This window comes from Equus caballus, chromosome 1, assembly GCF_041296265.1.
Source record: "Equus caballus isolate H_3958 breed thoroughbred chromosome 1, TB-T2T, whole genome shotgun sequence".
Lineage (NCBI taxonomy): Eukaryota > Metazoa > Chordata > Mammalia > Perissodactyla > Equidae > Equus > Equus caballus.
In genome coordinates, this window is record NC_091684.1 from 11232169 (window position 1) to 11302712 (window position 70544).

The 70544-nt window shown below is 49.3% G+C and overlaps 1 protein-coding gene across 1 annotated transcript; it reads right to left on the bottom strand.

Moving 5' to 3' along the window:
- Positions 1-652: 652 nt before the first annotated feature.
- Positions 653-52422, bottom strand: HTRA1 (HtrA serine peptidase 1). The gene is made up of 9 exons (XM_023638008.2): positions 51666-52422; positions 26426-26525; positions 25570-25774; positions 8570-8764; positions 7573-7605; positions 6047-6161; positions 4743-4800; positions 2689-2784; positions 653-1369 (listed from the first exon to the last, which is right to left on the bottom strand). The coding sequence occupies exons 1-9, from the start codon at positions 52261-52263 to the stop codon at positions 1201-1203; spliced, it is 1569 nt and encodes a 522-aa protein (XP_023493776.2). The 5' UTR covers positions 52264-52422; the 3' UTR covers positions 653-1200.
- Positions 52423-70544: the final 18122 nt, after the last annotated feature.

Sequence of the window (70544 nt, forward strand, 5' to 3'; positions counted from 1 at the left end):
GGGTCCAGCTTCCCAGATTCCTGGAAGCTTTCGTGGAGATAGAGGTGTCTACAGCTGCTTAACCCTGCACCTGTTTGAGGACCCATCAAGGGGAGCCCTGCTCCAAACCCCAGCAGACTTGAGGTCCAGTTCTCATCAGGACCACTGGAATCAGCTTCAGCCTGCGCTTTCTGGGACTCAGGACAGGGCAGTTCTTGAGGCACATGGTGGTCTCCTGAACTGTCTCCCTTTCAGAAAGAGACCCGGTTTCCAGATTGAAGCTCTGGGGAGGGAGGGGCGGGGGCCGTCCTGCCCTGCATTCCCCCCCAACCCACTGCTACACTTAGCACTGCGGCTGGCACAGAGCAGAGGCCCAGGAAATATATGTTGACTGACTGCATGATGTATGGGGTTGACAGACCCCCTTTAGTCTGAAAAGCTCCAGATGCATGTGTAACTATCCTGAAATCCTATTTATGAAGCCAGGGTGGCCAAGCACAGTTGTTAATAACACCAGTAAATCCCATAGGATGATTTTGAAATAGCTGGTAAGACCTCCAGCTCAACCTTGCATGGACGATGTGGTTTCATGAGGACCCACTGACACTACAATCATTTGAGAGAGACTGCAGCCAGCTGCTCCTGGGAAAGGAAAAGAAGCACACCAGAAAGCAAACATGAAGAAGAATTTTAATAGCTCACACTCAAAATCACTGTGCTCCCAGTTCTGAAGAGATTCCTAAAAGAGGCAACTCTGGCCATTTGGAAGCTGACGCCCACCCTTGCGTGGTCTCCGGCCTCGGCCTCCGCTGGGTGCTGACTCGAAGGGAAGGATAAACACGCCCAGCGCCATTCTGGCCCCCACGGCACCTTCCTCTTATCTATGCGTTATATCAACTGCGTTAGGTGGACTAAGATGATGACTCAGTTAAAGGAGGAGAGAACCGTTGACTGTCTAAGCAGGAACAGCCCAAGCTGGCGAGAAAAAGCACGCTGCGTACATAGGATACAGAAGGACGAGCTTCTGCCTGCGGGTCTATCACATTACATCTGTTTTGCCTGCAAACTATCAAGAAGGATTCTGTTGGCCAGGGTGTTCTGCTGAACAAGCAACATGGCAGTCAAAAGTCTCAGGTGTCCTGCGCCACCAGCCCAGAGTCATCGTGCGTCGTCCACTGGAGCGTCTTTGAGGGAAACATGAAGTCCAGCTCATGCCTCTGCCTACGGGTCGATTTCTTCGGGAATCACCGTAATCATAATGTCTTCATTGCCCCTGCGGACAACCATGTTCAGGGTGCTCTCCTTTTTAATGACGTCGCTGACGTCATTGGCGGAGACCACCGACTGTCCGTTGATGCTGATTATGACGTCATTTTCCTTGAGTCCACCACTGCAACACAAAAGGAAAGAGAACTGTCACGTTTCCATTCCTCCTGGTCTAACTACCATGAAAGGTGATCAGCTTTACATGACAGAGGCACAGTGTAGAACCTAAAAGCCCAGGACAAATGGGGGTGGTGGCAGTGAACTTATAGGCTTACTCCACCAATGGGGTGCATTATTTCCTTTTGAGATTTTTTAGGCCGAATCATCAATCATGTCCATTGCAGAGATGCCTACCAGCACTCGTATGATCTTAGGAGAGACTGACCCCGGAGGATGTACCATATACCATCTACCGTGTATCTTGCCCATAGCCAACTTTCTTGGAATGGGTGTCACAACTCAGAGAGCAGTTCCCACAGGGATGGACGGAAGGGTTCTATCACGAGACACTTCCTTTGCGTTAACGCTTCTGTAACTTTAGCTCTTATGTATCACGGCATCAAATAAGATGCTATGGTCCAAGCGGAGAGGTCAGCAAACTTTTTCCATAAACAGACAGATGGGAAATATTTTAGACTTTGCAGGCCACACTCTCTCTGTCACAATTACTCAACTCTGCCATGGTAGCCCAAAAGCCACCATAATAGACAGACAGTATGTAATCTACTGGGCATGGCTGTGCTCCAGTCAAACTTCATTTATGGACACTGAAGTTTGAATTTCATATAATTTCCATGTGTCATCAAATACTATTCTTACTTCAAATTTTTTCAAACATTTAAAAATGCAAAATCTATTCTTAGCTCACAGGTCATACAAAAGCAGGCAGCAAGCCAGAGCCGGCCCCCAGGGAACAGACTGCTGGCCTCTGGTCTCACAGTTCTCTCTGGATATTACATCAACACAAGAAATAAACTCTGTTCATCAAGCTCCTTCTTTTCATGTTACTTTGATGCTACCTGGGTTATTCTTCCAGAGGTGTGGACGGGGGTGGCCTGACTGACAGACATAATTAGAGAGGGCTTCATGAGGAGACGCATCCGGAAGCCTAGGATGATGGGACCACTGCCCGAGGGCTCAGGGACACTGCTCCCTAAAGCCTCTCTCCCCAGCCAGGCCTGTCCCAGAGACTCATAACGAGCCCAATGTTGCTCCTCTCATCTGGATGGCCCCCATGAAGTGAGGACTTTCGAAGACAGGAAGCATCCTTTGGTTGATGCATCCTGAGCTGAAGCGGGGTGGAAGGCCTGACTGGCAGAATGTCTGACCAGTTCACAGGGATTGTCACAATCACCTGAGCGGATGTGGAAAGAACACTGCCCCCTCCCCTCACCCCCAGGAAGCACAGGGATATTAGGAAAAGGGAAAATGATTGCAACTCACGCTTCTGCTGGGGTATCAGGAATTACTTCAATGATATACGCCCCTGACAGCACATCCGGGAAGTCTCGGTGGCGATCCTTCAGCTCTTTGGCTTTGCTGCTTGGGAGAAAAAGCACCTGGGTTAACAGCAAGTATCAACGTCCTCCCTCAGCTGAGACTCGGCTCTCATCCGGCTTCACCTCCTGTCCCTGATGCTAACCCAAATTCCTCTGGGAGTTTTGATTCTGCTTTAAATTGCCTGTCTACCAGGGTCAAAGATTTACTGGGTAATAGCAAGGAAAGTGCTTCATCATCATTATTATTAATTTCATTAATTCGTTGATAGTAGCTACCACTTAAGGAGTCAATACAGTACAGTCAGGCATCGCTTGCTGACGGGGATACCTTCTGAGAAATGCGTCGTTAGGCGATTTGGTGGTTGTGCGAACATCACAACGTGCATGCACTTACACAGACCTAGAAGGTAGAGCCGACTACACCCGTACGCCATATGGTACTAATCTTACGGGACCACTGTCATATATGCGGTCCGTCACTGGTTAAAACGTCATTATGTGGTGCAGGACTATAGAGCAGTTGGCCTGGTCTGGGGCCCGAGCTCCACCCCTGTCTGACTGCGTGATCTTGGGCATTTGCTTAACCTCTCTGTACCTCAGCTTGCTCACCTGCAGAATAGGGATCATGACAGGACTCTATGACACGGGGTTGCTGTGAGGATTAGACGAGGTCATCTAGGGATGGCACTCAGCCCAGGGCCCGGCACAGGGTCAGCAGGTGAGAAACAGCAGCTGCCGTCACTGTGGCTAGTGATCGTTGCCACCAACCATCCAAGCCTGACAACATTAACTCACTCGGTCCTGCCACACCCCCAAAACGCCTGCACTGCTATCCTCACCCTGGAGAGGAGGGAACTGAGGCACTCAGAGGTCAAGTCATTGCCCAGGTCACAAGCCAGGAAGCAGCAGAGCTGGGACGAGAACCCCAGAAGCTGGACCCCAGGGCTGATACTCTTTCCCTATACCTCCATCTCCCACAGTTCCAAGACAAGGAACTGATGCACATTTTAGTCTTGGCAAATCAGGCCATATTCTGGAGTGCTAAGAAAGGTGCCACTAGGCCAGCCCCAGTAGCCCAGTGGTTAAGTTCAGTGCACTCTGCTTCAGTGGCCTGGATTCCTGGGCACAGACTTCCACAGCTCATCTATCAGTGGCCATGCTGTGATGGCAGCTCACAGATAAAATAAAGGAAGACTGGCAGTGGATATTAGTTCAGGGCAAATCTTCCTCAGCAAAAAGAGGAAGACTGGCAACAGATGTTAGTTCAGGGTCACTCTTCCTCAGCAAAAAAAAGAGAAAGGTACCAACATTCATTATATGTATCTAAACTATAGTAATGTGTTCACAATTAACTACTAGTTAATTAATTATAATAATATATTAATGTCTACATTAATATGTTCTGCCCTTTGCCGACCTTACCTAGAACAGTTTCAACCATGCCCTTGGTTACCAGGACTCATGCGATTATGCCACATTTTTCCATCAAGGTTAGAACTCCAGTATGTTATGAGCCGGGCAGCCGCACACCGCAACTTCCACCAGCTCGGGAAAACAAGCCCATCAGTCATGCTGGGCCTGACCCGCATTCCGGGAGCCACAGCCCACATGCGGCAGAGCTCACGAAAGGCAGGGCGCTCCCGGGCCGAGGGAGGTGCCTGGGGCACTCCTGGAATGTGTGTTTCAAAAGAGCAAGTGGTGAAAGGAAGGCACGAGGGAGAGTGACCAACACCCCCTGCTGTTCAGGCCTGCCTTAAAGAGGAGGGCAGAATCTTCTAGAAGGAAAGATCTGCTCAGAACACAAAAACAAAAATGAAAGATAAAACAAGAGGCCAAGACTAACGGCCCCTCCTCTCTTTCCTAATGTTACTTAATTTTAACCAGAAGCTGAGATGTCTTAAGACAGTCTAAGTGTTCTATTTCAGGGGAACCAGGGAGAGCTGTATGAACTTCAGGTTTATTTAAATTTAAGACAGACGCAGACGTCCTGCTACCCACCTGGATGTGAGTGACATCATTCGGATGCCAATATACTTCTTCTTGGTGATGGCTTTGCCTGGGGTGACAGCAAAAAGACAACAGAAGGTCAGCCCAGGTGGCAGCTGTGCTGGGGACACCAGGAAGCCGTGAGGTCCAGCCCCCAGTTGCAGTGTAAAGTGGGGCCATAGGGGGATACGCTGAGGTTGTGGTTCAAATCCTGGCTCGGACCCCTACCTGCCGTGGGACCTTGGAGAGTCCTGTCATTTCAGTTAACAGCCAGAAACCTCGGAGTGGTCCTGGATTCCTCTTTGCCTCATCCTAACATCTGATGAGGTTTCTATCCCTTATGTAAATCCAGACTGTGACCCTTGTACTCCACCCTGGTCGAGATGACCGGGAGAGCCTCTGAACTGGTCTCCCAACTTCCATCCACCCTCCTCCCAGCCATGAGAGTGACCTTTCAGATACATCAAACAGACCATCAACTTCCCTGTTCTCAATGAGGTTAAAATGCAACGCAAGCCCCCCTCCATGGCCTACTGTGACCCTGGCTCACTTCTTTCCACATCCGTCTGTGACTCCACATGTTCACAGCAATCCAGCCGCATGGCCCCGTCGTGGGCCCTGTGCTCGCTATGCTACGCCCACAGCAGAGGCCTGGAATCCACTGGTCCTCTGTCTAGAACGCTCTCCCTGCCTGCTGGCTCCTTCTCCTTCAGGTCTCGGCTCGGGAGGCGTCTCCCAGCCACACCGTCTCCATAAGCCGCCCCTCCCGTCATCCAAGCCCACCATCCCACTTCAATGTCTGGGAAGCACTTGTTGCCCTCTGAAATGATCTTCTGTGTTTGTCTACTGTCATCCTTCCCTCTCCCCCAGGGAGAACGTAAGCGTCACACCTGTAAGGGACTCTGTTGAGCCATGGAACCCCCAGCCTGATCCCGAGCCGACGAATCAATAAACGTTTGTGGGATAAATGATCTCCCTGATCTCAGTTTTCTCATCAGTAAAATGGGACTAAGAATTGCCCCCTGATGGGGCAAAGGAATTAAATGACACAAGTGAACAAGGATGTAAATGACACATAGAAATCACCTAGGATCGTGCCTGGTACACATTAGATTAAACCATAGAAAACGTCGATGATCATAGGTCAAAAATGGCCAAACAGCTCTGACCTAGTCCCAGGGCCTTAACGACCTGCGTTCCTTTTCCCTCCTGGGTACAGAGCTTGGCTGATCCTCAGGTGTGTGGCTTCCCCCAAGGCCCGAGGAGCAGCCAAGCCTCAGGCCTGACTACCCCGGGCTGTCTGGGCTTCACTTTACCTTTGGCCTGTCGGTCATGGGACTCCGTTAGGAACTTTTTAATCTTATCAGATGGGATTGCAAAGGAGATTCCAGCTGTCACTTTCAGGGTATTGATTCCAATCACTTCACCGTCCTGAAAAGCAAGATGGACACGGCTTACTGAGTCCATGAAGGTGTCCCTGAAGACACGCACCAAAAGAGAACAGAGAACGCGTCCGGAGGAAATCTCCAAGCTACTTCAGAGAACGAGTGGGGTGGAGGGAGCCGGAGGGAGGGCGTTCCGGGGTGGTAGGGGCTGAGCCACACTTGGGCAGCGTGAGCCATGCTCAACAATGGAAGACTCCAGACTGTACTCAGTGATCACCGCGCGCTAAGCCCAGCAGCCAACAGATCTTTTCAAAACGCTCATTTGCTCCTTCCACGGGGAATACGTTTCCCAAACCTCTGAGTCCTTTAGGTTCCGTCCACACCTTTCTGCTCCTCCATCTCCCATGATCTTAAGATTGCTCTGCTGACATCAGGGAGAAACCCTTAGCGCTTAGGGCACCAGGCTTCCTTACCAGGAAAATGCGGTCTCATCTCAGACCGCAGCCGTGGGGGCACAGCGGGGGCTCGGGGGAGACAGAGGGCGAGCCACTGCGCCCATTTCCTCTGCTCCTTGCAGACTAGCTTTACATCGTAGAGGAAGCCAGCCTACAGGGTGCGCTTCGATGCAAGATAAATTCACAGTTCAGCGAGTGCTACACCACAGGAAACAATCCCCGAGTAACAGGCTCACCTCACGCCATTCAACCATTATTCTGAATGCTATTGTTAAACACTTTGTTCCACTCAGGCTTTAGAAGGGAAAACTGCCAGGAGAGTATAAATCACGCCTCACACACTCCTGTAGCACTGAGAATTCAGTCCCGACTCCAAGGGACCATCCAGGAGGCACGGCCATCCTGGGCCTTGCTAAAGACGGCCTTGACTTCATCACCTGTAGATGAGAGTTGAGCGGGGTGAGCCCTGAGCTGCGCCCTGGCTCTGACAGTCTGACTTGAAGGCTTCCCTTTGGATGCTCATGTATTATAACATAGCCTTGGTGACATCTTTGTGAGCGGGCTAACTCCTCATTCCAGCCAGGTCTTCAGGGAGGGCTCCCGGCCAAGATAAAGACGGCAGACGAGCCAAGCCAGCTCCTTCAGCAGCCTGGAGACTTCATTTGAAGGAGGTGCCTCTAGGGGACAGGCCAGAACTGCTGACACCTTCAGAATAAAGGCCTGCTCCTTTAACTACGCCTGGGTTGGACCTGAACTCGAGGGCGTTTACTTGTAACTTTGAAACACAAGCGTGTCCGCCGGCATAACACTTCCAGCGCTCAACTCCAGATGCCTTACTCTTTCCAGAAAAGATAAGAAGGGTAATTTGCAAGGATACAGTACATTCACGAATTTCACTTTAAAAGAATTAGATACTGTGCTGTGGAAAGTTCATGTCTAAAAATAAAGCAAAAAAAAAAAAAAAAAAAACCAGCACATACATAGATTTTAAAAAGGTCTTACCAGGTTTACTAATGGGCCTCCAGAGTTTCCATACTGAAATTAAGCAAAAATTAAAAGGTTATGTTTATGTCATTACACAGTCCAATCTACTTCCCCGCCTGGCAGGTTCCTGAGTGTAGATTCTTTCCCGAGATTTGTTCCTGTCAACTTAGTATTTTGCTGGAAGAAAAGAAGAACCTTAACAATTTTCAGAAAGTCTTAGATGTGCCACAAATGGGAGAGATGTGTTTTTGCTGCAAAGCCCAGAGGCCACCTGTGACCCCCAGAATACCCAAGACAACTTCCTTCTCTTTCGAATAGGCTGGCTGCCCACTTGCTCCAGTATCACAGTATTTCAAATCTGCATAGCCCCCCACCTGTGTGACCCCAACTTTGCTGCTGGGGCTGGAAATCCACAGTTTGTTCTATTTTCATTACTTCATGCAGATCACAAGAAAGCCTGGGAAGAAAATCCATCAAAGCAGCAAGGGCACAAACCTGCTGTGTTTCTTATTTATTAGACAGATGTAGGGGGAAAACATTGCTTTTTAGAAACGTCAATCCTATAGGGAGACAGCTGAAGTGGAAAAATGTGATTTAAAAAAGATTCCCTTTAGGAGATTGTGTGGCGCAATCCCTGGCCTCATTAGACCTCGAATAGTGTAGGGGTAACGCTCAGACTGTGCCCCAAGGCAGAGCAAATACTTCCTGGGGGCCGCCGAGCCTGTGCCAGGGCGAGTGTCCTGCCTGCCACAAAGTTGCAAAAGCAGCTTCACTGAGGGGCCACTGACCCTTGGGGCGGATGGGGGCTCCTCCGTGCTGCAGACCTTGGCAAAGCTACAGTGCCCTTCGCAGGAGTCCCTGGAGGTGGCTAAGGGGCTGAGGACCAGCCCTCCGCCTCATCTGCTCTAGGGGTTCAAAGGGAAGCCCTTGGACAGCTCCTTGAGGAGCCTGCCTCCACCCTGGTCCCTAAGCCCGGCTTTCCAAAACCCGCCCGATCCCAGCCGACAGGGCTCACGTTGATGATGGCATCCGTCTGGATGTAGTCCATGTCCGAGTTCCGGAGCCCCAGCTCTTTGCCGCCGCGCTGGGTGGTGCTGACGATCCCGGTGGTGACTGTGTTTTGAAGGGAAAACGGGCTTCCGATGGCAACCACGAACTCTCCCGGCCGCAGCTCCGAGGAGCGGCCAAGCAGCAGGACAGGCAGGTTTCCCTGGAACCACAAGGTGGTCAGGGCTTCATTTGGTTAAGATCACAGGACAGATAAATGCACAGATGTCATGGAACCCCGAGCAGCGGCGGGCCACTCGTATCCACCAGACCTTGCAGGAAACCATCCCTTCCGGGGCCAAGGGCGGCACTTCCCTCCCACCTACAGCAATCACCATGTGCTGAGCTGTCGCAGGGCACAGCCCAGGAACACGTGGGAACATTACTGGAGGCCATCTCAGGGTCTTACCACATCTTGACACTATCGGCACAGACGCTCTGAAACCTTGAGACCAGGAGACAGAGGAGACAAATCTGGGATTTGGGGCAAGACTGCCTGGGGGTTCTTAGGGAGCAAAGTCCCAAAGAAAGATCCTGAGCCCACACACCCCCGGGGTGGAAGGGAAAGGGGCTCCGCCCCCACTTATCATAGGCACATGCGCCGGAGTCCTGGAGAACCGGGAGCACCGAGGGTGGCACTGACTGCTCACTTAGACTCTGTGCTAAGTCCTCAGCAATTCTGGGGAGGGGCCAGGATGGGCTTGGTGCAGGAGGCATCCAGGACCCCAGACGCCAAGACCCAAGAGGTGGGCTCTCTCCTCACCTGAAAAGGCCCTCCACCAACCAAGCGCCTCTGCTCCCCGGCCCGGGGGGGCTCATTAACCCAACAGGTCCTATCCCCACGCCCTGTGAAGGCTGGGCCGAGTCAGGAGCCCCAAACAACTCTTCAAACTAAAACCAGACACAGGAAAGCCAGCTCGAGTCCCCAGGGCTGGGGAGAGCTGGGCCTCCATCAGCGGCTGGCCTGAACAACGTGGACCAGGCCCAGAAGGCAAAGCCCAGCCCAGGCCTCATGCTAACCCCAACTCACACTTGTCCACCTTGAAAAAGAAAGAAAGAGGCAAGGGGGCCAGGAGGGTGGGGTGGATAGAACCAGCAGTTACTGCAGTATCTCCTCTGCCAGGGATGGAGCAGAGACCAACGGATGAGGTGGGCTGATCGCTGGACCCAGTTAACAGCTGAAGAAACTGAGGCTCCAAGCAACTGGGCGACTTGAGATACAGCAGGGAGTTAAACCTGGGACTGCGAGCCCAAACCCAGACCTTCTTAACTGCTCCACAGCACGATGCCGCAAAGACCCCCTCTCCACCCCGAATAAGGAAGGTGCTGCTCAAGAAAGTCCATGGAGGAAGAAGGAATGTCGAAGAAATCATCTAAGACCTAAAACTGACTTTAAGAGACCACATGAGAAGGAATGCCCATCAGATCGTAGACACTGGGAGGCCCAGTAGAGTACTGTGGTCAAGAGCTCAGACCCTGGACCAGGCTGCCTGATTAGGTCCCGGCCTGAGCTTACAACCACTTGAGTCCTCAGTGTTCTCATCTGGAAAATGGGAACAACGTAGCACACTTATCTCATGGGTTAGTTGTGAGAATTAAGTAACTTAAGACCTGAGCAGCTCTTTGAATAGCACCTGGCTCATGGTAAGCATCATGTGAGTGGGACACGTAAGCATCATAAGCGTTAAGGGTTATTGTTATTAGTACTGGGGTCTGTGCAGACCCAGTGGAGGAAACCCCACCCACGAACCTCCCACCGGCTAGTCTGAGTCACCCAGCCCTCCACCCAGGAGAAGGCTGGTGGTGCAGGTCCACCCTGACAGTGACCCTTTGCCCTTGGGGTCACCTGAGGCCAGAGAGCATGGTGCTGCCCTGGAGGGGGCAGGCCTGCAGCCCCATACTCCCCGAGCTCATCAGCGTCCAGCAGAACACCAGCAAGCTCAGCACGGCCTGTTTACCCTGGGCCCGCGCCAGCTGCCCCTGCCAGGAATGACTTCATCCAGCAGTCGCAGGGGTGGGTGGGCGGGAGGCAGGGCCGGTGGTGTGTGCTCGGCCACTCTGGGGGAGGCCTGCCAGGGACAGTATGGTTCCTTCGGGGCCCAGGAATGGCTTTCAGGGCTGGGCTTATGGATGGGCAAGAGGACACAGTGGCAAAGCCTCCTGGGCCTGAGGCTGCCTGGCTGCCCAAGATAACTGGCTTTTCACCAACTGCAAGGCAAGAGACCAAGTTCAAACACAGAGAGGTGGGCCCAGCCCCATCAAGTCAGCCACAAACTGGAAACCACATCAGGAAGTGACATGGCAGGACTCACTGGGAGGTCTTCATTAGCATCTGCTCATCCGCCACCCCTGCCACCCCACCTCCACCTCCAGCAAGGGGCCAGACCCAGGCGCCCAGGTCTCAGGGGGCTTACAAGGCACAGGGGCCTAAAGACAGTACTCCGTCAAGCTCTTCTCTTCCAAATCTGAGCTCAGGCCTAGAGGACGTGGGAAGGAGGCAAACGCTTTTGGGGAAGCAGAAGCTGTGAGGACAGAAAGGAAAGACCCCCCCCCCCCCGATGGGAGGAGAAACCAGTGGCCTGCATGCTGCTCAGCTGTGCCCACTGGGAAGGGCCAGGTCTCCAGGGGACACCGCCTGCCACCCATAACAGGCCCAGAGAGCCCCACGGACAAGCATGGCTCCAGCATAGCGAAGTCGTCCACACTCAGGTGACCGCATGGGCTTGAGCAAGTGGACACGGGCCATAGGAGCCCAGAATCTCCCTGAGAACCAATCCTCACTCGAACACAGGAGGAGGAAATGCAGATCACAAGAGCCGTTTATCAACCCTGCACCAATAGGCAACACCTCTGCCACGTTACGTTCTTATCCCTCAAACGTTTCATAGATTAGGAAGGACAATCCTAAAACAGAAAAAAGTAAGCAGATTACATATGGCAGGGTACACTATGAAGGCTGAATTGGTGTCATGACAGTCAATTCAGGTGACAAAGCACTTTCATGACCACCTTGGGAGTTAGCACAGATTTGCCCCCATTTTACAGATAATAGAAACTGAGGCTCAGAGATGGTCTGACTTCTCACAGCTGATGAGCAGCCTCACAAAGAAACAGGCTTCCCAACTCTCAGACCTGCACCTGGTACGTGTTAACCCAGAATTCTAACTATCAGGCTGAAATCTTTGCAAGGGTGTGACATGGGACAGCGACGTGGGCCAGGCCAGATTTACAGTTCTTGTGAAGTCGAAATGCCCTTTGGGGGCCATTTTGGGGGCCAGCTGGCCCCATGAGCATCAGGCTTTCCAGTCAGTTCCAGATCCAAGTGAAGCTCATTCTCAGCCTCGATCCTCACCTCGGGCCTGGCTGCTCGGCGCAGCTATACCTCTGCTGGCCAAATTCCTACTCAGTGATTGAGCATTTTACTCCATAGCTGTCTAGACACACGCTCCATGGGAGGACCTAGGGGAGATGAATTGCAGATATGGCTGGAAGCTCAAAGCTACCCTTCGGCCTTGACCTGCAGACGTGAAACCAGAGTCCGCCCACCCTGGTCTAGTCCCACGCTGCTGTCCGAAGGCTGGTTCCCACGCCTCCCACATCAAAGCCGTCTCCGGGCTCCCCGCTGCAGACACTGTGTCTGAGTCTCCCTCTAAAGCGGCCCCAGCCACAGGCCATCTGGGAGATGCCAGCCCCTCTCCTAATAGCCACTTCCCCCCTCTCACCATCTCGCTGGAGCCTTGCAGCATGCCTACCAAGTCAGAGCGCAGACATCCCTCCTCCACTCGGCAGAGCAAAGAGGAGATGAGGAAGAACGAGGCCCGCAGATCCCACCCTCACGGCAGTCTCCAACCACGGGGGATGAAAATGCAAGTGGGGTGTGCACACAAAAGCAGAGAGGCGGGAGAGCTCGAAGTGGCAAAAGCAAAACTCTGAGGCTCCACCTCAGAGCCCTCGGGCCCCACCTGGAGAGCCTGCAGCTCAAATTTGGCCCACGTCCTTTTAGAACGAGGGACATCCCAAAGTGAATCCATCGCACTGCCAGTTCTCAAGGTCACGCTCCTGCTCATAATGGGGAGCGGCCTGGGAAGCCAGCAGAAAAGAGGTGGCATCTAGGTTGAAATGCACAGCCGCCGGCAGTCTGCAGGTGACCCACTAATGCTGAATGACGTCCTCACCACAGAGCCAACAAGAAGGACTTTAAGAAAATCCCCCTAACACCCGAGTTGTTGGCCCATGCCACCCAGGTCGATGTAGAAACAGCCCAGGTGAGGGTGTCAGAAGTCCCGGGTGTGGCCTCCAGACTCACCACGTCAATGTGAAATCACTAAATCCCAGCCGTAGGCAGGATAATAATTGTGTGGTAGATTTAATGCTGAAACTTGGAAGAGGCTGGTGCATTGCATGGTTAAAGAAGGCCCTACCGTTCATTCAGACTACAACAAACAAACACCCACCAGCAGAGCTGGCAGCGCTACATCCATGCAACAGCCAACACGAAAGAGAACTTTCTCAACAAGCATTCACTGAGCGTCTCCCACGTGCCTGGCGCGGTGAACACAAGAGATCAATGAAATCCACCGTGCCCTCCAGTGACATCCACTGTCTGATGGGTGGAGATACAGACAAGCCACCAGGACACACAGCAGCAGAAAGTGAGAGTCCTTCTCCCTCCCTATGGTCAGCTCAGCCTAGAATCTTCCATAAGGGCTAAATATAGATCAACGCTAAAAATGATTTGAGTGCATCAAGTAGGGTTTCTTCAGCTACGAGTAACAGAAAATCCAATGCAAAATGGAATCAATATCCACCTGTTCAAGGGCAGGGTGGTGGCGGGGCTGATGACCTCAAATTCTCAAAGGACGACATCGAGAAGGGCTCCTTCCTTCTTTCTGTCTGATCAACTTCAGCCTGTTCTCACAGTCACAAAACCACCACTGCCAGCCCAAGCATGACATAAAGATGTGACAATGCCCCGGGGAAGTAAAGGGATCTTTTCTCTCTGATCTCTGGATTCTTTATCTCTGGATTCTTTCTGAGAATCCAGAAGGGCCCAGCATATTAGCTCATCAGCCAGCATCTGGTCATAAGGTTACCCTCAAGCACCCTTTGGTGAGGGGAATGTGCTCCCATGAGTTAGCCCCTCAGGATCTGCCTGAGTTAGGAATGGAGTGGGTCGGGTAAACTGAAGACCAGCCCCGGGTTCCATCAGCAGGGAGGCGGAGGGCTGGGGAGTGCGCAGTCATGAGAGGCCACCGAAGCCTCATTTTAGAGTGGTCATCCTAACACCTATAACATTTGGAAAGGGCTCTACTACTATATGCTCCTTCATGCAGGGTTGTTTGGGGCCTGGGGCAAGAGGAGACGTCGGCTTCAAAGGAAAGCAATGGTCAGCACAAGATACAAGCGGTCCGAGCAGAGCCTGGCCAGTGCCCCGTGCTCTGCCAGTCCCTCGGCCTCCGAAACCTCCGCTCTGTGGGACAGATAGGACAGGCATCATACCCATCCACTCACCAGCACACTGACGGTCCCACAGCGAGGTGGGGGCAGTACCGGGACTGGAGTCCCTGCCATCTTCAGTCCAGGTGTACTTCTCGCCAGCCCATTCTGCCCAGAGGCTCAGGGCACACAGCCGGCCAGCAAGAAAGAGCTGTCTTGTGCCTGGACTGTGTCACAAGGGCAGGCAGCAGGAGCAGAAGTGACACGCAACAGGACGATGGGGACGTCGAAGAAAAATCAGAATAGAGGCCAGCCAGAGGAGCCGAGCTCATGTGTCCTCAGGGTGAGGGCCCAGGCCGTGCTGTTTCTCCAATGGTAGGAGCCCAGATTATCCTCAGACAGCCCGGGCTGGGGCCTGTGTGGCCCGCCTGCTTCGTGGGCTCTACATGTGGCCTGGGCTCCCGGTGAAGATGAGTCACAACTGCCAGATTCTCCCAGGGAGGAACAGCTGGGTCTGTGCTGAGTAATGCCCCCCGGGCCGAGGGCTTGCTTCGGGCTTATTCTCCAGCATTAACCAAGGGTGGTACAGAAGTGAAGACTTAGACAAAATGCACATATGCGTGCACACACACACAGACACACGCACACGCACACTCAGTGCTACCTCGGCCTCCACACACCCTGGGAGCACACTGTCCCACGCAGCAGGACATCTGGGTTTGGTCTTGGTCCTGTACTGACTCACTCCATGACCTTGGGCCACTTGATTGACTTCTCTGGGTCTTGGTTTCACCGCTTCTAAAATAAGGGAATTGAGCTGGTGACGTCCAAGGTCATTCCAGCTGACAATTAGGGCTCTTTCCAGAAGGCCTGGTAGAGTTCCAAAAAACCTATTATCAGACAACGGTTAAATTAGTAAGATCAAAACAGGTATCAGAGCCCTTCAAATCTCTGTGCACACAACTCCCCAAGGGGGTCAGCTAATCCCTGCCAACTCCTACAGCCGCAAGGGGAGGGGGGATTCCTGGAATTTTCCGGATGCTGGCTCAGCCACTAATCAGCCAGAGAGGACCCAAAAGCAATAACCCACCAGCATTTCAGCTTCTGGCCGCACTGAGTTTTGCCGAACAGCCCCTGAGTGCTCATTTCACTGCAACCTCATTCCCTGAAGCTTGGAGAAAAGGGCAATAAGATGAACCAATTATACTAAAGGAAAAATGGGCAAATTTTTTTTAACTTAATGAGACTAGTCAACTACGTCTTTCTCTTTCTTGAAAAGTATAAACCATTCCTGTTACAAAAATGGTTTTTCTGCTGAATCTGCAGAAGCCACCGCATCCACCAGCTGCCCGGCACACTCGTGCTCCAGGGGCTGGGGCTTCCAGCCTGGTCCTGGGAGTCGGCTGAAGTTTGCTTCAAAAGCCAATATTGCACCAACTGGCTGTGACTCAACTGAGTGATTCAATGTGCCTCTGGAAACAGTTATGCTAACCTTTCATTTTCTTTAAAAAATATACAGTGGGGAAAATAGCACATCCCCCATCCCCAGCAAGAGGCAGTGCCAGGGAGCTCACAGGCCTAAGAAGAAACCAGGCCGCAGAGGCGTTCCGGGGGGTGTCAGCATCTGAGATGCGCCTGAGACAGTGACCCAGCCTGAGTCAGGAGGGACGTGAGCCCCCGAGGGGGTGAGGGACAGTAGCCTGTGGACCCAGATGAACCAGATTTGCTAGAGTTGAGTTACTAGGGACAGGACCAGCTACATAATTTGTGAGGCCCAAGGAAAAAGAAAAATGCAAACCTCTTGTTCAGAAAGTGCGTAAAAAGTGCCGTTCAAGGTACTAAAACATAAAGCTTTTTCTTTTCTTCCACATTCTCTCTCTCGACCTGTCATGATGTTTCATATTTGCTATTTAGTGTCACACTCCCTGGGACACAAAGATACTCACCAGGTTGAGTCTGACACTCAGGGCCTCAGGCTCAGTGCTCTGCCCACCAGCTACCAGATGGACCCACACATTGTGCTGGCTAGGGGTGGGGAAGTCGAGCCAGGCATCACCCCACCCCAAGGGCCCATCGCCCAACCCAAGGAGGATGAACGATCCCCAAGGGCATTGAAACTTCCTTCCAAGCAGGATGCACTAGGTACCTGGACGGAGTGGAAGAGGCCTGGCCCTGCCTAGTTGCGACAGAACACCCCATGGGGTCGTCCACCTGAGCCCTGCCACCACTCGCTGCCCCCAGATTCCATGGCATGTGCAGACCCCCTGGGGGACAGAGGATGGCAGTGATTGCTTCCTGTGGCCAGGGGTCCAGGGGACAGGAGAGCAGGGAGCTGAGACCCCGTCCTGGGGAGGTGCAGAGGTGGCAGGAGGAAGACCAGTGTGTGAGTCAAGGCTCCAAGCCCCTGGCACACACTCCACTGACTCCACTGGATTTCACTTACACAACACAAATTCCAAGATGAAATTAAGATATCAACCCCAGAGCATAAACCCCCCAACTATGGGGCCCTTTTGAGCACAAGGCCCGTGCCCGCACACGACACACACCCATAAAGCAGCCATGCCAGGGGAGGAGGTGGAGCAAGAGCAAGATGCTTGGGATGCAGACTAGAGAGGGTGGAGGTCAAGGGATGGCCAAGGGAGGGTAGCTGCAGAGGGTGAGACCACAGGGCAGAGAGGCCAGGGCAGGCAGGACCTGCTCCATGGCACTGAGGTCACCAACACACACAGAACTCAGAAGAACGGGGTCATCAAGGCGCCCACCATCCATTTCCCACTTGACATACTGTTGTTGCTGAATAGGGACAGCAGAGGTGGAAGAGGTGGGACGAATGGGAGGGTGGCAGGGGGGTAGAAGGTCAAGGGGGAGAGAGAAGAGAAGTAGAGAGATGGAGGAGAAAGAACGAGAAAAAGAATAGAAGATGGTTATGCAAAAACAAAGAGAGAGAGAGAAAGAGGAAACGAAAAACAAAACAGCCTCGCTCCTCGCTGTTTATGAACACCACCATAATATTTAGTCTCCTTTAAGTATATCACGAAATGCTGGCATTTCAAATGTTCCCTTATTCTTGTTGTTTAAACCACAAAATGTCAACAGCTGTGTGCGGGAGCCCAACGGCTCCCACAGATTGTACATATTCTGTGGCATCCAGAGGAGGAAAAACAGCGTCTCCGTCAAGTGTAACTCTTGCCTTCTCCACACGTCAGCCGCTCATCCTTCCACTTGCATCCACTGACTTCAACTCGACCAATGCTGCTACCACAGTGTGGCCAACAGTGTTTGGAAAATAAGTATTTATGAAAATCAATGAATGTGAAAGTAAATAAATGAAAGAATGAACAAAGCAGATCTTAAAAGATCCATCAGTCATGGTACACATGTGCCTGACGGCAATTAGACTTTGAGAGGTGACCACAATGTACTCTACACAGAAATCAAAATAGAATAATGTACACCAGAAATCTATATAACGTTATAAACCAATGTTACTTCAATTAAAAAAAAAAAAAGATCTATCGGGATCTTAAAATTGGGGTTAGCCTAATAAGTGGGGTTAGCCAAGGCCTGGCGTTTCAGTCTGGGTAACTGACTCTGGATGAAGCCTGGTTTTCAGCTGTCTGTAAGGTTGCAGGCTTGGGGCTCAGGGAGGCAAAGGGAGCAGCTTATACCCATCAGCTCCCCAAAGGGAAGGGCTGTGGTCTCATTCTGTTCGGTAGACTCAGCACCCAGCACAGAGCCGCCACTCAGCGTCTGTTGAACTGAACCAAAGGCACACTGGTCCTCATTACCCATGACCACTTAGCACTGTGCGGCCCCATATACGCAGAAGTTGCCCAAAATATATCATTTCTTTCAAATTTATTTTTAAAATTTTTAAAAGATGTATAACCTCCTCTATATAGACATAATTTGAGATGGTCAATGACACCAGGCATATTATAAGTTCATTAATATATATTCATGACGTAAAATGGAGGCATAGAGAATTATCTAACCACAGGGCCAATGACTTCTATGAGATGCCTCGTAGCCAAAGCAAAGAGGGAAATACGATGACTCACACATTCCCATTATCAGATTCTGGTGCCTTAATTAACAAAAGTGACTTGTTAATTAGCACTTTTATTAGAATAATCAGTCCTCAATTCATCAGAATGTCTATTTCTCCCTTGCCATCCAAAGTGCTCTGGATGGTTTTAGGAAACCAGTTTTGGGAAACTGCATCCATGAATGAGGGGTGACCGGCTCAGTATGAATCCTTTGCACGTTTAGACTCTCACGAGATGGACTACATAAGAAATTGGAGCTTTCCAGAGGATGACCAGGAACCCCAAAGAACCAAGGCCAATAAGAGACACAGACCATATGCAGAGGAACCAGCTAACCAGAAACATTGGCTTGTGTTCTGGAGGACTCTCATAAATTCTGGGAAATAAGTTTGCACTTGGTCCAAGGTCCGGGTCCTCCAGGCTGGGCAGAAAAGGAGAACTAAGCAACGCTGGGCCGCCCACTCTTCCCCTGGGCTGGCTCTATCTGTCCTTCCCATCTCAACGTGGATGTCACTTCCTCAGGTAAGTTTCCCTGTCTACACTGAGCATAGAGGTCTCCCAGCCTCCAGTGCCTTCTATATCTTGCTCTCTTTGTTCCTTCTTTGTACTTATCACCAGATTTCTTCAAGTATCCCACACTAGACGATCAGCTCCACGGCTCTCGCCCATCGCTGAGACAGCCGCAGCACCTAACACATGTCTGGCCAGGACAGATGCTCAATAAATATTTATAGTCAATGAATAAGGAATAACTGAACGAATGAACAAACCAGAGCTTAAGAGATCATTAGGATTTAAAACTGGATAATAATTTGCAAATTATCTTGGAATTCATGTAAATTCCTCTCTACTGATATTACAAGAAATGGGCAAAAAAAAAAAAGGCCTCTCTCTGCTGAATCCAGCAAGACCTAAGCATCATCGTCAGCAAAGAAGCACAATCCCCTCCAAGAGAAGGAACAAACGAAATCAGCGTCCCTGTCCTTCCGCTTTTGCTCACCTAGCGTTTCACCTTGCTTGGCTCTCATGAGCATATTTAGCTCCCAGCACATTCAGCTCCTCTAGGACAAGGTGTTAATCATCTCACACTGGGGTTGGAAAACTTTTTTCTGTGAAAGGCCAAAAAGTAAATACTTTTGGCTTCAAGTGCCATCTGGTCTCCATCCCAACTACTCAACTCTGCTGTTGTAAGGTAAAAGCAGCCACAGACTCTATGTAAAGGAATGGGCACGGCTGCGTTTCAATAAAACTTTATTTACAAAAACAGATCGAGGGCCAGGTTTGGACTGCAGGCCACAGGTGGTCAACGATGGACTCTAACACAGTGTTACACACTCACTGAACTCAAAGGGAACAAGTGAAGGGCACAGGAGACATTCCGGATGGGGCATCTACAGACTCAGCCCCAACACCCTGGGAGTTGCTTTGTCAGAACCATAAATAATAGTCTTAATCCAGTTCCCTGAAGAGAGAGCGCCAAAGAGAAAAAAGGCATTACCATATTAAGAGAAAAACACAGCCAAAGAATTTCCTCAACAATCATCTAAGTTCTTGAAACTGGGCCAGAGAACACACAAGGGCTCTGGGTTTGATGGTCTGGGGAACTGAAACATTTTCACATTCCAGAAGGAGCTGCAATCAGAACAATAAGGAGCCATGTCCTCATCAGCCTCTGGACAAAGGCTGGCACAGAGGAACAACTGCCGCTTCCACTCTGCCGTCTGCACTTACATCACCTAATGAAATATTGATTCCCACCCCCTAAAAATGGTAAAAATCAATACGATAATAGGAGCCACACAACATCAGCAGGGTCTGTGGCCTCTTCAGCAAATGCGATGGCGGCCCTCTAAGTTCAGGGAGAGAAAGGAGACCACAAAAAGGCCAGTGAGGAGGGAGTGGGGAGAAAGACTCCAAAATGGAAAAACACAGAAACAAATTGAGAGGGTAACTATGGTGGCGCAGTCCGCATTCCAGGCTCCCAGTGCTTTATGAGCTTGAGTGACAGACTCCAGAAGATGGGAAGCCGCTCCAGCACGGGCTCTGTGTTATCTGATGCACTTTTGGACAAGCTCCGGCGGCTTAGTCAGCGCTTCTGACAAGCGGGTTGCCTGAGGAGAACCGGCTGCCGGCAGGCGGGGGGTCATGAGTCACACCCAGCGCCTGGCCACGCCTGGCCCCCGCCCCCCCCCCCCACCCCGCCACCGCCCCCGGGGGCCACCGGGACCCTCCTCACTCAGAACTCAGAGCAGATTCACCACACACTCGGCCCGATGCTGAGAGAGGCCTGGAGCAGACGCAGCCAGCTCAGCGGCTCCCAGGACGTGTGCATGGAAGGCCCCAGGCCCCTCAGTCCCCTCCCGGAGCGACCCAATATCTGAACCTCATGGAGATCATTGGTTCAGCCAGCTCAGCAGTAAAAGGTCCCTCTGAAAACAAAGCAGCCCCGAGCCCAGAGGTCTCCCTCTTCAGCCACTTCAAACAGGTCTGAAGGTGGCATCTGGCCCGAAGGTGGCCAGGGACGGATGTAGGCCGGGGTGGGGGGTAGGGAAGAAAACCACCTCATAAGCCTCCACAAGGCGACTTCCAAATATTGCCCTGCCTGCTGGCGTCAGGGGAAAGCGCCCACAGGAAACCTCACCAGCGCCTTGAGCTCCCAGAGACCACAGAGCTACCGCAGCCCCGCAGAGCCACCCGCCCATCTAGACCCAGTCAGCCCTTGGGATCAGATGAGGGCTGGCCGGGAGTCTGGGACAGAGAGGGCTCTGCAGCCAGCCTGTGGCAGGCTCATCTCCCCATCTGAGAGGAGAGAGGAGCTCACAGCACCAGGCCCCAGAGCCTCCCCGCCCAGCACCCACAGAGCAGGGGGCTCTGAGACTCATCCTCGGGGTGGGGTTGTCGAGCATCTCCTACCTGAGAAGTGACTAAGACAGGCGTGTCCCTCACACTCCAGAAGCAGAGATAAACTTAAATCAACAAATAAATAAGACAATTGTAAATTATGTAAAGAGAGGAGGAGGGAAAAATGATCAGCACAAGGTGATCATCTCTGGGGTGATGTGTCCCCAGAATGATGGGCAGAGGGGGTACTGGGACATGGGGAGCTACCTTGGGTAGTGGGTCAGGGAAGGGCTGTCTAAGGCAGAATTTAACCCGAGCCCCAAAGGATGGGAGAGTCAACTCCGGAGGAGCTGGAGTAAGATATGCCAGGGGAGGGGATGGCCAAGACCCTCAGGAGAACAGCCCTGGTTTATGGGAGGCAATGGGAGGGTGGGGGGTGGCTAGGCGGAGTGGGTGAGGGGCAGAGGGAGGAGATGAGTTTAGGGAGGGAGGGAGGGGGTGCCCCATCAGGCTGGGCCTTCAAGGCCCTGGTAAGGAGTTAAGATCTCCTTGTACGTGGTGGGAAATGTGTAACAGGTTTTATGCAGGGTACACAAGACATGATCTGCAAGTTGCAATCATCAAGGGGGGGCAGATGCTTTTCTCCTGCATGTTTCCTAATCAACACAGCTGGAAAAACAGCTGCATCCAAAGGACCTTGCGCCTCTTACCTTCTTCATACATCCCCAGTATTCCTACCCTGTACTCTGGCCTAAAGGAAACCAAATCACTCTCTTTTTACCTCTCTCTCTCCCTCTCCCTTTCTCTCTCTCTCTTTGTGAACAACTCAGGAAAAAACTGCATGGACAAAATGCTGTCTTTGGATAAAAATTTTAAATGTTCTGCAAACAAGGCCAGTGTCATATTAAACACATTTGGAAACAGTTTGTATCTGAAGCTGAACTAGTTTGCCCTCAAAGCTGCTTTCTATTAAAATGTTTGCATGTACACTGCCTGTCCCTGCTTCCTGCAGCTGGCATTCCCTCTCCAGGCAAGTGTGGAACGCCGGCGCAGCCATGGCAAGGGGAGCTGCAAATCCTAGGACAGAAGCACAGGAAGGGATGCCCGGCCACGGCTGGAGGGGACAGGCCTGCATGGGGACACCCTCCTCCTCCAGCTTGGTGCGGGGGCAGCAGACCAAGCAAGACATAGCTGCTCGGCTCTTGTGTGCTTTCTTCCAAAAGTTCTCCCCGTCTCGAAACTCAGCAGGGAAAGTGAGTGCACATGTGTCTGCTCAGCAGCGAGAAGCAAAAAAAAAAAAAAAAAATGGTTTTTGGTTGCAAGCCCAGAAATGTCTCTGGCAACTTCAAGCCAGGAGGGGTTTACTGGAGATGTGAGGGGAGCTCCAAGAAGGGAAGGAAAAGTAGACAAATCAGGCTCAGAAAGGGCAGGAACTCAGACAGGGGGGTCTGAGCAGCAGGGGCTACACCAGCTTCAGCCATGTAGCTTTTCTGGGGGTGACATCCAGCTGCCGCTCCAGGGGGAGGACCTGCTTGGTCTAACAGGGCACGTGTCCACCTCTTGACCCCAGAGGCAGTGGGGCCCCTCCAGCTCCCCACAGTGTCCAGTGGGAGAGAAGCAGACCCCAAAGGAAATGCTGGCTGCTGGCCTCAGAAGAAGGGGGGCTGGATGATGAGCAGGCAATGACAACCCATGTCCATGGTAATTTCCATTCATTAAAAGTGGCTCGAAAACCATGCTCGGGAAGGACGATAGCTGTCCTTAAGCAATGGAGAAGACTTCAACTGAAATCATGATGCGGGAGAGGAAATGGGGCCAGATTATGAGCCACCAACTTAGCCACTGGGCCATGAACGTGGTGGGTGGTCACATCAGTTTCATTGGGATTTGACAATGGCTCTGGGAAGGCCAGGCCCTGGCCTCACACGGCAAGCACCGTTTGGAACAGTTTTCGATCCTCAAGCTCAGTTTTTCTTGGTTCTGTTCTGCCTCCTCTGAATATTCCTACTGGTTCTTTTTCATTGTTCCTGAGAGCGACATTGCAAGGCCAGCTCACACCCCACCCACCGCCTGCACGTCCATTAAATCGTGTCGGGGCCGGCCCCATGGCCGAGTGGTTGAGTTCTCACGCTCCACTTCGGTGGCCCAGGGTTTCGCTGGTTCGGATCCTAGGCGCGGACATGGCACTGCTCATCAAGCCATGCTGAGGCGGCATCCCACATGGCACAACTAGAAAGACCCACAACTAAAAATACACAACTATGTACTGGTGGCATTTGGGGAGAAAAGGGAAAAATTTTTAAAATCTCAAAAAAAAAAATCGTGTGCTGGCCTGAATTCGCATTTGCCAAGGTGAGAGGCTTCTTCCAAACCGAGGCTCTCTAGAAGCCAGCCTCAGCCCCCTCCTAAATCATCATCAGACTGCGGGAATGAGAGGGAAAGAGCCAGAAGAGACGCTTTGACTCTCTCCACTTTCAACTACTATCAGCAAAAAAAGCAGTGTAGTCAGTGGAAACCAGTCTTTTGTGTGGGTGTCTGCAATTTAATATCCTTTCATTTCCGATTCCATTTTGAAAAGCCACATAAGTTCCACTTTAAATTTTCAAGCCCCTTTCTCTTGGGCTAGAAACACATCTCAGATAGCAGACTGCTGGCGGCAGGGCTAGGCTCCCAGGCACAGCAAGAGTCAGGTCAGAAACACTCCGCAAAGCTGGTCTGTCGAGATCTTTCACATCCTGCCTGGACATGCCAGGGGTGACACCAGGATATACTCTCCACCTTGGCTCCAAATCGGAGAAGAATATCCCCAGGCCAGGAGTAGTTGCATGGTGTGCACCACGCATTCCAAAGGCGGAATTACTCAGCGGGGGCAGCTGAGGCAGCGTCAGATCAGCGCCCTGCCTGCAGAGAGTCCCCACAGCTGGCTGCCTTCCAAGGGCTTGGTGCAGCTGAAAAGTCCTGCATGTGGCCACAGGAAGTACTATTCTGGCCGGCCTCCTTCCGGTGAGACTACCACATCCTGGACACCTTTCTAGCAGCATGTTCCTAAACAGGGATGCACTAGCCTTCCCGTGAGCTATTTAAAGTCCAGCCATCCCATCACACCAAAAGGTCAGGCTCCATCCTTGCAGTAAGGGCCACAGGCTTGGGCACTCAGGGAGCAGCAGCCTGGCTGGCTTAGGAGGCTATAATGTCACCACAGTGTAGCTGTGTGGCCTTGGGCAGCTTCCTTAAGCTCTCTGAGCTCCTGTTTCTTCCTCTATAAAATGGGGATAATACAGCTATCTTGCAGATCAGGTGAAAGTTACAAATGAAGGCAGAACCTGGCCCAGCATTGAGCCTATCTCATAGAAGTTATCATTATACTGTGACCAATAAACACATTTTGAAAGATTCGTTGTTGCTTAGAAGTTCCACAGTAACCTAATAGAAATAACATGCAATTGCAACCTCGCTAAAGGCCAGTTACCTACACCAGGCACAGAGCCTGTTTCTGCCCCAGTAAACAGCACAGACAAAAACAGCTTGTGCATCACCACACCGGCCTGACTTCACAGCCCACATCCAGGTAAAGTCACGCAGAGAGCTGGAAAAGCAGGTCCCTTCTAACTCTCCATCTATGATCTTTTCCCGGGCCAGCAACAAGATTCCGACCTACCCAGGTTCTTCCTTCCATATGGAGTCTGGAAAATTACAAGGGCGTGAAGAAACCAGAAAACGTAATGTCAGTGCACACGCTACACAGCCAACCAAACCTCCGAAATCAAGGCACCGACAAGTGGGAATTTTTTGATGGTCTAGTAAGAACTGGATTTATTTCAGGTATGAAGCCTGCTTAAAGAAATCAAGAGAGCAAAAATGACTGCCAGGAGAATATTTAAATAAAAACAAACCATTTTCAAACACAGAATTTCCCAAATTGAGCTCAATATGTCTCAGTTTTGGAAAAAAAAAAAATCTATCCTCAGACCATCATAATTTGGAGTCTACCCCCTTTTGCAGGAAAGTCACGTGCACATTAGCATATTAAAGCTCTGGGAAGTTCTGTAAAGAAGAATCCATTAGCTTTGTTTTAATTCAAGGTTTCCAAAACTTTTTTGAGTATGGAGTATTGTTTTAAAGCACATTTAGTAACCCTGCAAAAACCCAGTTTGGGAGTCCTGGTTTTTTCAAAATCTGGGGAACACACAAATGAATACAACTCTGTAACAGCAGACGACTGGGGGTCAGGAACAGAAGGGAGACTCAGTTTTCACTGCTTACCTACTAAGTTCTTTACAAACCTATTGCTTTCCTTTATAAAAAGGTAAAATACTATGTTTACAACTCTCTGATCTTCCAGCCTGCTTACTAAAGGAGCCCCTCCCCTCCCCTCCCCACCCTCTCCCCCTCCCCTCCCCACCCTCTCCCCCTCCCCTCCCCACCCTCTCCCCCTCCCCCTCCCCCGCCTCAGGCCTCGTTCAGCATCTCCTAACTGCTCCCCTTTGGTCCACACCTGACAGGCTGAGCCCAGCTTCAGGGCTCTCCCTGGGAATCTCATGAAATCAGGGAGCTCTGGGGCCTTGTGAGCTCTCCAGGTTTTGCCCAGTTTAGCCAGGGCACCTGAGAACTCAGCTCTGCAGCTGGGGAACACCCTTACCTCGTGGTCAATTTTAATAAGTGCAATGTCCGCCTTCTCATCCACATCCTTGATTTTGGCTTCGTAGGTGGCGCCATTCTTCAGCTCAACTTTGACCCGGTGCTTGTTGGTCACTACGTGGGCATTTGTCACAATCAGTCCATCTTCGGATACGATAAACCCAGAGCCACTGGCCACGGGTACCTCCCTCTTGGAAAAAGGAAGCCTAGAACCCAAAGGAGTACCTCATTAAGCTTAAAATGGCTTAAAATCAGCTCTTCAACACGTTGATGAATTGGTTCTGCAACAGCAACATACATCTAGCAATTGTTACTTTACACGCTGGGTTTATTTAACATTAAAAAATGGAATATTAGGCTGACTTTTACACGCATTAAAAAACTCTACTTAGGTTACCAGAGGGGAAGGGGGTAGGGAAGAGGGCAATAGGGGTGATTAGGCACATGTGTGTGGTGATGGACGGTCATTAGTCTTTGGGTGGTGAGCCTGACGTAATTAACACAGAAATCGAAATATATAACAATGTACACCTGAAATTATATACTGTTAAAAACCACGGTTACTGCAATAAAAAAATTAAAAATAAATTTTTTTTTTAAATTCCACTTAGAAAATATTCTTAGGGAATCTTCAGAGCCAGAGGTTCTTGAAACATCCAGAAGGGTCAAGAATTTTTATAGTCAAACAGGAAAAACATCTTTAGGGAGAAACGTTATCTTCCTGTAGGAATATATTCGGTGACACTTTGACACTTTAAAGTGTCTCAAAAATAGCTCTGATGTTTTGCTAATGGCAGCATTTATGGGTGGAAGCTTCAGAGGTTGCAGGAAAAAAAAAAAAAGAAGGCCCTCTTTACTTGCGAAACAATTCGATGTGAACGACAGCAGGAGCGATCTTCTCCACCACGTCGGCAATAAAGTTGTATTTATGGCGCAAACTGTTGGGATCTTCCTGCCCTGAGAACAGAAGCAAAGACAAGATGCTTAATGATAACTGCCTTGTGCTGTGGCCGCCTGGAGAAGGACATGGGTCAGAGGGAGCCAAGTGACATGCTCAGAGTTCTTAAGAAACCTGAAGCGGGGCTAGGACAAGACCCCCGACCCGGGCTCAGTTGTAAAGATCCTTCTGGCTCTCGAGGAAATAAATACCCACTCAGATAAGACAGCAAAGTCTATCCGAAGACGACCTCTTTGCTCAGCTTCTTCCCTCTCAAGAGTTTCACCATGAAAATGGCGAGTGAGAGGCACCCGCCAATCCCTGGACTTCCTCCCAGCTGTCCTAAAAGGCTGGTCGTCCAAGGGTCACCTTGACATGGCATCATCCTCCACCAGTGTCCCTTCCCCCACTCCCACAGCACCACAAGGAAGCAACCCTCCTCAGCACACCGCCCCAGGGAGGGGGCTGAGGCTGGTTTTGACGAGATGCCCATCAGACATTACAGATTTAAAAGACTACTGTGAAAAAGCATTAAGGCACAGATGCAGATCTTGTCTTTCCCACCGATACCACAAGGCCAGCGGAGGCCACCATCTGTCCCCAGAGCAGTTTCCCACCACACCTTAACCATTCCTTCCAACCTCCTGGGACATCCCAGGCCAAAAGGCACAAGAGGTGCCTTGATACTGTTGGAAAAAAAGAGAGAGAAGAGTCAGATGACCATAATTTTCTATATAAACATCTACACTATAATTAGTGAACCCCCACAAGGTGGGCATTTTCAAAGCTACTTTCAGACGAAGCTGTCACGCATCCCAGTGTAGGGCTCCCAGCAAGGCAAAAGCTGGTTTCCACCAACCAGTTGCTCATACCCACGGCCTCTGATGCAGAGCACCCACTCTGCCGGCACACGTGGCAGCAGAGGGAGCATGGCCCCAAAAGGGCAACCTGAGCCTGTTACTCTGGCCCCAAATCCGTGCCACCTGCTAAGATCCCTCCACAAGTCTCTCTCCGTTTAAACAGGCTAGTGGGGTCTAGCTGGTCTGCAGCTAAGAACCCAGAGCCCCCTCCTTTCTCTCTCCTCATCTCCCCCACCAGTCTAGCTCAGCGCTGCGCACAGCATGCTCCAGGGACCACTCGGCTCCCCACCACCACAGAAACTGATGGAAGCTTTCAGGAACCTTCACAGCTGTGTGACAGGGTAATCTGATGCCCACTGCATCTAAAAATTTAAAATTGGGACTTGCATTTTGTGTCTTTTTTATTGCATTTCTGTAGTAATTCATTTTTAAGCATACTGTACAAAGTATTGATATGATGGATAGAAGATAAAAGGAAAAGAAGTCTAGGGGCCAGCCCAGTGACATAGTGGTTAAGTTCATGTGCTCCACTTCAGCAGATCAGGGTTCACAAGTTCAGATCCCAGGCAGGGACCTATGCACCACCCATCAAGCCATGCTGTGGTGGTGTCCCACATACCAAATAGAGGAAGACTGGCACAGATGTTAGCTCAGGACCAATCTTCCTCACCCAAAAAAAAAAAAAAAAAGGAAAAGAAACCTGTCCCTTCACCACAGATGGTTTAAGAAGCACTGGTCTATCCCCCTCACCTTCCACTCCCCATCACAGCTCACTCAGCACGATTCGCAACACAAGCCTGCAGTTTAAAAAGAAACCACTGCCAGCAAAACAGCCCCTTATTTCCCAAAGGGCTTATGTGCCCTGCCCCCAACACACACTCACACGCAAACACACACTCACACAAACACACAAGAATATGTACACACACTCAAACACAAGCCCACGTCCACACTTACACACTCAAACATACATGCTCACACAGACTCACAAACACACGTGCTCTCACACCCATCACACCCATGAGCATGCACATACACACATGTACACACACAGAAACACATACATACACACTCATACAGACCCCTTCTGACTCTCACACAAACACACACTCCCATGCACTCTCACTCACAAACATACATACACACACTACACTCATACACACATACATACACTCATACACACACATACAATTACTAGAATCTTCCACTAAGGATCATTAACTACTTCTTCTTTCTGACTTCCCAAATAGGCATGGGAGAATTTGCCCACAGAGGGTGAAAATGAGCATGGGTGTTTCATACACATACACACATGCCTCCCTCCAGCAAGGGCTGCAGCACTCCCCAGGTTCTGGGCTGTCCGTGAGAGCTGTGACACCTTCATGTCCTCCCAGCTCTCTGAGCTGCACATCCACAGGCTTCCCCAGGGCCCCACAGCATCCTTTCCTCAGACTGTTTCCTCGGTCCCTGCCATAGCTCTGTGTCCCTACCAGGGACTTCAGTAACCCAACTCAATACCACCGGGCACAGGGACATCTGGGGGACCAGCCTGCCTCTCCAGCTTTCCTTCTTGGAAGTGAGAGACCATCAATGAACAAAGTCTGCTCTCGGTCCTGCCTACCGGGCTCTGAGCTGCGTTATTTCAGGGCTGGAATCTGCCCTCTTTTTGCACAGAATGATTTTCTAAGGTACAGAAAACGATCTGCAACTCCCAGGCAAGATAAACTAATTCAACAAATTCGTGGTACCATCATTCCATTATTTTTGCTTTCAAAATTCTTTCATATGGTACCTTATTCTTATTTTCCCCACCTTCCTGCGGAATAGGAAAATCAGATACTGTTCCGCTATTATATTCAGGGAAACCAAGGCTCATAGACTTTAAATGACTTCTCCATAGACACTAAATTTCCTTGATAGAGTGTAAATTAACAGGAAAATCTGACCACATCCATAGTTTTTCCACTTAATGCTGGCCCCATTCCTGCCTGCTACCCTCCAGGTTTCCAAGTGGTTGCAATTAATCGGTGTGTCTCCCTGAGTTCTCCAATGGGAGATACAAATAAGGGGATAGAAACGTTCCTTCCAACGCGGAACCTGGCGAACATCACCCAGAGACAGCTGTAAACAAACGCATCTGGGCTTCCTCAGACCAGCTTCCTGGGAAAGGCCAGAAGGAGGTTTAAGTCCAACAAGGCCAGCAGCCCCCAGGGAAGTGCGGAGTCTCTGAGTCCCTCCCAAGAAGGAGGATTAGTAGAGTCTTGCCCGTAAGGATCATTAACTCGCTTCCTCTTTCCAATCTCCCAAATAGACGTGGGAGAATTTGCCCACATCAGGGGTGAAAATGAGCATGGGTGTTTCCAGCTAAAATGAGAACCAGTTGCTTTCTCACACAAACTAGAGACAGTGGCTCCTGGGCCTGTCCACCATGGAAAAGCAACAGTTGAGAGCAAGGAGGATGCTGGCCTGGACACTAGAAGGCCTGGGTTCCATCCTCACTTGGCTGGGTGGCCTCCATTTCTCCACGTGTAAAATGGGACCAAGTGCCTCTGGGAGGAGCTGTGGAGTCTACTCCAGCTCCAACACTCTATGATCTGATCCCTATCTCCCCCTCTCACCCCAACATGCTACAGCAAGACAAAGAGCTTGTGGGATTTGAAATTGGGCACAGGACTCTCCTATTTCTGCAGACAGTAAACAGAAAGGAGGAGCAGCGGGAGCACAGACCATACTGAAAAGCCCAGCTGACAGGCCTTCATTGTGCAGCTTAGATGAGAAAGCAACCAGTGACCTCCATAACCATCACTTGGTGGACTGGTGTCAACAGGAAAATTAAATAGAGCAGAAACAAGTGAACATAAGGAACATCAACTAATTGTTCAAAGACGGGCAAAATGTCAAACCAAAGAAGAAGGGTTTGGCTCCTCCAAGTGCAATTTCAGAATGAGGAATAAAAGTGTCTCTAAGAGCAGCTTGGCTCAGTGTTAGAGTCCTGTTCCGCTTAAAAGATGGTCCATCAATCTAGAGGAAGTTGCTGCGGCCTCATGGTTTTTAGAAACCCTGGCTGGCCCCATCTGTTCTGATCTCAACTGCGGGTCACCTGTCATCCTTCCGGAGGGATCAATCCAGGTGGAGAATTCCCAGAGAAGGACTCAGGCTGGCTCTGCCACAACCCACTCTCCGAGCGGTGCAGATGGATGGAGGGCTGGGGTGTGCAGGCCACTCAGCGTGGGGAGAAAGGGTAAGAGCACAGGCTTTGTTCTTAGATGGATCAGTGTGATACTCGGAGCAGCACTTACTTGCTGTGTGACCTTAGGTATGTCACCTACTCCTCCAAGTCTTATTCCCTTGTCCATAAACTGTGATGATAACACCCACCTCAGCGTGTTTTCGATGATTTTATGAGCTACTGTATATGAAATGCCTAACCAAGTCATGGCATACAGTTTAAAAGAACGGGTAAAGGTCCCACTCTGGGCAGCTCTAGGCAGCTATGAGCACCACACACCTCAGTGGTGCAGCAGAGAGGTAAAGGGAGAAGTGAAGGTGTCCAGAGAACCACTCTCCCCACCTTGGCAAATCCATGTAGGTCCTGGAGGCTGCTCCTAACAAGGCCATCACGGCCACCACTGCAGAGGCAGAGATCCAGGGGAAGCTGGGTGGCAGGCCGGTTTATCCAGCTTTGACGTGTACCTCTGTTCCCCAGTTTACAAGACTACCCCACAGCCACTGCAGAAGGCAGACAGGCAGCTGGGTCAGGAGAATCATCTAGGCTCAACTAAGACTCAGCTGCCCTCTCAAACTCCCACGGAGCATCCAACCTGCACCAGGAAAAGACAGACACAATGCCCTCTGTGAAGTCAGGGCCTCGTTTAGTTAGGCCGGAACTGGCATGGCAGAAGGTAACGAGGATGGGAAGCCTCATGCAGGGTCAAGGCTCCATTACTTCTAATGGCTCCATTACTGTCCAGAAAGCTGGAATTGGCTGGTGTTCAGTAATGGCGTTCATTTACAGAAAGCTAGCCATTCAAAATTCAGATAAGTGAAAGTAAGGTATTTCCTGATATTCCTGATTAATGAAAAAAGAGAAAAAACAAAAATGACCAATATCGGGAATCAAAGAGGAAGCATCATGACATATCCTAAGGACATAAAAAGTAGGAAAAGAGAATGTGATGAACAAATTTCTGCAAGTAAGTTCTATCACTTAGATGAAATGGACAGGTTTCTTTAAAAGACATAAGTTACCAAAGCTCACTCAAGAAGATATAGATAACGTGAACAATCCTATATCCACTAATGAAATTGCATTTGTACTTAAAAACCTTCCTACAAAGAAAATTTCAGGCCCTCATGGCTTCATTGGTGAATTCTACCAAACATTTAAGAAAGGAACAATATTAACACTTCACAAACTTTCCCTCAAAACAGAAGCGGGGAAACACTGCCCAACTTACTCTATGAACTCACCATTACCCTAATATAAAAGGCAGACAAAAGACACTATAAAAACTATAGACTAATATCCAGCATGAACACAGACCAAATGTCCTTAAATTTTTTAGCAAATAGAAATCAGCAATATAATAAAAAGAATAACATATCATGGCCAGGTGGGGTTTATGCCAGGAAAGAATAAGCAAGGTTAGTTTAACATTCAAAAATCAAACAATGTAATTCACTATATTAACATTCTAAAAAAGAAAACCCAAATGATCATCTCAACAGATGCAAAAAGAAGATCTGACAAAACTGAACACCCATTCATGATAAAAACACTTGGCGAACTAGAAAACAGAAGAGAATTTCCTCAACCTGATAAAAGGGATCAACAAAAAAACCTCAGACTAACATCAGACCTAATGGTGAAAGAGTGAATGCCTCTCCTCTAGAAATAGGGACGAGGCAGGACATCTACTTACACCACTTTCATTCGACATTTTACTGAAGTCCTAGACAGAATAATTAGGCTAGAAAAAGTAATTACAGGCATAGAGATAGGAAAGGAGAACATAAAACTGTCTTTATTTGCAGATGACAGTAGGGTTCACATAGAAAAAGCTTAAGAATCTATAAATATACTACCTAGAAGTGAGTTTATCAATGCCACAGGATAACAGGTCAATATACACGATCAAGTGTATTCCTATGCACTAGCAATAAACAATTGAAAACTGAAATTTTAAAAATACCAATTATAACAGCATCAAAAATATTAAATACTTAGGGAGATATTTAACAAAATATGTGCATGACCCATACACTGAAAGCTACAAAATTCTGCGGAAATAGATTAAAGACCTAAACAAATAGAGTGAGATCTCACACCGACAGGTCAGAAGACTCCCTATTGATAAGCTATCAATTCTCCCAAAATTGATCTACAGATTCAACGTACTCCCAATGAAAATCCCAGCAGGAGTGTTTGTAGAAATTGGTAAGCTATTTCTAAAATTTATGTGGAAAGCAAAGAACCTAGAATACTCAAACTATTTCTCAAAAAGAGAAAATTGCATGAATGACTTCTAGAAAGTGATTTTATTTTAAACAAAAATTCTGAATAACTAGGATTAGTAGAATGATGTCACAACATTCTACAGAGACAGACCTTTCCGCTTACCTAATAAATATTTATTATTACTGATTTTTAACACAACAAATGACCCATTAAGAGTTGCCAACATTGCCTTAATTTTATGAGTTTTTAAACTGCCAGGATTCCATCAGAAGATAATAAATGATTCATCTTTACAACTACTTTTTTTATAAACTACTAGTCAAGCACACAACGCCACAAATGTTGCTGCCTGGGAACCCAGCATCCCTGGAGTTTTACAGATAATACTTCTTAACTACTTTCCACAACTTCCTTATAGGAGGAAAGAGAGACACACACCCAGTGTTGGTAAGTTTCAATAATTATTATCAAAATTAGATTAACAGACACTTCCATTATTAAATGTTTACTGAAAAGCACCAGGCACTAAGTTAAGTACTGGACATACATTATCACATAGAACGAAATCTGTTGCCGTAAAAATGAAAATCACAAGGAGGGGACTATGAATCAGATAAGACTTTTATCTGTGTTTCTCTCAAAAGATTTAGCACAAAATCGGACATGTGCTAAACAGCACTTTAAATCGTACATCGAAATGTGTATTTCATTCATCTTGAACGCAAAGATGTCAGGTAAAGATTAGATGTGAGGCAGGAAGAAGAAAGAAGGAAGTCTTTACAGTCTTAATGCCATGGTTCTCAAACTCTGCCCCAAGCCACCCCAGGGTGCCACAGTGAACTCATGGGATAGTTCATCTTTTCTGGGGAAACACAGTGATACTTGATATCTATTGGACACCTTGAGAACTAGCTCAGAGCAGTTCACACTTTCAAAATCAGATTGCACCACATTCCTTTTGATGATTCCACATCTTTATGAATTTGGATTTCTGGTGGTCGCTAGTATTAAAAGCAAGTACCATACAAAAATCAATGAAGAATCAACGTTGAACAGGACACAGGGTGGCAGCACCCAATCGGATTCCAAGATTTGAGAGGGCTTACGGCAGCCAACAGGTGCACAGAGCCCAGTCGTAAGTCAGTGTTTACTGAATAATGAAATTAAAATATCACTTTCTCTTTTATTTTTCTATCAAACGACTACTATGTTGTAAGGACACAAATACTTATTAAGTTATTGGGGCCTAATTACTTGATGAATGAAACTGTTGGGTATGTCTTTTGGCCTAGGGGCGCCACGAAAACATTACTGAGACACTAAGGTGCCATAAACCACGAAAGTTTGGGAACCCCCGCCTGACATCTCTTGGGCTCTCTGCAGCGGGTAACCCTGGATCCCTGCACAGCTGCAATCACTCAGAGCAGAAGTGGATTCACAGGGGAGTCAAAGCTTCAGCCTAGAGCCCTCCACTTGCCCCGCGAGGAACCCAAGGAAAGCATTCAGCTGTCAAATGCTTTGGGAAAATTTGTAGAAGTAAAATATTTAAACTATAGTTGATTGAAGCCGTGGTCTCCTTCCCTGTCACACATCTCCTGTGCTGTCAGAGTGGCTGATATTTGGGGGTAAATGTGGGCATTTAGGGGAAGAAGTATTTTCAAATATTCAAAGGTGAAGGTGTACCTGGCAGTTAACAACATCGTAACATTTTTCTGGGTTTTGTGGAGTTTGTCCACTTTTTAAAAAAATTTTTTTTAAAGGTATGCTTTTTTTGGTGAGGAAGGTTGGCCCTGAGCTAACATCTATTGCCAACCTTCCTCTTCTTTTTTCTCTCCCCAGAGCCCCAGTACATAGCTGTCTATCCTAGTTGTAGCTCCTTCTAGTTCCATGTGGGACGCCGCCACAGCATGGCCTGATGAGCGGTGTGTAGGTCCACACCCAGGATCTGAACCGGTGAACCCCAGGCCACCGAAGTAGAGCACGCAAACTTAACCATTCAGCCATGGGCCAGCCTCATTTTTTAAAACACGTAATTTGTGGTAGTTTATTTTTTCAATCTAAATAAAGAATCATTTTCATGCCTAATGTTATACTTATTCATAATTTTGAATTTTTTCTCTTAAAGAGGGTCCTCTTAATTGGACAAGTTTCAGATCCCATAAAACCTGGACTTGCCAGGGGAGAGGTGGGAGTGCCCATTCCTGCCCAGGTAGCAAGGCCAGGTCCCATCCCTCCCGGCTCCCTGGCCCCTTGGAGCACACAGCTGGCTCGCAGTGTAAGGAGTCACCTGAGCCAAGCCAGCAGGACACCTGAGCTACACCTAGAGGACATGCCACTTTGGTCAGCTGGCTTCTCAATCACTGACCAGTCACTGTGGCCAGTGGCGGGGGATCTGCTTTAGAAGGACTGACAGAGCCCCCAGGCACTCCCTGGCAGTCCCAGGGAGCTGCAGGGCGGTCCCCTCCCCGCACCAGTCAGCAGCTACCCAGACCTGGCCCCGGGGGTCCCAGCATCAGGTCCTGGATGCTCTGCCTGTTCTCGGCTCCGTCCCTTGTCCCTTCTCCATGCAGAGCTGCCGGCCCTCTCTCACCTTGGCACGGCAGCTCCGGTTCACAAGCTCAGAGTGTCTGGGATAGACAGGAGTGCCAATCTGAACTCCAATCTCAGTATTTCCTCGCGGGGTCAAGGAGGCTGAGAAAGGTCACAAGGCTCCATGTGAATCCCAGAATGACTTCAGAGCCAGACCTAGCCTCAAATCCCGCTTCTGCCCCTTACAGCTGTGTTACTTCAGGCAGTGGCTTTCCCTGCCCAAGCCTCAGTCTCCCATTCTGCCACATGGAGATAATACCATCTACTCCTGGCGGGTCGGGGTGCTAAGTGAGAGTGTGCACAGAAAACACTAAATCTTAAGCTGGTCTCCAGCCGTGAGTGGCTTATCATCTCCCAGGGACATTTCAACGCCTCCAAGTGGCTCCTCCCACACTTACAGAACTTCTAAGAATCCCACTTCTACCTTCTAACTCAGGCAGGTCTGGCCTGTTTTCAGAGCCTCCCCTTAACTAATAATTGCTACTTGGGGAGCATGAACTTCCTGCAGGATCCCACAGCCACCTCCTGTCTGACACCCAGAGCTCCCTGTATTACGTGGCTTTGATTCCCCAACTCCATCTCCCAGGACTCCTTAATGCACACTCTCCACTCCCACAAACCTCTCACCGGACCTCCAGAAATACTGGGCTCCACGCCCCCTCCTTGCCTTCACACCTATTTTTCTTCCTGCCTAGAGCACTTATTCTCCTTCTCCATAGCTCCCCAACCTTCGATATGGGCAATAAAATAAGACCACCAACAGGAATAGTAACAGTCTCATTTATTCAGCATCCACTCTGGGTCGAGCACAATGCTCGGCACTGAATAAACGTCATCTCTAATCATTCCTGCAAACCTGCAGGGCGATCTTATCCCCAGTCTACAGAGAGATGGAAAAACGGAGGATCAGAGAAGTAAAGCACGTTGCTGGAAGCCTCGGAGCTGGCCAGTGGCAGAGGCGGGGGTGCTAACCCCATCTGTCTAGCCCCCAAGCTGGAGCTCTTGGCTCTGCATCTGGGGCCTCCCTTCCAGGTCCCAGCCCTTCTCCCCCACCGGCCTCCAGCCCCCTGCAGCCCACGCGGTTGTGGGAACATGCTTCCCACTTCCGGGCCTGAGAACTCAGGGCCAGGATTTAGGATTAACAACCCAACCTTCGCTTCCAGCAAGAACAATCGCGCTTTCCAATTTCTCCACAGAGTTGATAAGCAGAGCTAATTTGGAAAACAGAACGCACTGTATTCGAGGGAAAAGAAATGAATCCTCCTTTATTCAGAGGGAACAGCATGTTCCCAAAATTCAGATCAGCTGCAAGAGCAGATTGATCAAATCACTAGCATTTTAATGCACTGTCCTACATTCAGGACTGGCTAGATCATTTGCAGAGCCCAGTGCAAAATGAAAATGTGGGGGCCCCTTGTTGCAAAACTAAGAATTCCGAATGGTCACAACAAAGGTCTGGGGCCCTCTGAGTGTGGGGCCCAGTGGGACTACGCAGGTTGCACACCCTCAAAGCCGGCCCTGCCTGCATTCCAAATTCATTTGACTTAAAACCCAAAGTGCAGACGAAGTACTGAGAAGCATCACACTTGCTCAGGAGCTGATTGAGATGCTGCCTTAAGCTGGTGCAGCCGACTCCAGGGGCTCACAGAGCACTCCACGTGCTGGGAGGTAGGCACCCATCATCTGTTATCCGAGATGCCAGGCACAGCTCACACACCGGAGAGGCAAGCTCCTCGTGCTAAAGCTTCCTCAACTTTAAAATAAGGAGGCCCTGGGCCAGCCCGGTGGCATAGTGGTTAAGTTCACACGCTCCACTTCGGCAGCACGGGGTTCACAGGTTTGGATCCCAGGCACAGACCTACACACCACTCATCAAGCCATGCTGTGGTGGCATCCCACATACAAAACAGAGGAAGACTGGCACAGATGTTAGCTCAGGGCCAATTTTCCTCACAAATAAATAAATAAATAAAATAACATAAGGAGGCTCAACCTGGTGGCTTCCAAGGTGTCTCAGGCTCTCATGAAGAAAGGGAGGGAATCACTTGTGATTTTTCACCTAAGTTCTTCAGCTTTAAATGCCAGCAAAGGTATTGGTACTTTAAAGACTACAGATCATAGCGTAGCCCAGTTCCAACAATTGGCAGGATTCAGGGGAAGGATGAAATGTGAAGAAATTCAGCCAAAACGACGGCTGGGCCAGGGACAGCTCACCCTCCGGTACTCGCCTCGGTCTCCTCTTCCTTCTGTCGCGTGGGCCTGGGCACAAGTGACAAAAGAAATAAGGCTCTTTCAAAGGGCACAAAATGCATTGTACAGAGGCGGGACATGAAGGCCGGTGGGAAACATGTTCCCATGTTCACTTGAAGGGCCGGGAGACCCCTCCTGACTACGTAACCGCCAGGAGAAGTAATTACCCCTGAGACGCCAGCTTGGGCCCACCACATCCAAGTCCACTGCTCTAGAATCAAAGTCTTTGGGAAATTTCGCCTGGTCACCAGCAGACACACAGCCAGCCAGGCCGGCACTGGCTCAGAAACTGTAAATAAGGAAGCAACCAAAGCAGGCCCCCAGTGGGGTGTCATGATGATTTAAAATAGTCTTTGGGAATGGTTCAGTTGCTTAACACTCCTCAGCTGTCATCAGCCACCCCCCACAGCCCCAGCTCCCTCAGCAGGAGTCCCCCATATGAGGCCCAGTCTCTGGAGCCCCATCCTCCAAGGACTGGCCTAGACTCAGACCTAGAATCCAGTGACTCCCAAGAATTTATTGCTGTGGGGGTGTATGCAGGAGGCTGTCCTCCTCCCCATCTTTAGATGGTCCGAGGGTCACATCTGGACATTCCTTTGTCCCCAGCATGGCTAGATGAAAAGCAACTACAAAGAAGCCACTTGCTGGGTAAATAAATGCAGGTCCAGATCCAGGGGGGACCCCAGGAGGAAACTACCCTCCAGACCCAGCATCTGCACACACGGTGGGCCTGCTCTCACCCGCTCTGCTCCACTCACAGCTTGGCACCTCTGCAGAGAGGCCAAGCGGCGCCTGATGAGGCAGGGGGAAGCGAATGCAGTCAGGGCTGGATCCAAAGGTGGTCCCTCCAGCTCGCCTCCACCTCCCCAGCACCGTATCACCATCAGCCAAAGGGCCCCCACACTTCTGATGGGGATAACAGACAAAACAGAGAGGATGAGAGGGCCACAGGCCAAGGCCAACTGATGCTAGTGCCTGCAAGGGCCAGGCGCTGGCACGGCGGGAAGAGAAGACCTGGCGTACTGAGCTCTACGCTGAACGAGGGCTCCCCGCCATATCAGGACTTTGATTTTGGAATTGGAATTTGGGCTCCACAAGTCTGGCCAAGCACAGGCACCTGAGGCCCGAGTAGGACACCTGTCCCCCGTGGGCAGGGCATGGAGACGGGCCCAGGAGGCAGGCGGTTAACTAACCTGACACCGCGCAGCTGGGAGAGGGGCTGGTCAGGGCAGGCAAGGGAGATGATTTTTCACTAAGAAAAGCTCTCTTTGTGAGGCTGCATGATGAATTCAAGAAGTACCTGAGAGGCACAGGAGGAAAAGGCCAGACCAGCGGAGGGGGAGAAAAAGAGCCAGCCTGGCTGCATTTAAAGGAGCCAGAATGGCAGAGAAACACAGGAGCTCCCTCCTCTGCCCAGGAACTTTGACTGCTTTCTCCCTGAGGGTCAGGAGAGAAATCAATCTAAACAGGTTCCTAATGACTAATGAAGCATGAAGTACACAGGGGATGGGGCCTCGTGTTTGCATGAGTGGTTGCCTGGGGGAGAAACAGGAAAGCATAGCCCAGTCTGTGCAGCAGAGATGCCCCGAAAGACTCATTTGCTCCACGTTTTCAGTCGGAGTGACTGCATTGTGTCTGATCTACTGCATTAAATTCCAAGGAAACTTGTCAGCAACAGCTCCGACCCAGAGTCTGGCCTAGCGCTAGTCTGGGGAGTGAAGGCAGCAGAAACAGGAGCGAGACTGCACATTCCGGGAAACCAGACCCCTATTGTAATGGGTGCTGCGGCTGCAAATTCCAGGGCGCTGGGGGCCTGGGCACAGAGGGGCCCATGCAATTAGGTTTCCTGGAACCTTGCAGGGAAAAGGCACAGGAAGGAAAGGGGCATCACTTGGCTGTGGCCAAGACAGCAGACGGAGGTCTAAAATAAACCTGAAAATCCTGTGCATCATCAGTGGCACCGTCCGCATCTAAGGAAGGATGAAATGACAGGGCTGTGAAGACACAGTTTTGGCATCAAGCTTGCCACGGCCAAAGGCTCTCGGACCTATTCTCGTTAAAATAAACTGAATTCACAAGTAGCAACTGTTAACTGTTTTTTGAAGGTTCAAAATTGGATGACAAACTACTATACTCTCTGTCTTTTACATAGAAATAAAACTCAGAAGCGTTCCGTGTGACCCCTTTCTTTCTTCATCACGAATAAAGGAGGAAGGGGAGGCGGAGCCTGGGAGCCTGGCCTCGGTCTCCAGCCCACACTGGCACTTCCAAGCGCTGGCAGACCCTCTTTCCGGTGCAGTCTCCCAGACGGCTCAGAGTGGGAAAAGCTCGCCCGACGCCAGACCTCAGACTGCAAATCCATCCCCCACATCCATGGTGCCCTGAGCGAGTAACTTTGCAGGGGCCGGGCCAAGGCTGCAGCAGATGGTGCTGGAAGAGTGGGCAGGTGAAGGAGCAGAAAGACCCACCCCAACAAGTCTAAGACAGTCTCCCCAGATCAGCAACAAGCTTTCGGGGGCACCTCGCCAGTTGGCTGCAAACGCCTAAACGGGCTGTCAGTCACACGCACAGCCCAGTTCTGCAGCTTCAACTCTACTAGTAAACGGTGCCTTTTCCAGAACAATGTGTCTATGTTTAAAGGCGCCTGTCACTGACAATCACTTTTTAGTCTCATTGGCAAAAAAAAAAAAAAAAAAGTCCTAGCTTTGCACACCATGGTGGATGCTTGGGTTTGGTCAATATTGTTGCATTTAACAGTCTCTTCTGACCCATTTTATGTATTAGAAAAAAGTTTCCAATCAATTCCACCACACGATTTTTTTTCAGAAGTCTCCCGCACGCCCGCCATGATGTGTCTATTATTGTCTTCAGGGAAAGGGCTGACGACTCAGTTCTCGAAAACACCATTAACTTTCCTCTTGATAAGCATCTGGCTCCCGTCTTGACTTTCCCAGATTTCTCAACTGAGTTCTCTTCCTGCTCCGACTGCTCCTGGTTGTTACGTCTGGAGGGGCCAAGGCAGTTCGGGCTCCTGAACCCTCCAGCCGCCAGCAGCAGACTGGGAGGCAATGGTTCAATTGATTAAGGGGTCTGTCATCAGCCACCCTCCCACAGCCCCCGGTGGAGGAGGGTGGAGGGAGGGATGTGGTGTGACAGTGAACTGAAGCCCTCTGTCCAGGAAGGGGACGGTTATTCTCGAGAAGCACCCTGTGCCCATTTGCTGACGAGCACTGTCCTTGAGATACGAGGAAGAGAATGAGAGGAACTGGTAAAACTGAGACGGAAGCCAGGAGGAATCTTTGGCTCAAGTAAGAAGTGAAAAGTGGACCCCGAGACCCAAGATGAGCCACTTCCCCTCTCTGGGCCTCACTTACCTCACCAGTAAGATGAGGGGGTAGGCTAGACCGTTTCCGACATCCTTTCCAGCTCCAAAAAAGTTGTATGATCTAATAAATCCATAAACTCCGTTTTCTCATCTTTTCCTTTCAACACATAATTCCCATCCATATAGAATATTCTTATTTTCAACACTGCTTCCTGGGTCATGTGCTCCAGTTTCTTCCAATACAAGAAGTCAGAGCCTTCTCGGCAATTTAGACTTTTAAAGTGACTTTTGGGCCTGGGATTTGGGCTCCCCATGAGAGCGAGAAAATAAAAGTCTGGCCTTCCTATATTCACATAACAATATTATTTGGTTATAAAATGGAATGAAGTGCTGATACATGCTACAACATGGATGAACCTTGAAAACACAATGCTAAGTGAAAGAAGCAGTTACAAAGCACCACATGCTGTGTGATTCCATTTACATGAAACGTCCAGAATAGGCAGATCCACAGAGACAGAAAGCTGATCAGCGGCTGCCTGGGGCTGGGCAGGGGGGAAGTATGGGGTGACTGCTAATGGGTACTCAGTTTCTTTCTAGAGTGATGAAAATGTTCTAGCATTAGAACACAGATAATGATGACAGTTGCACAACTCTGAATATATAAAAACTCTGAACTGTACACTTTAAAAGGATGAATTTTATGGTGTGTGAATTCTCTCAATAAAATTGCAATAAAAAAGGAAAACATTAATGTCACCTGTTTCTTTTTATTTTTTTAAGGTGGCTACTAGACAACTGGATTTTATCTATGTGGCTCACGTTATATTTCTATGTGTACAAAACATGTGAATCAACATATTCTTCACTTTTCAAAACAAACACAGTCTGGGCTCCTCCTGCATCCTGGACAGAGCTGGCATCCGGGAGGCTCCGGGCAGGGAGCCCTGGGCTGGGCATCCAGGGACTCAGGCTCTCTGTCATATCCTGGTTTGTGACCTTGAGCCTTCACGTCTCCTCGCTGGTCCCAGTTCCTCACTGAAAACATGAGTTTTGGACCAGATGACCTGACGATCACATGACCCCTTCCAGGTGAGACGGTCTGTGATCACAACTCCATCCCCAGGTAAAAACAACTTTTAAAAGTGCTCAAGCTACCCCAAACCTTGCTTAGCTCTTGAAATTGATCAATCTGAGAATAAAAGTAACTCAAAGACAGACCAGGCGATTTACCAACAGCAGAATGACCGGTTTGGTACTGTTCTATTCCATTTCTCCGGAAGAATCTCTTTCAGGGGAATTTCTTTTTGGCTGCCCCAGCCTTCAGTGACTTGAGAGGTTGATAATTCCATAGCTGATGGCAATGAATATGGATACAACCCTCCTGAAAAATAATTTGGCAATATATACCCAGGGCCATGAAAAATCCATATCCTTCCGTCCTGTCATGGCACTTCTTAGTATCCATCCCAAGGGAATAACTCTAGATACAGAAACAGCTGTGAATATGACAATGTTCGTTTTAATACTGTTTGCTAGAGCAGCCACGGCCCAGATGAACACAAAGTGGAAAACAGTCAACCAGATGGTGCTGATGCTCCAGACAGAAACGATGAAGCTGCTAGAATGATGGCAGAATCATGGACCTTTTTTCTTCCTTTCTTCATCTTTGATGTGATTAAACTATTTATAATTTTAAAAAACTGGTAGAGTACAATATGTCATCAAATGTATGAACGCATTTCCCAGGATGTCTAAACAGTATGGTGAAAAGAAATTAAAAAGAGCCTTTATGCAAAGAAGGGAGAAACTCGGTATAGTCATCCCAAAGAAAATCGAACCACAGCTTAAAAGACATGGGAGCATCTCAGTCCTGACGTTTCTGGCATATTCACCATGATATTCATACTGATTTTCTTTTCCCTTCAGCAAGAGCACTGTAATTACGGTTCAAGGGCATTAATATGTACTTAGAACTCTTGAGGGGAGAAATCAGTCATTGTATGGATAGCTTTTGGGTCATCTTCCAACCCAAGGAGATTATCTCGGGGGGGGGGGGGGCGGTTTCCTTAGCATCATTTTGTAACAGAAGACTAAATGAAAGTACCCAGTGTTTCTCAGCTTCACAGGAAAATCCCACGGGTGGACCCTGGCCTCTCCCGTCCCAGCAGGAAGGTGCGGCTGAGGTGGGGAGGGCTTAAGAGCTCTACCTTGGGCCTCAGGACAGAGTCCACACTGGACCCCCACTAACGAGCTGGGCAGCTTATGAGAGTTGTGTAACCTTTGGGTGCCTCAGTTTCCCCATCTATAAAGTGAAGGGTTGGGCAATAGGACCTGCAAGGACTTCCACACTCAGGCTTCAAGCTGTGGGATTCTGTCCTCTTTAGAAGCCAGCTGATGGCTTTGGCCAGCTACCAGTGTGTCTGCAGGAAAGGAGGTGTCCTTGTTCTTACGCACAAGATCCCAGAAAACATGAAAATGGGGACTGATGTGGTTAGAGATGGGTTGTGGAAGGTGAGAGCACAACGATATTTTCCAGAGGATACAGCATTATATGGTTGGCCAATGATGGGCATTGCGAGGGAACAGACTGGATGAGAAGTAGTATAGAACACCACGCGGGCCGGCCCCGTGGCCGAGTGGTTAAGTTCGTGTGGTCTGCTTCAGCGGCCCAGGGTTTTGCAGGTTCGGATCCTGGGCACGGACCTAGCACTGCTCATCAAGCTGTGCTGAGGTGGCGTCCCATGTGCCACAACTAGAAGGACCCATAACTAAAAATATATACAACTATGTACCAGGGGGCTTTGGGGAGAAGAAGGAAAAATAAAATCTTTAAAAAAAAAACCCGCTACTTTAAAAAAAGACCACCACAGACAGAAAGGTATTAGTGTACATGGTCCTTTCTAGATTGTCTCAAATTCCTGCCCTTCCTCCTGGACCTTCCGTGAGGTTATCAGACTTTTCCTACTGGGTTTTTTCCAATGAAGGCTGAACCATACTGGACTACATTTTTCAGAGGCAAAAATGTCAAATTGGTGGAGAAATGTCAAGCTTAGGATCAAAGGAACCTCAACTCAGGCCATTTCTTGACCAGCAAAGTCAGCCTGAGAAGAACAGTAGAGGGCACATCACGGGCTCCCCGGTAAGCAGCAGGTACTCTCTCTGACCTGGACACAAGAGATGGTCATGTGCTCTGTATAAGAGCTGGGGTGCTGGTGTTTTCAACCAGAGCCTTCTGACCTTGCTGATGATGGTGGTGAGCTCTGCCTGTAGCTTTCCTGAAACAGGGTCAGTGCCCCAGGGCAATTCAGTCACTTTGGCCAAGAGCTGCCATGTCTCAGTGGGACAAGAGGCCCAGAGGAGACCTATGTCTTGACACCCAGGAAGCACATTACTTTTTCCATCCTTCCGGCTCCACTCTTTGGTGCCTAGAGTCCCGGAAGACTAAGGTTGGCAGGCAGAAGGCAGGCAGAAAATCAGTAAGGGTATAGTTGACCTGAACAGCACAATCAATCTGCTAGACTTAACCGACATTTATAGAATACTCCATCCGACGACAGCAGAATATTCTGCTGTTCACATGGAACACTCACCAAGAGAGACCACATTCTAGACCAGAAAACATACCCTAACAAATTCAAAACAACAAAATTCATACAAAGCCTGTTCTCAGCCCACAATGGAACGGAACTAGAAATCAACAAGAGAAGGACAGCCAGAAACTCCCCAAATATTTGGGTATTATACAACACCCTTCTACATAATGCTGAGTCGAAGAAGTCTCAAGAATAGTTGGAGAGTGAGACAGACTTGGGTTCAAATCCTGGCTCTGCCTTCTCCCACTGGGTGGCCTTGGACAATGATAATTCACCTCTGGGAGCCTCATGGATTTCCTCAGCTGGGGAACGGGGACAACGGCTCCTCCCTCTCTGGGTGGAGATGAGGGAAGAGCAAGACTAGCCCAGAACACAAGGAGCACAGCGCCCAGCTCCCAGGGAGCACTCAGTGCTCTCAGGTCATTGTTCTGTCCACTGTTGTTTCCTCCCACGTGGCCATCCTGGAGAAGGTGGCCCCCCATCCCCCAGGCTAGCTCACTGTGTGCCAGAGGAGAGCAGATGTGACTGCTGACTGCTTTCTCTCCACTGTATCCAGTGACAGCCATCTGCCTGGGCAACCCCAACTGGCAAAACTCTCTGTGTCCATCCATCCCTACCAAGCGGTGACTGCCACTTGGAATACTGGCCCCAGAGAGAGGGCTCTCCTAGTCACGGGGTGCAAGATGACTCAACAGCTGGATGATCCGGTAAAATGTCTCCGGAGACTCTGTGAAAGGGAACTCTACTGCAAGTCTCACCAAACCCTGAGGAAAAACACAGCTCGCCACACAGACGGGCCTACTGTCTTCTCGAGATCTGATTGCACAACTAAAGAAAAAGATGTTTCCTGAGGTTTGAAAATACTGCACGAGGCTCTGACTCATTAACGCAGGGCTTACTCAAATTTGAAAACTATCAGAAATCCCAGCCACAACAATAGGCCCAAGGAGACAGGATTATCTCCTGGTGAGGGACCAGCTGCTATCACACAACGTGGTGGAGGATTGTTTTTATGAAATATGCTGACTCAACAATTTGTTCTAGGAATAATACCCTAAAATAATAGGGTATCTGTGGACTCTCAAACTTTTATTTTCCTTAAGATGTGAGCAACCTACCCTTGTGAGGATCTTCCAAAGCATGGAAGCCAAAGCAAGCATCGTTCAAGAAGGTCCCAGGGCTGCTATAAACCGCCATCTCCTGAGTGTCACAGACTCCAGGGAGGGTTAACGAGATGACATTTGTAAAACCCCAGGTGTTCCAGACACGCAGCTCTTTGCTCAGGAGAAGTCACACACTTCTCAGATGATACAGACAACCACGGGGGGTTTCAGAGGGTGACAGGCAAGGCGCTGTCTGAGTCCCTCTGCCCGGGGAAACTCTCCTAACATACTTCTTGGCAAATTCCAAGTCAGCCTCCAGGACACACGTCCCACATCACCTTCCTTCTCTAACCCACCACCCACCTTATCCCGGGGGAGACAGGATCAGTACAGCACCTCCCGCTCCGAGCTGACTCCTTGTTAGCTGTTTCGATGATATGACGATCATTATCATTCTTATAGCTCTCATTGATTGAGTTCTAGCAATGCCTCAGGCACAGCGCTAAGCACTTCATATAATTAGCTGCTTCTTTCCTCCAACAATCCTATGAGGTATGTACGTATGCACTATTATTTTTATTATTAATTTACTGGTGAGGAAACTGAGACTTAGGGAGATTCAGTCACATACGAGAAGTCACACATTTAGAAAGTGGTGAACTGACTCCAGAAGCCCAGTCCCTAAGCCGGATGCTACATGATTAACTATGAACTCATGGGCCACTGAGCCTTACTCACCGCTGACTCCCTATATCTAGACACTTCTGAGTACACCGTAGGTACTCAAAAAATGCTCTGAATGAATTTAGAACTCAGAGATCTCATGTCACTGATTCCAAAAGCTGAACTCTGCGTGCTCCCAACAGTGATAGACACGCCTCTTCACTGCCACTCATTTCCGTCCTGCAGCGTGTTGTGCTGGCTGGTGTCCATCGGCGGTTCTAGACACACGTCACCCAGCAGCACAGAGTCACCCAACTTCCCTGCCACTCCTGGGAACCTTTTAGAAAAGCATATGCAATGGCTACACTTCTCAGTTTCTCTGTTGATATTAATTTTCTTTCTTCTTCTTTTTTAATGGCAGAGAAGGTGGGGCAGGAAAAATGAAATGGCTCAGGAGGGACCTCACTCCAGAGGACCCATGGCAGCCTGGCCTTGGGGTCCCCGGGAAGGAGTGAGGGATCTAGGCTCACTGGAGCTCAACTCTTGGGAGTGGGTGTGTCACCACAGAGGTCATCCAGGGACCCTCAGCAGCCGACACAAAGCTGAAGTATAGGCAACCAGGCCCGAGACGGGCCACATGCATTCAATGCCAACCTTGGCTTTCACCATCAATAATTTAAGAAAAAGAAACAACTCTTTAAAAAGCCAGCCCAGCCTTTAAAATAGGGATGAGATAATCACAATTCTTCAGAGATTGGTTTTCTTACAAGAATCACAGATCAGTCCCACCAGACGGGACCTCAGAGATCAGGTGGCCCAATCCTCGCTTTGCTGAGGCTCTGAGAGGTCAGGGGCCGGCCACCTGGCCAGGTAGTAGCCTACGAGGGGCCAGAACCAGTGGTCAACCTGCAGCCCCTCCACCCCAGCCAGCCTTCCAAGGAACCCTCAACCACTGCCAAGCCTGATTTCTTCTTCAAACTAAGCCTGACCTGAGCTATTTATTCACTTGAAAGACAAGCTCATGGAAAGTCTGATTTCTCAATCCAAGGCACGGAACTGCATCCAGGATCACACAACTCCAAATGGACGCAGAATTCAGCCCCGCAGCCCAAAGGCTGTCGGGTGTCTGACCATGGTTAGCTCACAGCCCCCGCCACAATCGCTTACTGAATACAGTTATTTTAAGCTCTAAAGCAACCTATTTAGAGCTCTTCTGGATGGAACAAAAGTTACTCAAATGCCTGGCTTTTGATACCGTTAACTTACGAATTTTATGAAACCTTAATACGTTAACTCTTTAGCAAAACCAACACAGCAAGAAAAGAAGATAACCAACGAGAGTGAGCAAAGCCTTATAAACTGCTCAGAAGACACTGGGGCCCACGGTTCTTCCCCAGGAATGTGGGGCCGCCCTCCACCTCCAGAGGCCCCTCCTTGTCTGTTCCGGGGCGAGACCAGGACAGGGAGTTCCTGGATCCCCACTGCAGCTTGTAGGTCTCCGGGCTACTCTGGCTGCTGTTTGGGTCCCTCCGGCTCCCGGGGTGTGTGCTAGGAGGAGAAACGGACCAGGCCTCCAAGGTTGAGGGGGTCTTTCTCAGGGCTCTCTCCTGGCTTCTTGTCCATTTTTCAGCAGAGCTCTGCAGCACTGCACACCCTGGCTGGTCTTCTGGAATGTCTGGGAATCCGGAGGGGCCTTTCCCTCCCCACAGGCAGCTCGGGGCCCAGGGCTCTGGTTTGCAAACATCTTCACTACAGCCCCTTCAGCTCTTTCGTTTTCCTTCCAAGAGGGCCGCAATGATGGCCACCAGAGGCCACGCTGTCCTCCGACTCCCGTGCCTGTGGCGTGAGAGTTGTAATGCGTCCTCTGCTTCAGCTCCAGGCCACGGCCATCTGGAGCACTGTTTATTCCAGCTCTGAGCTGCAGCTTAGCTGGGGTTGGCTGATAATCCCAGCTTCTCTGTCAACAGCATAACACGCTGATTAGGAACGGGCTCTGGATCAGAGGCACAGGTTCAAGTCCCGGGCAAGGTGCTGCTCTGCTCTGTGACTCAGTCTCCCGGCTGCAACACACGAGCATGACAGCTCTCCCCTCGGAGGACTGCTGGAGGGTCAGTGGGTTCCCATGGGCCTGGCACAGAATAAGCACTAAATACAGGTCAGCCCCTATTGTTTGCTATTTGTCATTGCAATTTCTTTTTTTGTAATCTCCTGATCAGTAGAGAGTTTTTGCTTTAAACTAATCCAAACCGTTACCGGAGCAAGACGACAGATCCTGGTTCTCCAGTATAACTGCACACTCGCCCACCCAAACCCTGACAGCACCACTGCCTTCTGAAATAGATGATTTGCCCTCATTTCCAGAGCAGTGAGTAGAAATATTCTCTGAAGTCTCCGTTAAACAGCTTACAGATAATAGCACCATCTTTTGAATGGTGACACGGTCCACCAGCCAAAGACCCTACCACGATTCCCAGCGCGGCTCGCCTACCCGGGGACCTCGGGTCTGACAGCGTTTCCTGCCTGCCTCGCCCGCCCTCTCTGCTCCAGACGAACCCTTGTTATGCTCCTGGAAGCTGTGGAGCCCGCGCCATCTCTGGAGCTCCTTCCCCACGTGTTCACAGGGCTGGCTCCAACTTCAGGCCTCCAGTCACACGGCAGCTCCTCCAAAGGCCTACCCTGTCCACCCCAGCTGAAACAGCACTCCCGCCAACCCTCTCCGCCAGCACAGGCAGCCAGTTTACCTCATTTAACAAGGACACCAAGTGACCTGCTCGCGGGCAGGGCTGCGACTGAATGAAGCCTGCTGGCTCCCGGGCTCCTGTCCTCAGAGATACCTCCGGGGAAGGCAAGGGCAGAGTGTCAGATGAGGGGTGGCAAAAGCAAAGACTTGCATTAAGCAAAGACTGGATGGCCCTGGACCTCAAGCAACTCTTGTTTCTACATTCATTCATTCATTCATTCATTCATTCATCATCCACCCACCAGGTGCCTCATATGTGCCAGGCAGACAGACAAACAGACAAGCAGTGCTGGACACACTGCAGAGCTCAATAAATATTTGCAGAAAGAAGAGAGAAGGATGAGATCAGCCTGCACCCGCTGTGTCTCTCCCTCCTTCCAAGGCCGCCACGCTCATCCTTCTGTGCCTGTCCCCTCACTAGCTCTCCTGGGAGCCTGCTTTGGGCCACATGGCCCGTAGGAGGGGACCTGTTTCCCTCCACATGGTGAGTGTCAATGATTCTGCCAACTCCAGAGCTTGCTAAGTGACTCCACCTCAAAGGCAATAAATCGGGTGCTCAAACGGTGCCAGTTACCCAGGACCCCATGCAGCGAGACTACAAACAGTAACAGCTGGCTTGTTTTTGACAAAAATAAGCAATATGCTTTTTTAAAGTCATCACCTCATACCCAGACTACTGCAGCAACCCTAACTCCGCACTCCAGGGCATTCTGCACCCCACCGCTAAGTCAGTCCCACGCCAGGCTTTCTTTGAGCTGCGGGGTTCAAAAACATCTGAGTACACAGCACAGCTCTCCTTTTCCGCCCTGAGACTCTGTGCCACCAGCCTTGGTCACTCCTGCTGCCCGCCCCTAATGTCCCCAGCCGTACCAATCTATTCACCAGCTCCCAAAGAAGGCTTTGCTCAGGCTGTTCCCCGCTCCACCTGGCATGCACTTCCCAGCCCTCTGGAAACTTCTTTTACCCTGCTTGACCTCTCTTCCTCAGCCTTGGAATTAAGCATTGAGTAGGCCCTGCTAAGGCTGTCTGGATTCAAATTCCAGCATAGTGGTCCTGGGCAATTAATTCAACCTCAGTTCCTCTTTCTGTAAAATGGGAATGACAGCAGAGGCTCCCTCCTCATGGGGCTGTGAAGACTGACTGGGTGCAGTCATACCCGTAACACCCCTGGCACACAGACTGGGGCATGCAGTGGGCACTCAACAGGTGCGTGTCCATGCCCACTCCTGAGGCTCCGTGGGATCACTTCTCTCCTGGATAATTCTCCTCCCCCCTCTCACTAGGCTGTGTCCCCAGGGTGGAGACTCGGTTCCATGCTCCCATGTTAGTGGAATACACAATCTTGGATTTCTCTTCCACTGCTCTGGCACCTTCTTCTCCATTTGAGCCAAACTGTGCCAGGCCCTAGTTAGGCATGCTGGACCAAACTCCTGCAAAGAAAATCTAGACCAGCCCCTTGCCCCAGGCTCCCCTCTCCCCCTCTCCGTGCACTGCCTGCGGTGAGGAGGCAGAGCAGAGCGTGGCTGCAGCCAAGGGCACTGCCAAGCACGGCTGGCGGGTCGCTCGGCCGCTGGATTGGCCGCAGCTGAACTCGGAATTGTTTTTCCACATGGTCTCTCTGACTGGAGAGGAGAAGCATCCTTCTGCAAGGTCCCGCGAGAGAGTTAGACGATTACTCCACCCCTCACCCCATCACCACCACCTCGCCTGCCAGGAAGGGTCTTGCTAATACAGAAAAGATGCGGAAGGAGGGAGAAGGGGTACGCTTCTTCCTCGTTCCTAACGCGGCCCCCCTCTGCCTCTGCCGATTTCCTGATCCAAAGCCCTGTTCAGCTTATTCAAAAAGAGCCACTTTCATTTTCGCAGAGTTGGCCCAAAACACGGGAAGCAAGGCAGGCAGCGACGCCGCCGCAGCGTCTGCGGTCCCAAACCGGTGCCCGGCCAGGGAGACCATCCGGAGAAGTGAGGAGCGGATGGGCAACAACTGTTCCTTCCAAATAAAAAATTAAGAGAAGTTTCCACGGGCAGGATCCATAAGAAAATGAATGCATGGTTAATTTTAAAGGGGGATACTAAGAGGAGAAACGCAGAGAAGCAGAAGGGAAAGCGACAGAAATGAGTCCTTGTGGTCCCAACACCTCCAGCTCGCTCCGCGCGAGACACCTTTCCCAGACCCGAACTTTCTCCTCCCTTTATGCCCACAGTCCTCGTTTGTCCTCCAGCCCCTGGCGCGGTGTGATTCCACGCGGGGCACCCAGCAGCCGGCCACCGGGCGGGACGCCCCGTCACCCTGACTCCGGGCTGCCAGACAGAGCGTGCCGGGCACCTGCTGGGCGTGGAACCGACCCCGGGCTGGGCGCAAAGCCTAGTTTCGAGGGAGCCCGCGGAACGCTGCCACCCCAGGGGCCGGTGCCCTCCTCTCCCAGCCAGTAGGTGCCTAGAACACCCTGCAGCGTCTCGCTGCCCCTTGGCTAGCCCGTCCTTCCCGCGGGGACAAGTCAGGGCTAGGATGGCGCGACTGGGGAGCTCCCCGGAGCGCAGCGCGCCGCGGGGCAGGGGTCGCCGCCCGCAGGTACCTTGGCCGCAGGCGCCGCGCTGCAGGACGATGACCGGCGGCTGGTGCAGCCTCTCGGAGCGGCGGCTAGCGGCGCGCAGCTGGCACGGGTTGGCGTAGGTCTTGGCGTCGCTGCCGCACACCGGCTCGCTGCTCGCGCACACGCAGAGGCCGGCCTGCGAGCGCCGCCGCACGGTGGCCGAGGCGGGGACCCCGAAGGACACCACACACTGCAGTCCCTCGCCGCACGGGCCCTCCTGCAGGCCGCACTCAGCCCCCTCGGGAGCGCCGCACACCTCGCAGCAGCCGCACGCGTCGCGGACGCGGCCGCCCTCGCAGTGTGCCGGCGGCGGGGCGCAGCGCGAGGGCTCGCAGCGCTCGGGACACCCGGCGGCGGGCACCGAGCGGCCGGCGCGGGCCGACTGCGCCGAGACAGGCGGCGCGAGCAGCGGCAGCAGCAGCAGCAGCAGCGGGAGCGGGAGGAAGGAGGCGCGCGGGCGCTGCATGGCGGCTCCGACGGCGGCGGCTCGAGCAAGGGCCAGAGAGCAGCGCCGGCGAGAGCGCGGGAGGGACTCCGGGGGAGCAGTTGGGAGTGCGCGCGGCCGCGCGGCCCAGCCCATTGGCCTCGCGGCGGTGACGAGCTGCCTTGGGGACGGGCACGGCGCCCGGGAGGGGGGCCGGCCGGATGGCGGGAGGGAGGGCGGGCGGGCGGCTGGACCCGGGACCGCCCGCCGCGGGGGCAGGGCGGGCGCGCTCGGGCACGCCGGGGCTCGCGGGGCGCGGGCGGGGCGGCGCGCGGGTCCGCCCCCTCGCGGGGCTTAGTCTCCCGGTCTACGCGTCCCGCTTAGCCGCCTTTCGCGTGTTCTCTCACCGCGACCTTAAAGCTAAAAGGAGACTCTGCAAGTGGGAACCTGCGGCGGCCCCGCGCGCGAGAACCCAGGAAAGTTCCCGCAAATTGCCGAGGTGGGCAACGGCCAATCGGGAAAGGGGCCGCTGCCCAAACCTGCGGTTAAGTGAAAAAAGCAAAGAGCAGAAGTAGTTAAAATATCATCAATCGCGCCTGACTCTTTTTAAAAGTTGTCGTGGGTGGGATGCGTGCTGGTACGTGCACAGAAGAGCTCCCAAGGAGACTCGAGAAGCTGGGAACGGACGGGGTGGGGGAGTCTTGGGTGGGAGAGGGGCTCTGTACTGTTTGAATCTTGACCACGTGCATGATTACTTCAAATATTGCTATTAAATAGAGCTCGCCTTTCATCTCCCACGTAAGAGTCTTCGGTGCATCTTTTGGGAGAGAGGCGAGTCTAGGCATCGCCAGGAGGGACAAGGGCGACCTGACATGTGGGTCCTCGTGTCCTGGCCTTGTCAGCCTGCGGGCGGCAGCCACCAGGCCAACACGGAGCAGATGGGCAAGGCTTGCCCCCCAGGTCCTGGGGGGAGGCGGGTTCGCGCTGACCCTGGCCGGGCAGACGGGTCCGAGGCCGGGTGGGCAGGGAGCGCTGACCTTGGGGTGGGGTAGGTGTGGGAAGGGCGCAGGAAGCTCAGGGATTTTGCGCTATTCTTCTGTATTTGGGTCGTTGCCCTGTCCACACAATACTTTCCCAACAAAAATAGTTTAAAAGAGTAAAATACAAATATTTATAACCCTGCTCAAGCACTTTTCAAATGTGAGCAGTGTTAGCATCCAGGGACCAGAGGGGCCCCTTGGACCAGGAGCTGGGATGCAGAAGGTCCGGCAGCCTGGGGCGTGAGAAGGACGTTGGGGTCCCCAGCCTGCGTCACTAGACCCCACTACAATTTTTCTTAAAGCCAGCCCCTCATCCTTGTGGGAAGGGGGGCCTTGACCTAGAATTCACTCAGCCCCAAATACCAGAGCGGGTGTGGATTCCTCTGCTGATTAGAGGCCCTGAGTGGGTGCCCAGCTGTGATTACTCAAAAAGAGGGTGAGGTGGGGAGTAATTATCAAAATCATCAGCAAATAAAAAGACTCTCCCCACAGCAGTCCACTGCGCAGATGGAATAAACAGGGCCAGTGGTGGTGAATAAATGGGTGAAAACTTCTCTTCGTCCAATATTCTTATCTTACAGATGAGAAAACTGAGGGCCAGAAAGGATAAATGCCACCCCCACCCCACCCCCAGTGTCACACCCCAGGTTAAGAATGATGGAGGCAGGACACCTTCTAAATGATTTCTGTGCCTGCAAAACCCCGTCTTCCACCCTCCAGCCAGGTGGCCAGACTGTAGGGGGAACTAGCTGGTTAAAAACAAAATGCGACTACAGCTTCCCCACTGCCTACTGGCTGGGTCTCCAAGCTCCTTCACTGTCAGAGAATAAGTCACAGAGGGTCCCGCTGAGTCCCCATCACCCCCTCACCCCATTCTCCACCCATCCCCCCACCGTACATACTTTACTCAGCCAGTGCTGAATGATTTGCATTTTCTGGAACACACCATCCTGTTTAAAGTGTCTAGGCCTTTGCTGACGCTCTTCCCTCCACCTGAAATGCTCTTCCTCTCTTCCAGCGTGGGTTGGTGACCTAGTGAAGCAGGCAGGAGCCATGTTATCTGATGGGCTGGGATTCCAAATCCCACTTCTGGCTCTTAATTCTGACTTTTGACAAGTTGTTTAAGAACCTCAGGGACCTTCACCAGGAAAATGGTGGTGGCTGCACGGCTCCCTGGAGTGACTAACCTAAGGGTGTTGGTGGCAGTGGAACCACTCTAGTGGTGGTTCACAACTAGTAGAGGTGTTTGTGACAGTGATGATGGGAGAGTGCGGGCCGCGGAGGCCGCGTGGCTGTTCTGCTAGGGAAGGAAGGTGGCCCCACCCTGCCGTTGGGAGCCGTCCCGTGATTTCATCAGGAGGAGTCCACAAAGGGAGGAATGGAAAACGGAACAGTACCCTGGAAGCAGAATTCGCAGTGCCCGAAGTTTTAGAGAGACCGTGGTCGCGTCATGATCATCTCCCAGGTGTGAGTGCAGTTCACCCACCATCCAACAAGTCCTTCGACTGGGAGCTAAGAAATATAAATCAACAGAAACCTGGCGTCCGGGGCCCCTCCCTGAGCTCCCCCTGGTTCCAACATCTCCGTCTCCGAAGCAGTGCTTTTGATCTGAAGGCACTGCTCTTTCTCTCTTCTATTCTTCTCCCCTGATGCCATTTATAAAGACAGTTTCTTAAAAGATGCATTTTTTTGATACATCACGAAAACTCATTTCTCACTCACTAGGTCTTGGCACAGATTCCTGCAGAGGATTTTTCCAGAAAAAAGGGGGCAGTTGTGAATCCACACAGGCGAGTTCCCTGACATCCTCTCTGTGGCCCAAAATTGCTTTAATTTTGAACAAAGTTCAAATTTAAGCTTTAATTTTGAACAAAGTCAAGTCTATTCATGAATAATGAACAATGGAACACCGTGGCTGCCAAAGCCTTCATTAGGAAATGAGGCTTCTGAACCAGAACAGAACAACCCCGTCTGCGCTGCCCAGAAGGAGAAAGTTCTCCCATTTGGGGCCTCTGTCCTCCCAACTGTGTGAAGGACCCAGACTGGTCGAGGACCTGAATCCGCAGGACCTAAAACCTAAGAAGCTATGGGAATAGTTTTGACTCTTCCTGCAATCTTATCACTACTCACCTTCTCGATAATTTCCAGGGGCTCTCAATCCCAGTAAAATGAAGTCTAAACTTCTTAACCTGACATCCAGAGTCCTCCACTCTCTCTCCCAAACCACCCTCCAGCCTGCTGTCCTCTAGTTCCAGGGCCACAGACATCCCTAGCTGCCCCTAGCCTCCACACCAACCTTCACCATAAGAACAGAACCCTGGCTGGGGACACGCCATCCAGATGGAACGTGACTTCTGAGCCCGTTTTGGCTCCCTTTCCTCTGAGCACCAGCACACACCCATCACCTTCCACCATCCCACCATTGGAAGCTCATAACCTCCTTTGGCAATAGGCACACCTGGTCCTGCTTCTCTGAAGACAGCCCCATGTCGGTTCAGTTTGGTCTAGTTTGAGAGAAACTTCTTTAGCATCTGCTGTGTGGTGGACTCTGGAGATGGAGCATTGAACAACTGAGCCCCTGCCCCTAAGGAGCTCAAAGTCTAGGATTTTCTGCAAGGATGAAAATGCTCTAACTGTGCTGTCCAAGATGGTAGCCAGTAACTATTTGTGACTACTGAGCATTTGAAATGGTCGCAAGTGCAACTGAGGAACTGAATTTTGTTTTTATTTCTTTTTTTTATACTTAGATTTTTTTTTTCATTTTTCTCCCAAAGCCCCCCAGTACATAGCTGTATATCTTTAGTTGTGGGTCCTTCTAGTTGTGGCATGTGGGATGCTGCCTCAGCACGGCCTGACAAGCAGTGCCATGTTTGCGCCCAGGATTCGAACCGGTGAAACCCTGGGCTGCCACAGCAGAGCGCGCAAACTTAACTGCTCTGCCACGGGGCTGGCCCCTATTTCTATTTTTTTTTTTAAAGACTTTATTTCTCCTTTTTCTCCACAAAGCCCCCCAGTACATAATTGTATATTTTTAGTTGTCGGTCCTTCTAGTTGTGGCATGTGGGACGCCACATCATCATGGCCTGATGAGCTGTACCATGTCCGTGCCCAGGATACAAACAGGCAAAACCCTGGGCCACTGAAGTGGAGCGTGAACTTACCCACTAGGTGACGGGGCCGGCCCATTTTTTTATTTCATTTTAATTCATTTAAGTGTAAGTAGCCACATGAGTGCAGCCCATGAGCTTTGTGAAGCTAGTGCCTATCACAAGGGAGAGAGAGGGATCTGAAACAAATGCAGGTTGACAGAAGGGACTTCCATGAAGGGAGGAATCAAGACGTTAGAGGAGGTGCCAATTGAGCTACATCCTGAGGGCCAGGGACGTTTTCACCAGGAGGACAGGAGAGGGAAGCACGCAGTTGTGAGTCCATATTATGAGTCCACCCAGCTGGGGAGATGCCAAGCTGTCCAGTGTGGCTGTGGGCAGGAGAGGGGTCCCCGCAGGCAGAAGAGGCAGCTCGAGGGGAGGACCAGGTTGTGAAGGGCTCCGGCTGTCCTCCTAAGGAACTTGGGCCTTCCTCGGGTGCGAATGCGACACTCCAGGAGGCTTTTAAGGAGATGTGTTTTGGCAGAATCACCTTGCTGCAGTATGGATGGTAGATTGAAAAAAATGGATTCAGTCACATGTGTTTTTAAATATAGATACATCATTAGATTTTAGGTTAAGGAGCACTTTAAATTAAATGGAAGGTATAGTTAATGCAACCCAATAGAATAAGAAGAGATTCCATTAGCTTTGTAATCATTCATTGATTTCGGCATGACCTCCTCAGTGCAAACCCCTCCTTCAAAAACAGTGCAAACGGCAAGGATGTTGAAAATATTTCTGAGAACTTTGGAAGCGCTTTAGAAATACTAGCATTTCTAATATCAAATCACAAAGCATTCATGTCTATTAATTATAGAAGAAGCCCCATAAACCAGGCCCAGGCCTGGCCGCTGTTCTGTATTTCCTTTCAAGCCGTCACGATCTATAATTCAGATCTTTCATTAATTTAGATGAACCTGTCTCCTAAGTCAACTGCAGAAGATCAACAGTCCGTGTTTGCATTAATTGGTTCCTTCCAACGTATTTGCTTTAGAAAATTAAAAGTGCATGGCATGCAATGAAATTTCTCCACCCCCAAGGACCAAATATCAGAAGACACAAGTTCCAGTAGAACCATAGGCAGCCACCAGAGTGTAATGAGAGACAGCTTGTCAATTTTCTGTTATTCAGGAGCAGCATGAAAAGCTGAACAAGGTCATACATAGAACATGCAGCCTTTTAGGCAAGATTGTTTGATTTTTTTTTTGAGGGGACAAAGAGAACAAGCATTTATTGATCACCAGCAGGTTGCAAGTAATTTAAATATACAAGCTTTACAACAACCCTGTAATATAGGTATTATTATCATAGCCTTGTTTTTTATTTTTATTTTTTTTCAGAAAGACTAGCCCTGAGCTAACATCTGTTGCCAATCTTCCTGTTTTTATTGAGGAAGACGGGCCCTGAGCTAACATCCGTGCCCACCTTCCTCTAGTTTATATGTGGGACACCTACCACAGCATGGCTTGCCAAGCGGTGCCATGTGCGCACCTGGGATCCGAACCAGCGAACCCCGGGCCGCTGAATCGGAACATGCGCGCTTAACCGCTGCACCACTGGGCCGGCCCCCATAACCTTGTTTTTTAAATCAGGAAACTGAGGCTCGGATAAACCAAGTAAATTATCGAGGTCACACAGCTCATAAGTATTGGAGGTGAGGTTGGTACTCAGGTCATTCTCTGTCTTCCCACTTGTGTGTGATAAACTCTTCCTGGCCAAGTTGAAACAAACTTCTTAGAGGAAGTGACACTTGAAGTCGGCACAAGAAGGATGTCTAAAGGCACGGAATTATGGCAAGGCTGCCGAAAGAGCAACAAGGAGCTCTTTTTGTCTGGACAGGTAGGAAATAGGAATAGGAAGGAATTTTGGTACAAGACTGTGCAAGTCTTCGTAGGTCTTGCTGAGGAATTCTGGTGAGTCAACGCAAACCAGCCCCATGTCATAGAAAACAACCCCAAAGGCAAACCCCACTGATGATGGCGTGATGATATCATCTTTAGGTAGAGAAGGCAGCATCCTGCTGCCCCCTGGGCTTAGTCACAAGATGTACCCTGGAAAATGTAATTCAGAAAGCAGTTGGAAAAAAATAGTTACTGGAAAAAAAACCTGCCTTCAGAAAAGAGGGGTTTTTTTAAGAACATATTTTTTAATACTTAAGAATTTTTTTAGAATATATAGGAGTTTCTTTGGGTTTTTGTTTCTTTTTTTAGGAGATTTCATATTTTTATTATTTATTTTGGCCATCAGGTACAGAGGATTGAGTAAATCATACTTCTTATATTTTTCCATTCAAGGCCCTCTCTTGTTTTACATATTTATTTATTCTCATTTATTCACATATCCATCTCGCCATGCCCTCCCCACGGTCAATCATTCTAATGGTTCGGTGTGTATCTGTTTATTTGTATGTATTAATGCAAATGGATATTGTTTTGTATCCATGTATTTTTATTGAGGTGTAATTGACATATGACATTATATTAGTTTCGGGTGTACAACATAATGATTCAATATCTGTATATGATGTGAAATGATCACCACAATGTCTAGTTAACATCTATCTGTCACCATCCATAGTTACAAAAATTTTTTTTCTTGTGATGAGAACTTTTAAGATCTACTGTGTCAGCAACTTTCAAATATGCAATACGGTATTATCAGCTATGGTCACCAGGCTGTGCATCACATCCCCAGGACTCATTTATTTCATAGCTGGAAGTTTGTACCTTTCGACTCTCTTCACCCACATGTGAACCATGGGACCCCAGTGACTTGTATGTGAACAAGGTCACGCATAGAACGTGCTGTCTTCTAGGTAAGATTGTTTGACTTTGAATCAAGGAAATTATGAGCTAAAATTTTAAATGTGCTGGTAAAAAGATGTTTTTTAAAAGGTGGAAGGGGTTTTCAATCTTGGAGTTATTTCATCTTCTAGTTATACAGGCACTAAAGTACACAGAAAGCACCAATTTTATAAGCATTAAAAAGCATTTACTGGGGCTGGCCCCGTGGCCGAGTGGTTGAGTTCGCGCGCTCCGCTGCGGGCGGCCCAGTGTTTCTTTGGTTCGAATCCTGGACGCGGACACGGCACTGCTCATCAGACCACGCTGAGGCAGCGTCCCACATGCCACAACTAGAAGGACCCACAACGAAGAATATACAACTATGTACTGGGGGGCTTTGGGGAGAAAAAGAAAAAAAATTAAATCTTAAAAAAAAAAAGCATTTACTAAGTTTATTTATCAACAGGATTTCTGTGGTGCTCAGATGTCAAAGTTTTAAACCAGCTTGACCTACAAAGCCCAGATCCTTTCTCTACAAACTTGCATTGTTATTTTCCTATGTATACAGCCAAGTGGTATTTTTTTTAACCCCTAAACTAATAGGAACAATGAGAAATGTAAAGCTGTGAGAACAGAGGAGAATGGTGCAGTTTTCCTGATGACTGCCCTAAAAACCTGGACCAGAAGCCGCTGATGGCTGAGGTCTCCGCTTCCATCAGTGTAACCCCAAACCCAGCCCGCCAGGTCAAGGACGGCACAGACAGCCTCCTATGAGCTCTGGGTTTCCCTCTGGTTTCCCAGTCACATTCGCCCACCTAGTGCACTTTGCCTGGCACAGAGCAGGTGCACTGGAACTATTTGTTGATCTTGATTCACCAGCTGGCAGGAGAGAAGAGGACCAGGGAAATAGTGGTCTGCAGGGATTTCAGCATCTGGGCTCATGGAGGGCAACACAGAAACAGTTTGCCCCTCTGCCTGTACCCAGCTCCCTCTCCTCCCACTCTAGTGTCAAGCTCAGACTCTCCAAGGACAGAAAGGCAGGGCACACGCCCCACTAAGCAGAACAGACTCACCGTCCCAGGCCCCCAGGAGCCCGGCTTTCCTCTCCCTCTCCTGAGCCACAGTCAGTCTCAGAAGGAGAATGTGCCATGTGCTAGGGGGCAGGGGGCATGACACAATGACACAGGTGCTGTCCCCTCACCAGGGGGTCGCCCATCTGGCTCAGCTCCAGGAGAAGTGTCTTTTCCTATGTCACACATAGGTGCCCCCAGGGGTGGGGACCCTGAAAACTTGGCCCTAAATTGCTGATGATCTCAGAAGGGCATTCTCCTTCCTGGCTTTCACAGTCCCCCTCTGCAAGAGGAGGTGACAGAGACCCCAGGGGTCCATTAGAATCACCTGTGGAGCTTTTTTAAAATGCTGATGCCAAGGAATTTGGCAAAACTCAAACTCAGTAAATTATAGTATTGAGTCAGTGTTGATTTTCTGATTTTATCATTTTACTGTGGTTGCATAAGAGAATTGTTTTTTAAAAGAAAATACACACACATTTTAGAGGTAAGAGGCCTTCATGTCTGCAACTTACTCTTAAACGTTTCAGCGATCCGGAATGATTAAGCCAGTATGGTTAACATTTGGGGAATCTAGGTTAAGGGTAAGTGAGAGTTTTACACTATTTTTACAACTTTTCTCTAAACCTAAAACTATTTCAAAATAAAAACTTTTTAAAAGGAAAAGTAATACCCTGATCAATTGAATCAAAAACTCTAGAGGCGCCAATAAGCACATGAAAAGATGCTCAGCATCTTTAGACATAACGAATCAACAAATCGAAACCACAATGAGGTACCACTCCATAACCACTACAATGGCTAACATCAGCAATCAGATGATAACAAGAGTGGGTGAGGATGTGGGGAAATGGGAACCCTCGCACACTGCTGGTGGGAATGGAAATGGTGTAGTGCTTAGAAAAACAGTCTGGCCATTCCTCATATAATTAAACACAGAGTTACCATATGATCCAGCAATTCCCCCTGCAGGTATATACCCAAGAGAAATGAAAGCCTATTTCCACACACAAACTTGTACATGAACGTCCATAGCAGCATTATTCATAATAGCCAAAAGGTGGAAATAACCCAAATGGCCAACTGATATGCCATATCCGTACAATGGAATATTATCCAGCCACAAAAAAGAACAAAATACTGATACATGCTATGACATGGATGAACCTTGAAAACATTACCCTAAATGAAAGAAGCCGGTCACATAAGACCACAGATTGTATGATTTCACTCATATGAAATGTCTAGGGCAAGGGAATCTACAGAGATGAAAAATAGATTGGTGATTGCTTAGGGCTGCCAGGAGGCTGAGGAGATAGAGAGGTAATCCCTGCAGGGGTACAGGGCTCCTTTTTGAAAATGTCCTAAAATTGACTGTGGTGATGGTTGTACATATCTGTGCATATACTTAAAACCATTGGATTGTACGCTTTTAAATGATGGATTGTATGGTATTTGAATTATATCTTGGTACAGCTATTTTTTTAAAAACCCTCTAGAGGGTGTCGTTGAGCATCTCTGGTGTCTAGTTTTCAGAGCCCCCCCAGGGACTCCAATAGCCGCAGGGATGAGACCCCCAACAGACCATTTCTCTGTGTTGACACTATGTGAATATATGTTTAAACCATCCAGTTATTCTATAGTCGGGTAATGTCCTTAGAGATCCAGAATTCAGTGGCACTGGAAATTCCATTTGTCTAAATCACAGCCCTTTTTGAATCAGCCGATCTGTGTTCAGAGGGGCCCCTGCATCACCCTCCCCCAGCAGGCTGGGAGTTGCCTGGAACGGGAAGCCTGACTTGCCCATTGTGCCAGACAGTACCAGGCACACAGCAGACACTGGCCTCATGTTGGTTGGGTTAGACAGATGGTTGAGCAGAAGCCAGGTCCAGCACTGAAGTAATATATTTTTATCTTGATTTTCATTTACTTTCTTCCCTTAAACCTGGTTCCATTTTTGATGTGGCCTCCAGCTGTCAGCCGTTGGCACTCCTGGACGGCGATGGCACGGCCCCAGCAGAGCTTTATCCCCGATGAATCACAGCGAGGTACTTTTCCACTGGGCCAGCAGCCACAGCCCCTTCTCCATCCTTCCTTAGGGCTCTGTCGCCTCGCATTGTGGAGACCCATGTCTCTCTCTCCCACGGGACTCCATTTCTTGGGGGCAGTTTCCGGGCGCTCCAGCCTAGCCCAGTGCCTGGCATCCCGTAATTAAATTAACTCTATTCCTTTAAAAAAGAATAATCACCAGTTTTAGAAATCAGGCCTGAAAGCTAAGTCTCCTGCGTTTGCACCAGGCTTCCTGTCACGAAGACCTGCGGCTTGATAGGAAGGGAGGGAGAAATAACCTGAGCTCTCAAGCTCAGGAAGACCCAGCCCAACCACTGCGATCATTCAAAGGAAATGAGGAAATCCTCACTAATGACCCAACTCCTCTGGTTTGAGATTCGAAAGGAAACAAACTTACTGACCCACGGGGTTACTTACACACGAAGCAAGAAATGCAGGATATAAAACTATGCTTGCTGTTTGCTCCGATTGTTTCAGAAAGTGATCCTCAGGCTGAAACCTGGATAGCACGAAGCCTGAGGTTACTTCTGGGTGGAGGGGTGAGGGCGGAGATGGGTGATGTTTTCTGCTTCTTTCTCTGTTCTGTACTGATCATTAATACTGGGAGAGATAGGGAAAGACAGTGGAAGGAGGAGAGGGGAGGAAGACTGAGCCCTGGGGTGGGGGCGCCAGCTCCCTGCACTGCGGAACGCACTCCTTGAAGCCAGGGCTCCCTCTCTGAGGCTCCCCAACACTGAGCCGAGCACCTGCCCGTGGTCACTCCTTGTCCCTCAGGCACTTCAAGCCCAGCCTGTTCCACCTCCAAGCTCGGCGTCTGCTCCAGTTCCTTCATAAACTCCACCCACGACTGCCCTCTGCGTATCGGGCACATCAAGAGTGCGCACCAAGTGCTTAGCACCGAAAATGCAAAACGTGATAGATCGTTCCAAATCTATGTTTTCTGACATTTTAAAATGAGGATGCTTTTCCCTGCTTTTCAATCCACCAGGACAATTATATACCTTTTTTTAAAAAAGAAACTTTAAGTCTGTAGAAGAGCTCTTTTGGCATTTGGACGTGGCTTATTCACTCCCTGTCTGTCTTCTCAGTGTCACTGTCTCCATCGCTGAGGGCCAGGGCTCTGCTTCCGGGCACGAGGGAACGGCCGTGCCAACTCTGTAGAGGTGCCAACTCCCAGGAGACCTTTGAAGACGGTGCTTAGATATCACAACGTAAACTGACAGTAATCAGGACAGTCGAGTATCAGCACGCAGATAAACAAATCGATCAGTGGGGTGAGCCCACCTCAGACACACACATACAGACGGCTGATTCAACCAAGGTGTGACTGCAATGAAGCAGCCTTTTCAGCAAATGGCACTGCATCAATTGGCTGTTCATATGGGGAAAGAAATGAACCCAGGTCCCATACACATATCAAACATAAAAGTGAATTCAAAGTGGATCATAGACCTAAATTTGAAAAGTAAAAACAATAGAGTCTAGGAGAACAGGGTCCAGATAGGAAAATACCTTTATGATCTTGGGGTAGGCAGAGATTTCATAAACAGGACACAAAAATCACTAACTATTAGAAAAATTGGAAAATATGATTCAGTTAAAACAAAGAATTTCTGTTCGTCAAAAATGAAAAGACAAACCGTGAACTGGGAGAAGATATTTACAATATCTGTATCGAACCAAGGACTTATATTCAGAATATGCAACTCAAAAATAAAAAGACAAACAAAAAAGATCTGAGCCCAAGATTTCAGAAAGAAAGATATACAAATGGCCAATGACGTCAGGAAAACGGATTAAAACAACAATGAGACACACCCACAAGAATGGCTAAAGTTAGAGACTCACAACCCCAAGGCGGGAAGAATTTTGGGACCTCCAAGCCTTCCACCCGCTGGCGTACATGCCCCGTATAATCGCCTCCCCTGGAGTAGGGGCAGGCCCCATAGGGGTGGAGGTCACTTCTGTGATTAGATTATGTTATATTCGGAAGATGGAGGGATTTTGCAGATGTAATTAACGTCTCTAATCAGTGTAACTTTGAGCTGACCAAAAGGGAATGTGCCCTGGGTGGGCCTGCCGTAACCAGGAGCACTCTCTAAAGAGGACTTAGGCCTGCCCTGAGCTCAGAGAGTCTCCTGCTGGCCTTGAAGTAGCCGCCAGCATTCTACAGCCCCATGGAAATGAATTTCACCGACATCCACGTGAGCTTAAAAGAGGACCCCAAGCTCGAAAACCTCCCCAGGTCCCCCCGACCCCCCATCTCTAAATCATCTGGGCCTGATGGTGGAGGAGGAACTAGGATTCAGCTCCCTGAGGATAGGCACCTTGTCTGTCCATCTGTCTGTTTCACTGCCCTATCCCAGTACCACCCACAGAGACTGGCACATTGCAAGAACTCAGACCATTTTTTTTTTAAAGATTGGCCCTGAGCTAACATCTGTTCATCTGTTGCCAACCTTTTTTTTTTTTCTTTTTCTTCTGCTCCCGAAAGCCCTCAGTACATAGTTGTATATTCTAGTTGTAGGTCCTTCTGGTTGTGCTATGTGGGACACCACCTCAGCAGGGCCTGATGAGCAGTGCTAGGTCAGCACCCAGGAGCCAAACCGGTGAAACTCTGGGCCTCAGAAGCGGAGCGCACAAACTTAACCAATCAGCCACGGGGCCGGCCCCTCAGCACATTTAAAATTAACTTAGTGAGACATGCTCCTAAAGCTGGAATCCAAATCCAACAAAAGTTTTATGAAACATCCTGCACTTTCATTATCCTGTTCTACAGGTGGAAGGGTTGGTTGTACATGTCCCTCTCAAGTGAAAGGCAGGATTTAGGTAATTTTAATCATTTTTTACTTAAAAAATGGCAGTCTCATATGATTCAACCTCATACTTCCCTGCCCCTTTGATGTCAGACCCAACCACGTCATTTTCTCTGGCCGACAAAATGTGAGCTTTGGTGGTGTGTGTCACTTCTGGGCAAAGTTTTAGGAGTGACTGCACGATTGGCCAGCATATCCTTTTTTTTTTTTTGAGGAAGACTAGCCCTGAGCTAACTGAGCCAATCATCCTCTTTTTGCTGCGGAAGACTGGCCCTGAGCTAATATCCATGCCCATCTTCCTCTACTTTATATGTGGGATGCCTGCCACAGCATGGCATGCCAAGCAGTGGCATGTCTGCACCCGGGATCCAAACCAACGAACCCCAGGCAGACAAAGTAGAATGTGCACACTTAACCACTGCACCACCAGCCAGCCCTGGCCAGCATATCTTTTCCCTCTGCCATGACCACCATTTTCCAGATAGAGGCTCCTCAGTTCACTTGGGTCCCAGGGTGAAAGTGCACGAGCAGAGCTGTAGCCAACCCACAATGGATGTATAGCTTAGCTGATCAATAAACCTTTATGGCTATAGACCTCTGAGATTTTTGTTACTGCACAATAACCTAGTATATTCTATCAGATACGCTCTCTTAGTTTGCTTTGTAATAGAGGTAACTTTTGTGTGCCTGCCTCATGTATTTTTTTCATTTTTTTTTTTAAGATTGGCGCCTAAACTAATCTGTTGCCCATCTTCTTCTTTTTTCTTCTTCTCCCCAAAGCCCCCCAGTACATAGTTGTATATTCCAGTTGTAGGTCCTTCTGGTTGTGCTATGTGGGACGCCACCTCAGCATGGCTTGATGAGCAGTGCCATGTCCACACCCAGGATGCGAACCGGCAAAACCCTGGGCTGCCAAAGTGGAGAGCGCGAACTTAACCACTTGGCCACGGAGGGCCCCCAACCTCACTTATTTCTTATACCCCAGCGTCCAGCAAAATTTCTTGTTCATAGGAAGCCCTTGAAAAATATGGATTGAATTTAATTAAACAGAGTATTTCTTCTGCTGGGGGAAAAAAAAAACTGGCTGAGCACAATCAAAGACATTTCGTGGCATTCATTAATGCCTGTTCTACTTTTGAGCCTAAGGACAAGAATCAGACATGAGCCAAGCTGTGTCAGGTCAGCAAAACCCGAGAACAATTAAGGCTCCTTTAAAGCTGGAATGGAGCTGTTTCCAGAGTCCAAACGCAACCTAGTTTTCGGCATGTGCGTGCTAGCTTCTCTTCCGGGGGCCCTCCTGTTATGCTAAGGATGTGATGCCCCCTCTAGCACTGACGCCAAACCCAAGGCAGAAGGAAGTTGCAGCAAGCTCCGACTAGATGGCACAGGGCCCTCGGAGACCTTGGGATATGGCTATTGTTTTAAGAACAATGGAAAACTATCAAAGGTTTTTACTCAGGAGAGTGACAATCTGATATCTTAAATGTTTTGAGAATCAATTGTAGGGCGACAAGAGTAGAAACAGTGAACAGGAGTGGATTAAAAGTTTTCTCAGAAATCATAAATTCACCAAGATTGACAAAAGAAAAAAATCTTAAATAAATCAGTATCTATGGAAAAAAGACATATTTGTCAAAAACAAAAATCACCTCTGGACAAATTCTTGAGGCCAAATGGTTTCAGGGTTGAATTCTTTGAAACTTTAAATAAATGGGTAATTTCATGTTCTTTAAACGGATGTAGAGCATGGGCGAAAAATGAAAAACTTCCCAGCTGATTTTGCGAAGCAAGCACGTGCCAATGGTAAAACTTGACAAAGGGAGCAGCCCTCCCCCACCCAACCTCGTCAAAAAAGTCTACGAGTCAGCATCATTTATGCGTCCACATATAGAGCTACTACCTATAACAGAAGCGAATCAATCTGGCATCATATTAAAGAACTAAATAAGAATGAAAGAATGGTATAGTATTAAGAATTGTATTAACGTAATTTATCACATCATCTCAGTAAATTCTCAAATCCCAAAAAACATCTAATAAAATTTCATATCCATTCCTGAGAAGAAATCTTCCTTTTTTTTTAGTAAACTAAAAATATGAGGAACTTATTTTACATGATAAAGAATATCTCAAGTCAACAGCCAGCATTGTACATAATAATAATAAAATACCAGACACATTCCTATTAATATCTGGACTAAAACAAGCGTGCCTAGCACTAGAAATTCAGGCTAATTCAGTAAGAAAAGAAATGCCAAGAGTAGGAATTCGGAGGAAGAAGTTAAAAGATCATTTGTCGCAGCTGACGTTATTGTTATTCCTGAAAACACGAGCCAGTCGGCTAGGAACACATAAGCCCCAAGGCGATGGTGTTAGGAGATGGGCCTTTGGGTGGTGATTAGGGCATGAGGGCTCCACCATCACCCTTATAAAAGAGGCCCCAGAGGGCTCCCTCGGCCCCTCCACCACATGAGGTCAGAGCAAGAAGACAGCGGTCCATGACCAGCAAGAGGATGCTCAGCAGACGCCCTCAGCCAGCGCCTGGATCTTGGACTTCCGGCCTCCAGAAATGGAGAGATAAATCTCTGTTGTTTGGGGCCAGCCAGCCCAGTGGCACAGTGGTTAAATGCGCACGTTCCACCTCTCCGTGGCCCGGGGTTCACAGGTTCAGACCCTGGGTGCAGACCTGGCACTGCTTGGCATGCCATGCTGTGGTAGGTGTCCCACATATAAACTACAGGAAGATGGGCACAGATGTTAGCTCAGGGCTAATCTTCCTCAAAAAAAAAAAAAAACAAATCTCTGTTGTTTATAAGCCACTCAGTCTATGGTGTTCTGTGATAGCAGCCTGAACTGACAAGGACACTGATAGAAGTAGCATTTTGAATCAGTGGGAGGAAATAGATTTTTTAAATTAATAGCACAGAGAAAACTGGCTAAACTCCTGTGTTGGAGTGGAGTGGTGGAATATATTAGATCTTTATACTGTTTGCCAAAATTAATTCCAGACGTATTTAACTTTTAGAAGCAAAACATTAAAATAAATGTCTTGAGAGATATTGTAGGTATATATGTAATATCTGTGTGGAAAATTACTTAATAGGCGTGATAGCAAAGGCAAAATCCATGAAGAAGAAAAAAAGACACCCATAAATAAAAGAAAAACGAGAAACAAGGATAATATTTAAACATAGGACAAAGATTAGTAGTTTATATATAAAGAATTTTTAGAAATAAATAAGAAACATTCAAACAGCAATGGAATAATAGATAAGGATAAAAATATGCAATCCACAAAAAGGACAAATAGAAATGGCCAATTAACATTTAAAAAAATATAACTTCCAGTAGTTTTCAAAGAAACATAAATAAAAATCACAGGATACCATTTTTTCCAATCTGATTGCCAAAAATTGAGAATATTGATGAAACTCGACCTTTCCCAGGATGGGAGGAAATGGGAGCTCTCATGCATTGTTGGTGGGAGCACAAATTAATACATCATTCCTACAAGATCATTGGACAATATCGAGATGTGAAATACGCATACCTCTGAGACCAGTGCACCTGCGAGCAGGGATGCCCCAGGATGGGGGCAAGCACATGGCCTGCAGTTATTGTCAGAATAGTGAAAAGATGGAAGCAATCAGAATTCCACAAAGGAATGGATAGAGAATTTCTCATAGATACACACGAGGAAAGACTAAAGGTTTACACCTTTACAGGTAGTGGTGCTGACACATATTTATCGATATGGGAAGGTGTCCACAATATTTTGCTGCACAGAGAAAAGGCTACAAGGCAGAATGTTACACATGGTCCCAAACATGTAAACCTGGCTATGTACTGTGCAGACAACACAAAGGGGCGTCCAGGTCAAAGTTAAGTGGTGGGAGGTCAGGCGATTTTACCTTATTGTTTTGGGAAAGGGGACACACGTGTCTGTGATAATGGGCTTGTTTGCAAAGACCACAGGACATTTTTACACACACACAAAATAAAGCTGTTTCCATCCACATGCAATAAAAGACTGAAATGTTCACGCGGGTTATTTCTTGGCCATGAGATTACAAGTCACTTTCACTTCTTTTTGCTTACGTTTGTGTTCTACTATAATGTGTTCACTTTAAAATCAGAAAAAAAAACCTGAAGGCTATTCTCTTTTAAACAATAAAACAAAGATCCTCGGTTTGAGGAACTCTTAGTCTTGCAAAAGAAAAAAATGTAAACAAAATAAAGTACAACAATGGCCAAGGTGGGTGTATGTTTCCTGGAGAGTAGAGTGTTCTGGAAGCACTAGCCGCGGAAGGGTCAGGGAAGGCTTCTGAGATGTTGTGTGACATTCTGAGCCATGGAAGGTTACGTGGAGTTTCCAAAATGGACAGAAAGTGAGGTAAATGGTGTTCGAGACGGAGGGAACTCATTTCCACAGAATTACGCTAACTGGATTATCCTTGGTTCTAAGGGTGAATATGGAAAACCACCAAAGGAATTTTCCATCTTCTGCAAACTGCCATTAAGGACATTGGTCTCACGTTATTCAGTGTCCCTTGTATCACAATCCACATGACAAAAGCTTGTGAGCATTTAATGCTAAGAAGATTCCTCTTGCTCAAAAAAGGTAAACCTGCTTCTTTCCAGAAAACAACAAAGGCTACTAGAGAACTCAAAGAGTGTCTTTTCCAGTGCCAGGAGGCTCAGAGTTAGACTGGTGTTTATGTGTGGTAAGCACCTTTCCTAGATTCCTGATAAAATTCTGTCTGTATAGAAGATATCAAATAAAGAAACTTTTTGTTCCAAACTGAGTTTAATCTGTCAGAGCAGGTTGATGCACGCAGCCTTTCCCCATGGGGCTCCTCATCAGAACCACAGAACACAGACGATGGTTCGGGGGACTATTTTCTCAGCTCTCCTAAGGATGGTGTATAAGCAGGGCCATTCTAGATGGATTGGAGAGAAGTTAATTCATTACATGCAATGGATGCTTTAGGGCAGTCGGTCTCAAACTCTAATGGGCATCAGAATCACCTGGAAGGCTTGTTAAAACAGATTGCTGGCCCCATCCCCAGAGATTCTGATTCAGTAGCACTGGGCGTGATAATTTGCATTTCCAGCAAGTTCTTAGGTGAGGCTGATGTTGTTGGTTTCGGGACCACACTTTGAGAGCCCTTGCTTTAGGGGATTAGAGTTTCTCTTGCTGCAGGCTTAGAGGAACCACAGGGTGATTATGAGCCGCTGAAATTAAACGTTACATTGAAAGTGCAAGCGCACGCAGGGGCCCATGACCCTCCCACAGCTGTGGGCAGCACCGGACAGCGCTCCTGCAGAGCGGCCATCACTACCAGGATCAGTTTGAATTTTGCTTCCTGTCTTATTTGCTTCTCTTTTGGGCCAATCTCATCAACAAAGAGCTAGATTTGGGCTGTTTCCCTTTTCTAACCTCTTCCAAATTTTGAAGTCGTTGGCTTTTAAAAGGGGACTGCAGTGGAGAGAGGGAGGCTCCTTAGCC

Coding starts and splice junctions, on each gene's coding strand:
- HTRA1 (XM_023638008.2), bottom strand. CDS start 52,263: ATGGGCTGGGCCGCGCGGCCGCGCGCACTCCCAACTGCTCCCCCGGAG. Junction 8,765..25,569: donor TTATTAAAATTGACCACGAG/GTAAGGGTGTTC, acceptor TTGTGGTTCCAG/GGAAACCTGCCTGTCCTGCT. Junction 4,801..6,046: donor CCATGACCGACAGGCCAAAG/GTAAAGTGAAGC, acceptor CTGTCACCCCAG/GCAAAGCCATCACCAAGAAG.